Here is a 72089-nt window from a genome sequence, read left to right as displayed (position 1 = left end):
GACGTTTAGATCATATGGTCAAACTTGATGATGCATAAACTTTTTTTTATATCTGTGTCTATGGTAAACAAAAGATGTGACTTTAATGATGAAACAGTTACTTAGAAAATAGGTTTGACTAAAACTACATATGTAAATGAGGCAGACAGACTGCATGCACTGGTCAAAACAAGGATTTCCTGTAGTCCCAGCCAGCTCAACCACCACCACTTCCTAGGGGCGTGTGTATGCATGTAGCTATGTATGTGCGTCTCAGCTGTCATGTTCATATTGGACTGGTAACAACAAAAAAGTCTGTTCACAAAAAAAACTCTGCTCAGAGCAGACACATTATTCTTCTTTGACAGTAATACCATATTGCCAAAGGCAAGCAGGCAAAGCCAAGGTGAGCTCAAATTATGGATCGGCAAACTTCAAACTGCTTCAAGTAGGGTGAACATTTGTCACTTATTTTATTTATTTTTTGTCTGATTTATAGTGTACATAGGCCAGTTCCTGTTTTGTGTCACCATCTTTTAAATACAAAGCCAGTTCAATATTTTTTTAATAAGACAATGCGTAGAGTATTACATGATAAGCTGTCACGTGACCAAAATTATGACCAATTGCCAGCAGCTACAGCATACAGCTATTGAAATCAAGTGCAGTGTCACTGCCAATATTCAAAATGTGTAATCACATGGATATGCAAAAATTCTTAATCCATGATGGAGTTACAAGAGGCAGTTGAGAGAGAGAGAGATGGGGAGTGGAAACAAGGGAGCATACAGGTGGCATCATTTGTATCTTAGCCATGGTGTATGCGATGGAGAGAACGGGACAAGAAACATGGATGGACAGATAAGCTGGTACAGACTCGAACCTACACACCAGATGACCATTGAGGCTTTGACAAAGGATTAGCAAGCTTGTCTCTGGAGGAAAGGAGTCACAGACAATGATGACACCACAACAATGGTAAGCAAAAATCCATACAAAGTATGTCATTGTATCTTTTATATACAATATAAAATTATCATCACATCTGTGATTCAAGGTCCTTGTAGTACAAGCCTAGGTAGTGCGTCAACAAAATCCACTGAAATTAGGAGGCTTACAATTTAAAACCAATATCACACACAAATTATATACAAACATAATGAGTTCTTGGAAGAGATTTACTGCTGAGCACAGACTTTAAAGTGAATATATATATGGAGAAACTATCGATACAAATTCTAAGTCTGCGATTGATTGATCATTCAGCATGTCTGGCACCCTTGATTGACATTGTCTGGATACTGTATTGAAAATTTATCGCTATTTAAACACTAGCTTAAAAGCATGTTATTAGTTTTGTCAGGTAAACAGTGGCATTATCATTAGGCAATCATTTCAAGACCAACACAATTAGGGCATAAAATTGACATATTTACACAGCTACTCTAGTTTTCTGGAATAGAAACAATAGTATGGCCAATGCAAAGACACACAAATTCAAACACACATACGACAGTGATACTTATACATACAACACTGTCATTTGACATATAGCTGTACAGATGTATACAGACACACACACACACACACACACACACACACACACACACATACATACACACAGCCAGCCAGCCAAATGTGTGCATACACACATGCGCACACACATACACATACACGCACACACCATAAAAATGTACCTATGTTCCCTAGATATACTAACATTTCCCACCAAAAATACTCTATCAAACATGGAGATCTATGCAAGTTTTGCCAAATTTCCTCCTCCTCCCCCTCCTGTCACTGGAATTCCTATACCTTAGTAAAACCACAAACTAAAATACATAAAATTTGATCATGGCACTGAAAGAACTAATTAGGTATGATGATTTTGAATGGACTCTTTACAAAACTTTAACAGCTGAAAATGCGATATACTTATGGATGAGTGTCAACAAAGGAATAATCTATGGCCATCACATATATATATATATATATATATATATATATATATATATATATATATATATATATATATATATATCATATATTTGCTACATCAATGTGAACAAAATACAGCAAAAACACATCATTTCTTTGAAAAAGTGAGTCAAACATCACACCTTTAAGTAATCATCAACCCTGACCATCAAAGACTTTTTGCCGCACAAACTTAAATGAAAAGATATCTATAGGAAACTGTGAATTTTACCAGACATTTCCATCTGTCATTAGGGTTCTATATATTACAGTTTTACAACAAACTACATGCTATTTTTCCATAACTTGAGATCACAATTACTTGAACATGTAGGACTTGTTACTTGAACCACAGGTACTGGACATAATCAAAACCCATTTATTTTGGATAATACAGTCTCCCAAACTAGGACATTTCTCCCGACTAATACCAATATCAAATAATTTTTTATCCAGATGTGAATAAATTCTCATTCATTTTAAATAACAAAGAATCTGAAGCTGATGCCTCTTGGTCGCATCATCTCTATTTTTTTGTTACATTTCTTGAATGCAGGATGTCCTACAAATACAGGCACCAGACATATATCAGAATCCATCTGTTTTTGGAAAATGCAGTCTCAAACACTAACAAGTTTCTAGACAGATATCATAAATGAACCTTTTTTCTCCAGATGTGAATAAATCTTCATCTAATTTACATAGCAAAGAACCCGAACATGATGTCTCTTGGTAGCATCCTCATTAACTCATGGTAACATGAATATATTAATACTAAATAGGTCATTGACCTTGAATATTGAGAGAAAACATTACACACACAAGTTGAATAGGAAATCAATCACACTCAACAGGAAATAATGGAGTGCTCAAAACACACAATGCACACAGATTATAATGGATGCTATCCATCTACCTTGGCATCTTTCTTGAACTTGGTGAAAACGCTGGTCAGCATTTTGTAATTTAGTAGCTCAAACACCACACAAAAATGGCTGTCGAAAGTGAAGCTGTTCTGCAATGCAATGTACAAAAGATGAAGAAGAAAAAATTAGATCAAGGTGAAAAATCTAAAAGATAGTAAATTTGATTAAATTTACCTTCAACCCTGGAACATGAATAGAGTATTCAGTCACAGAGGAGCTTGAACCCTGGAACATGGATGGAATGTTAAATCACAGAGGGGCTATTACAACTACAAATCTATCATCACAATATAACTCTATACTTATTGGTTTGATTAAAGCCTTCAATGTCGTCAAGGCTATGGCGGGCCAGCAAGGGTCAATAGAATTCATACACATGTAGTCAAACTGCCACTGGCGCATTATCCAAGATATACGACAATGTTAATAGATGATAAAAGAGACTTGTCAACCTACATACTACCTCAAATTACATCTTAGCATTGTCTTGGGGCCAAACTGTGAGATCATCTTGCACTACTTACCAGCAGTTTGACAATAAATGATGTGCTATTGGTGTCTTCTTGATTTAATTCTCTCAGAATATTCATTTCCTGTGGATAAAGAAGATAATAGAAAGAAAATAGATACACAAGTTTTTTATAATATCGTTTACCTTGACTACTAATCCTCTGATAGATTATGATTGAAAGTAGAGTACACCTGTGTTTAGGCAGTGAGCCTCTAAATAAGTTGGCCAAGTCCATAACAATACTGCAGTTTCTCCTTATGATATTGTCCCATACGTTTTTCTTCTTCATTTTGTTGTCGTACATTGGCAAATGAAGTTTACATAAAACATGACAACATGTAACTTGGCTCTTTAATGTGTCAGTTAATAATTGTTGTAAGTTGAATTTGAAACAAACATGTGGAGCTGAACATTATCGCAATGTATCTCACAAGTAAAAATTATTTTAATTCTTCCTGAATTATACAAGAGTTTGGCAAATGAGTCACATGACTGTGAACAGTGTGGTCTTTAAAATTCACATTATAATCATACCTCGTGGGACTAAACTATTACTATTTGATATCCATGAAATTAAGGATGTAATCTGGAGCATTTACAGTACACTCTGAATAAAAAAGTTTTTGAAAAACTGCACAACAATGATATGGTGGCTATTGTTTCAACAAAGTATAAAAAACTACTGAGCCATCATACATAGACAGCTTTCACTGAACTTTTAAGAAAGAATAAACCCCACAATTTGATTGATAAAACAAGCCTCTATTGTCTATAGATTGTTGCACAAGATTGAGCTTAGTCTAGTTCCATGATGGACAGTAGCGTTAATTGTGGTTCGACAACATAGTGTCAGTAGTAATCCATCACAAATTGACAGGCTGTCAATCATTTTTGACCTTTGTCATGTTTCTCGGACTGATTTGATATGCAAATGTCCAAACAGGACTCCACCTCCAGTCTGTTTAAACTAAAATCATGTGGGGATGCGACAACATCATCATGTTTACACAAATGTTGTTGGGGGAGCACAGAATTCTGTGCAGAAGTCATGAGCTTAACTTGACGGTAAAAGTGTATACTGTCTGTCATGGAACTAGACTAGATTGAGCTTCATCCCCCCCCCCCCCCATATTAAATACAACAAACCTTCACTGAAGACATAATCCAAAACTAGTGTGTTTTATGTTATTGTGCAAATTTGAATGGTGTCTCTAGATACAAAACTTCATAATTGATTGACCAATTTGCGATTTTACCTTGAATATGGAAGTTAAAGTCAAAGGTCAAAGTATAAAATGAAAGCTTACCTTTGAGGTATATACATTTTCGTGTATTCAACTTCTTAAGTGATCGTAGAAAGTAAAATTTTTGTCATTTCACCTTGAAAATGTGTCAAGGTCGAAGGTCAATGTCTCATTAGAAGCTCATCATTGATAATGTGATGTTTGACACTTGAATGGTGTCCATATGTATAAAACTTTTGGGGAGAGCTGGCAAAATGTGTTTATCACAAATATAGCCACCATTTTGCTATACAGGTCAAGCTTGTGAAATTAAGTGATGTGCACATACCTCAGTCAAACCCAAGTTGTATAAATTGAAATATCATCACTTGAAATGTTTAATTCAAAAACCTGTGACGATAACTGAAATTTGACCTAGAAGAAACCTTTCAAGGTCAAAGGTCAAGGTTTTAAACGAAGGCTCATATTTGATAATATGGGTGTAGGCACTTGAATGGCGTCATTTCGCATTATACCTCCAAAATTGCCATGCACATTACGAAATTTAACACTAAATATAGCTGGCATTGGGCCATATGTGATTCAGTCACAAAACAAAGTGATATGCATATTTCTCACATAGTATTACCTAAGTTTGTGCCAGGTTTGGTTGAAATCAGTTGGTGCATGCAAGGGATATGAGGGTGAACACTCACATGGATAGACAGAATCCAACATATAATCCCCCTCTGGGTGGTGCCCGTTCGGGACTGAAAAAGACTGATCAAAGTTGGCCTTGTGCACCAGCTTGGACTATGAGGATTAGTAGTAGTACTATTAGATTATAGAAGACACCCCCCCCCCCCTACACACACACACACACACACACACACACACACACTTTTAACTGTCAAAGTTAAAGTCTGTAGACAATTAATCCATAAAACTGTACAACCGTGCTTGTGGGTGTGTCTTGTAGTTTACATAGCTGTGTTGTAGGTCAAGTACATGTAGCTGTTTTATAGGTTATTTGGCTGTGTTGTGGGTTACAAAACTGTACCTAGAGGGCTGTGTTGTTAGTTACAGGGCAACGTTGTTGGTCACATGGTTGTTACATTGTAGGTTACAGCTGCATTGTGGTCGCATAACTTGTAGGTTACGAGGCTGTCTTATAGGTTACAGGACTGTTATAGGATACACAGTAGCGTTGCTGGTTGTACGGTAGGGTGGGGTAGGTTACATGGCTGTATTGCTGGTTGCAAGGCTATGTTGTATGTTACATGGCTGTGTTGTTGGTCACATGACTTGTAAGTTACAAGGCTGCATTGCTGGTTGTAGGGCTAGGTAAGTTACATGGCTGTATTGCTGGTTGCAGGTCTGTGTTGTAGATTACATGGCTATGTGGTAGGTTACAGGAATTTGTTGTAGATTACACTGCTGTCAGATTTGTTCCTAATTTACATGAGTGTGTTAAATATCGCAAGATCTATTAAAAGACAGTCACATACAGTTAAATTTTCTTTATATGTCAATGAAGTTTAGATATCAGAAAATAACATGCTGGCAACAATGGAGTTACACAATAAGTTATTTCACTGGTGAGTGGTGATTCTCTAAAAGTATCACTGACATCAAATAATCAGTGCCGATATAATACAGTTCCCCTTGTACTCAACACATCTTCTTGAAAGACATTGTACCCAATGACAAAGCTACAAGATGGTACTTTTCAGTTCAGCAGCCCAAGATTAATATCATGCACTCTCAGTCTCATCATAGACCCTACACGTGTAGCGTCTATGGTCTCATAGAATTCAGTACAATGCACTTTAACCATTTTCACATAACATTTGACTTTAGACGGCAAAAGCCAGCATCATAATGACTGTTAGGATACATGGAAAGGAACACTGTACTTGATACTTGGTACTAATATTCATGTTCACAATGTGTCTGTAATATGTGACTGAAATGGAGGGGACCTTCACATATATCACCATATTGAACGCATTAACAATATGGATGTACATCTTTAAACTTTTAAATCTATGTATTATTGAACTGAAATACATCGTAAAAATGATGGAAAGACAAAAATGATTATAATAAGGTCAATCTCCATATGAGCACCAAAAACATTCATTATCATACATCAATCACCTTTCCAAGTTTAACTCCAACAGATATAAGGAACACTCTCAATGTGACAAAATGTCAATGATATGCAAGAAATAACTTACCAGGCAATTACAAAATTTGATTGTGATGGTCAATAACAGATCTAGTGTAACCAACAGAAAGATCATATCTGATACATTGAATTGAGTGTTTACATTGTAAGTAATCAAATAATATTTGTTGTTGTTGTTGTTGTTGTGGTGGTGGTGGTGGTGTATGGGGACTGCTGTACACTTTTCATTTGTTGATAATAACTTCTCAATACATGAATGTACATACAAGTCATCACTTAGTAGTCAATTACAAGCATGGCAAACAAAGACTTCCGAGAATACCAAGTATAAGCTTATCTTACTTTGAAATACTTTCATATCAACACATCATGAAACATCCATATCAAATATTTGACATATCTGCCAGTCGGGTGTTTTTTGGGTTAAGTCATTTCACAAATTGTCAAAATGTCATATTCTATACTCAATTTGGATACCCGTACATAGTTATGTGATCACCTTACTTACCTTGAAGGTGAACATTTCATCTATACATCTATATATTCATCTTAATAGAACATAACTTGAGAGCAAATTAATCCACCAGGCAGTCTTTGACCTAAAATGGCAATCTTAGACCTAATTGCATACCAAGCAGCTAATCACCTTCCATTTTCATTCCTTGAATCCCATAAGACATTCTAATCAAATATTAGTCCACCATAGGAAATTGCAATAAAATACTAGAGCTAGCTAGGCCAATAATCCACCAAATAGTTTTCAAGCTTTAGTCTTTTGACCAAAGACTTTACACTCAAGCTGCATACACAGATCAAATTATCTTGCCAGGAAGAATTACACAGATGCCTCTAGCAACATCCTATAAAATACGGGATCAAATAACTTTTGGAAATTTGATATTACAAGTAATGTCTTTTGACAACTCTCCAACTGTCTCCTAAAGTACTAGTACCAGTAACTGAGTTCAGTCATGCAATAATATAAGTAAATAAACAGAAAATATGTATACTAAACAAATACAGACAGGTCATACATGTACTTGGGCTATGGCACTTTCTTCTCCTTGAAGCTAGTTATGAATAACCCAAACCAGTCTATTTCCCTTAGCTTACTGTAACAGATTTTCAGAACATATCTAATATGAGTATTATGTTACATAGCTTCTGTCTTCCCATCACAAATGATGCGCAAATAACTAGTCTGGATGACCAGCCTGTGGTTCTAACCACAGGTATACATCGTTACAATACTGTATAGGAACAAGACTACTAATATACAGGTTCAGGCACAACACAACACATCAAGCCATGGATGAGTTTGTCTTCCCAGTGACAAATGATTATTATACAACCAAAGGCAACTACATACTGTCCTGTACAGTTTCAAACAAAAAGTAAGTACCTCATCAATACTTAAATGGTCTGTAGGCTCAGTAAGACATAGCCTTACTCAAAGTCTTCCAATTAGTCAGAAAGACAGACAATAACAAATCTGTGAGCTTTCATGATAAAACTGCCATTCAGAATCAGCCTTGTTCCGGTTTAACAAAGTAGGTCATACTAATCATTATTAATGCCATTATACATTTATCCTATTACAATGACCTGTAGGTAAGCAATTATTACACTTTTATATACTGATTCATCCTCAACCACACCTGCAACATCAGTGCCAGCATAAGTAGGCCACTTTGGGATTGAACTGGTCACACGTTTCAAGGTGAGCAGGTTAATTTCATTAGGGTTCCCCAAATGTTTCCTAAAAAGTTCCCTTCAAATATCATGTTGCTATCCATTGCAATCTATGAAAACTTTTAAAAGATTGATGCTTGTTTACTGTGTACTAAATCCCTAGCAATGGCATTAACATGGTCCAAGTTATATGAGCAGCTATGTGTATTGACCAGATTCCTCTTACATGTTGTGAGAGTGTTGAAACAATGGGAAAATCATGGCAATAATATGCATCATTTAGTTAAATTAGGTACCAGCTATTTTCAGTTTATGAAACCTGCTCTGCTGTATTCACTAGTGTATACATACATGATAGGTATATGTATTGTTGTGGGGAAAATACTCCTAAATGAGCGATTAATCAAAACTTTGCATATGGACCACTGATTTTTCTTATTCTTTATTTTCATCTATTTGTCCAAACAAGCTCATTTTGAATAATGCAAGATGCTAACAATGTTCTAAACATCTGACTGGGATATGTTGATGCCTTGTTTCCAAAGTGCATGTATAAATACAGAAGGGTCACAATGTGTTAATGTCAGTGTTTTTGAGAAGGATCGTAAGTAAGCAAACTCAACTCAAGTTTCTGAGGTTTTTCACCAATGATCATCACAAAAACATGTGGGGAAAGTATGCTCAGTGTCTTCTAACAAACCTTCCTATGTTAGTGGATGATTGAAACCTTGACAAAAATTACCGTAATTGTGGTAAAAAGGTGCCAAGAGAAAATGTCCTCAGTCCAAAAATGTTGATAAAAAGCTGATATACCAGGATTAACTAACTCTTCATTCATAGCTTAAATTCTAAAATTTCTGATATTGTGTGGGAAAGAATATTATGAATTAATTAATTAACTCATCTGTAAAATGTGTTATTACGCAGGGTTAATGAATATTAAATTCTTCATCTGTACATGAGATATTATGCAGGGTTAGTGAACATTAGATTCTTACCTGGTGACCAATCTCATAGTAGATGGTGTGCATAATTTTGATAGCAACCATAGAATATGGAGATTGGTTAAATGTATCCTCAGCTTGGATTAAAACTGCTGAGATTCCTTCTCCAAGCACTCTGATAAATCTATATCTCTTTGCCAGTAGGGGAACTATAAAAAAAAAAAAAAAAAATTATATTTACATGAATTCAATCTAGAGTATTCCAGTCTTGTAACAATTGAGTTGTCTGAGTTATGGCTTTGGACATGAAAACTGCACCAACAAAATGGCTGCCAGGCAGCCATATCGGATTGTATCATGACGAAAATGGATATGCACATGTATGTCATAGAACACTGTCCTAATACCAACTTTGAATGAGATCTGTTCAAGCATGTCTGAGTTATGGCTTTGGACATGGAAAATTCGCAAACAAAATGGCTGCCAGGTGGCCATATTGGATATTGACGTGCATATGTATGCCATAGCATGTTGCCCCTGTACCAAGTTTGAAAAAAATCGGTCCAGGCATCTCCTAGAAACGGCTGCGGACGGACGGACGGACAGACGGACGGAAACCAATCCATAAGTCCCCGCCTGACGACTAACAAACATATGCACAGTTGGCTCCAGTTACAACAGTACAAGTCATCAATACAGTTCAATTTGTGAGGTTGTTAATAAGACCAAATGTGGACGGGCCAACTAATAGGATATATATTTCATATCCCTCTATGTGATACTGCTTACAAACCTGGCACTTTAGGGCGAAAACGGCCATCACCATCTGTCTGAGATCCTGGCACTGAGAACAAGAAAAAGAACAAAGATAAAAATGTAGATTTACTCATTTTTCAACATAATTTAATGAATATTTTCATTATTCTTATTTCATTATGCTCCTTTAGTGCTGCGTTTTTCAGTTGCTGGAATCATATTATATGATAAAACGATATTTTTCCCATCATCCATATGGATGTCCCAGTGACATTGAAAGCATATATCACATCCTTGCCCCATCCAAGATAAATAATACGGTATATTATATGCTGATATTTGAAGTGGCCATATGGATGAGGCTTTGGTAATTATTTTCGTTTTTTAATTTATGAAATAATTTTATCATGGCCTTCTACTTGAAAAATCAATGTAAAACAACATATGCCAAGTCCTTGTTTGTAACTCAATAGATTGCAAAAGATTAATAAATGTGTAAAGTATTTGTTATTGTATGTACAATAAACTTTTTGAAAATCTTTTAGTATTTTGCAATGCGTTGAGATACAAACACAGACTTTGTCAATGTTATTTCACGTTGATTTTTAAGGTAAGAGGCCATGATAAAATTGTGTAATAAATTAAAATCCCAAATAAATACCCAATCCTCATCCATATGGCCACTTTAAAGTGTTTTTCTTGAGGTTTAGGAACCCACTTAAACAAGGAGGAGGGTGGGGGTCTGGTGAATTTCCAACTTTGTACTATTAGTTTGGTGGGGAACCACGGAGAACTCTGGTAGAGTTTATTTCTTACCTGCCCTTCAAGGCTTGACAATTTCACAAACATTTTATTGAAGTTGATTATACAAACACCACAAATAACACCCTATCCCAAATAAGACAAGACATTTACATATTATTCCCAAATATTTTTCTTTGTTCAACCAACGAAAATACAAGTGACCTAAGGGGCCCATGTCACGAAGCGTCGCTAGATGAGTAGTGACAAAACCCCTAAGGTCACAAGTATTTTCCGGCCAAATGGAGAAAAATATTGGGAATAATATAATTATACTATGGCCAGTAATATTTTTTACAAATCAGGGAAAGCCGTGGTGATTTTGAGCAATTTGACTTACATCGAACACAGCAGAACCAACGATGTAGACACACGTTGTCGTGACATGGACATGCATTGTTGTGATATAGAATGACCAGAGTATATATTCCATATTTTTTGTTGAACCTGTCTCATGCATGGTATAATATAGATTACCCACAACACCTGTTCCCCCTCCAACAGATATATCAATATCAAATACAAAATTGTTAGCAATTACTTAATTAAAAACATACCATGCTTTGTTTGACTATTGTCTTGACTGCAGTCTTGATACAAAAGGGGCACTCGAACTTTACCATAGATAGCTGCATGGAATCTTGGTGGATCAGTTTGTCCTATGTCATATGAAGAACTCCTACAATAAAACCACAGTATACGATCAGTATATCATCAGATGTGCAGTTCTAAGTGCCATTGGTGAAGAGCAGCACATTTAAAAGTGTTTTCAATAAGTTACTTTGTATATTTTCATTTTCATATATGAAGCAGGAGCTTTTAAAATGCCATCATCATCAACGACACAATCATATTTTATCATGACTACAATAATCGATGTTTTTGTTGAATTTATAATCATCGAATAAAATTGGCATATTGCAACATGTTAGAAATATAACCTGTCATTGTGAGCCCCTGGAAAATAAGTTTGTAGTTCATAGTAATGTATTTGTTCTTTTAAATGACAGATCTGAAATCACCATTGTCTCGCACTAAGTGTACTCTTGTGGTTCTGCCATTATATACACCAACTCTGTACAACACCATAATCACATTTTATGTCATCAGGACATGATCTGTTGCTGTTTTGTTGATTGTCATTTCCTTAATGACATGCTTCAAAAAAAGCCAAGGCTTGCTATTTGAGACATTACCTTTTGAGGATAACAGAAAATGGTAGTGTTTTTTTTTCACTAATGTTTTAGTCATTCATTCATTCACACATGGCAAACAACCACAATTCATATGTAAACATACATTTACTGATATTTACATTTGTGTCTATGGAAATATAGTCTGGATGACCAGACTGTGCATGTGGTTTCTAACGGTACCCGAACCACAACCACCGTCTGGTTGTATTCCCTTAATCAGCACACATTCCTGTGCTCCCTCCTGCAGCGTTGATATAAACATGATTAGGTTGTTGTGTCCCCACATGATTTAGTTTAAACAGATTGGCAGTGGAGTCCTGGTTGGACATTGGACATTGTCAAAACAGTTGTACCAAATGAATATTTAATGAACAGTGACCACAGTCTGTTATTACTAGTGACATGCGCTTTTACCACTTCACTTAGTATGGGGTTGAACCATAGTTAACACCTTTTGCCAGGGTCTTGACTATACTGTATGAGTGAAGGTATGAATCGTAACAATACTGTATTGGAACTAGACTAATGGAAATGACAACAAGATAAATTAATAGAGTTCCAAGCCCTTGAGCTGTGTCTCTGTGTTTAGTGGTCTGAGGCTGTGTGAAGCAACAAAACTGAATCACAACTGATTGAGCTGCAGCATATTCAAGATACAAGTCAACATGTACATGATAAGGGGCTGCTTGTGAGATTAGCAAAGCGCCCTCACACTTGTTGAATCTAATTAAGTTCAGAACATATTACATGGCAAGCTCTATTCAGATATCTATCACTGCAATGTTGTTGTTTATTGTACTTGTACCATCTGATATTTTTGTCATATTTGTTGACGACACAAAGGTCAACCTTCAACTTATGTACTAGCCCACAGCTACTGTTCATATTGTACCGTTATCCAGGCAGCCTTCAACTCCAACTCCGCGGCATGTTCACATTGCACGTATTGCACTAGATTCATGTCAATTTCCTGATTCTTATTGTTATGTTATCCTAATTATTTCTATTGTTGTACTTTGTTCAATATGGCTAAACACATACACATGTAATAAGTTCATGGCTCAACTAGTGAGTCATGAGACTTTCATATATGTACAGATAATTCCATATATCAATATTCATAAGACCATAAATTATACTAAACACAAACTTGAGTAAAGGAAGGAGTCTTTTTCCTTCAATGTCTTCTTTGGAATTGTAATATTACAGTAGAATATGGGTCTGAGAAAATCTTTCCAATTATTTCCTGCCATTACTAACTAGTTTTGATATTTAGTGCAAGTGCCATGTATTACGGGAACTCTTAAACCTCGACAATCAAACAGTAGAATGTTGTCATTTATTCATTCACTATACTAGTGATTTCACTTGTGGTCTACTCAAATTTCTCATACTTCATCCTTAATCTTTAACTATTAAAGACACGCTCATACAGAAACTGATATATGTCCACCGACACCTGTAAATTCAACCCTGGTTTACGAATCAATCATTGAGTGGTACCTGAATCATTTAAACAGTTCCTACTATGGGTATAACTAAAATTTACAAGTAATAGGCTAAACAATAACTTCCAAAAATTTACTTTTTACAACATGGATGGTCTTACGTTCCCAAATGAAAGTAAATGGGCTAGAATACAAAATCTGTGAATTATCCCTAAATAATTACATAAACAAGTATAAAGTATCTCATGAAAACACAGTCTAAAGAATTCAGTAAATAGTACCTTTCCTAGCAAAACATACCAGACAACAGATGTTGATGTGAAAGTGAGGGATACATGTCATCTCTGCATAAGTGAATGAAAATGAGCTGGTGCTGATGTGAACAAACAACAACAGCGCAAGATGGTAAAAATAAAAGCAAAAAAAGGGAATGTCATTTGCACCTATACATTGTGCATAGCTGTAAAGCAATGGTAGTATACCAACGTACCATGTACCATCTAACTTCTAAGAGTTCATACAAGTGTGCAATACCCAAGCTAGCCACACCCTGCTAGATGTGACAGTGTGCGAGTGCCATGTGTGAATGCCATGAGTACCATGCTTCATAGAAGTAGTGTATGTGTAACATGCACTGTACAAGTGTGCATAACATACAAGGGTACATTTGTGTCATACTGTTTTTCAGTCCAAACCATATGTAACATGATAGTGCCATACTTTTAGCTGGACATATGATATGCTTGTGTTGTATGAGACTCAGTGTAATACTGTATCATACCATATACAAAATATAAGTGTTTCATATAGTGGGCTGGATGTACAAAACACTTATACTTCAGATTATTATGTCCCATGTACCAATGTCTATATACAAAATGAAAGAGTTTGTTCATACTGTGTGCTAGCTGTGCCATGTACACTTGTGCATCAAATGAATGTATATTATGCAAAATCAAGGCCTGTTGTACAACACATTTAGGCTTCATATACATATACATGTATCATACTATCCACATGATGAATGAAAGTATTTCATTATACAGTGTACTGGATGCATGACACATTGCTACTTCATTATCATAGGAATGTATCATACGGTATATAAAATGAAAGTCTTTCATACTGTGTGCTGGATGTACAAGTATGACACACTTATACTTCGATAGACATAATATCATACCATATGCAAAATGAAAATGCACCATACTGTATGCTAGATGTACAACACTCTCTGTTTCATATGAATGTGCTCCTTCATATATACAGAACACATTGCACATAACTTCTAGAAGAGTAGCATACTTTATTACTATTTAAAGGGGAACATCACTCCAGAAAATAGAGACATTTTCATTAACTATGGGTCCTGGAGAGTCATTCATGATGTTACATCACCGACAATTACTTGCAATTTTAGAGATGCATCAAATTTATCTTGTGCATTTGTGGGGTATCTTTGCTATTGGCTATTGCATCATGGGAGTCAGCATGAGTAATATAGTCAAGTTGCACACTCAATATTCATGAGTCCTGAGTGCCTATACCTTTCAGTGTAAAACATCTCCCATGAATAGTCATTGTGCAAATTGAATATAATATTTCTGCTGACTTCCATGATGCAATGTTATACAGCAAAGATACCTAATAGATGCACAAGAACAACTTGATGTTTTTCTGAAATCGTAAGTAACTGTATGTGATGTCAAATCATGAAATGACTCTCCAGAACCTCACCTTCATTTTATGGAATGGTGCTCGCCAACTGGCACACAGGATACCAAATACCAACAAGTACCTTGATTGCCAATAGTTGGTATTCCTACAAGGAAGGCCATACAATTTCGTACAAAACTGTGATACACAAGAGTTGATTATATTCCTTGTGGAATACAGTAAAAAGTACAGTAAGTATGAACAATGCATCGAGTCCCAGGTGAATAATTCTGTGTCTAACACGTGGCTGAACTACTGTCAGTGTTTAAATCTTGTCTGACATCACAGCGATATATCTCACACTGCCAACTCTTCAGATCCAATTCAAGCAGCTGCAGCTGTTGATTTGATAACTATGCAACAGTGCCAATTACATGGTATCAATGTATCAGCCTGTCTGTCCACAGTATAAGTGAAACACAGTGAAACTGGTGAAAGTCCAAATGAAGTCTGTGTCATGCAAATATGAAAGTCAGAATTACAGTTCATAGTCTGTGCCATGCAAATATTTATGATTCTTGTACTTTCTAGGTGTACTGACAACAATCTTGCTATTACAAAATACAGAAGTGGAATTTTTCACATCTGGATAAGTTGCTGTATCATAATATAATGTCATGACATGTACAAATACACCATGACTTCCACATTCTGAATTTTTAAAAACTTTTTTTTTTCACTGAAACTAACAGACACCACCTCATATGATTTCAATCAAAATAATTCTATTCTTTGCCTTGCTTTGGGGTAAATATGAACTTATTTGGTCTTTCTTTTTGCTTGTTGGGTTGTTATTTTTTTTTTCATTTTCTGAAGTAACTGAATACAAAAACATTTACAATACTTTACAAAATTTGTACAATTATTTTATAATCATGCAAGGAAATAATTCTATCACATTCAGTCACCCAATCCAATATCGTGACTTCCAACTTCCTTTACATTAAGAAATCAAGAGTACACAATATGTGCAAAATCTATCAAGTTTTAAAAATATATTTGGGTTTTCATGGGGTAGAGGGCACTAACATACAACTTCTGTAACAATGCTTTTTTGGAAAGGTCGAAATTCTTAAATGATCTCAATAATTCAAGAAAGTATTACATCTATTTCACACACTCACACACCCCGCATGTATGCATGCACATGCTCACACGCTTTAGCTAAATTTGGCAGGGCTTGAAATTAGCAGTAGTTCAGGACACATACAATACTAAACAAGGTACCAACAGTGTTATTGCTACTTAAAGGGTGGTAAGTTGGTAGAATCTACCAGAGTTTTAATTACCATAGACTATGGTTAAACACTGCCATTTTTACTACATGTACTTTCTCCCTTTCTGTTACCAGGGTTCTCCAACCAGTTCACATGGCTAACTCTGACCACTGAGCACAATAGAAAGGAGATAATTGCAAAAACAAAGCATAGTTTTCCATACACTGCACAATGTTTTGGGAACCCTGGTATAGTGACTGGAGAAGTCGGGTAGATTTTACCTATTTACTCCCCTTAGCAAAAGCACACTACAGTCACAATCACTCACACACACACACACACACACACACACACACACACACACACACAGACAGACACAGACACTTTTAACCTGACAATATTGAAAGTGTGTGCTATACTTTAGGCAAGACTGCTTTCCTACAGCACAATAACTAAACTGGGAGAAAATTACAAATAACCATTCTCTTTTCCAATTAACTTGCGTTGTAATCAATCTGTCTCTCATAATACATTTGAACATTTCTTGAACTTGAAGATGTATACTGGGTACTAAGTTATAGAAACATGGTCAATATTCAATGCCTGAAAATACAGAACTACTTTGGGAGTAAACTAAACTCAACATTTTGCTTGTGGTATTTAATCCATACGCCTGTTTGCTGGACTACAGTATATTGGCATATATATGTGACAACGATGTGCACTGGTACTTCAGTGTAGATTGGAATAGTAAATGCCCGGGTGAAATAGTGTACGATGAAAATTCGATGAAAGGCCGGAGAACTATTATTTGTTAGAGGTAGCATCTGATGAAATGCTTTTGAAAGACAAACAATAACAAACCATGAATAAAAGCTTCACGGACTTCACAAAATGTGTTTATGGGTCTTGTAGTTTCGTTTAAGTTGGGCCTCCTGTACCGTTTGGACGCTATGCCAGCAGGAAATGCTTTTGGCAACATACGAAGTCCGAAATCAAGTACGTCAGACACACTGTGGTGGCATTGGCAAGGCAGTGAGAACTTTAGCAATGTAGCTAGCAGACAGTGAACTGTTCGTTCATCAGACGATCGACTGAGTGAAGACGTAGCTAGATTTTAAAGATGAGAGATTTTCTTTAAAAATTAACGGTGCAGTGGCATTCACTGATGACATATATATGCATGACATATCAATAAAATACGATGGCACTTTTCTTACCTCGAAGGGGGTTTGAATGCACTAGAAAACATTTCGGAAAACTATACACCTTCGTTGTGTTTTCAAATGACCGCGTTAGACAGGGAGTACCCACAATTCCGCTTGATCTCAATAATGTCCGCTAAAATCTCGCGAGATTAGCTGCTGACCGTAATGAATATTTCATGTGGCTACCTTGAATTCAGAGGCCATGCGAGGACACACACCTGTTTATTTGGGCGTGGACTTCTATTGTCTACAAATAATACTGACACCCATGTGACAAGTGGTAAAGCGGCGAGCAACGCGTGCCAAAATATAGCGGAACAAAGGAGGACTTGTGCCAAGAAACTGTCAAGGACTAGACGTCATGAGCTTGCGACATGCCCAAACTTGTTCCTGCAGCAACACATTCAGTGATTTGATTGGTCCTATAAAACGATTGACAGCTCTGAATTGGTACCGCCACATCCATATTTGGTGATTTCGTTTCCAAATTTAGTTGTCCAATTGCATCACCAAGCTAAACAACATCACCACGTAAACATTCCGGGGTCCGAAAAGTTCGCGGGAAATCTCTGTTGCTAATCAGGCACAGACTACGTTCTATATGCGTCGGGTAGGTAGAGACTTTTTTTAATTTTTTTTTCATTTCATATGTATATGCATTTTTCCATCGGTGTTTGGTAATTTTCTTTTGGCCGTGCGTAATTTAAATAGCCGTTCGGATAAATATCAATACGTTAACACGAGTCACAGTGCTCACTGGTAGTAGCCAAATACCCGTAGTAGACGCTGTTAGTCATAACTTTTACATAACACTTCCTGTAGAAATCTGCGTGGGCGGAGGAAAACAACAACAACAACATCTCGGAATACTAACATCATGACCCGAGATGACTCCTCGTCAGCAAATTATGCATACATCATGTAAATATGGGCATTTTAGGCGTATATTTGTATGTATAATTTCGTCGCCATGTCGCTACGTTTCGAGCATTTGCTCATGTTTTCTCAACGATTGTCGACACAAAATGCTAAAAACTGTTTATATTCTACTGTTGCCGACATCTTTGTTACATGCTATTTTACTTGGCTACAAGCCAGAAGTGTAGAGGCACCAGTGTACTTCGCCGTGTCCTTGACAAATTGTATAAAATGTGTAGATGTCGGTATCCGGTGCTGAAAACGAAAACACAACACATAAAAACATTTTGTAGATTTTTAACATGGTAGAAATCAGAGAAAAACCCAATGCATGGCCTCAATATGTCTACAACATGGCCAGTACGTTGTATTGTCTAATGCGCTGACCACTTTCTCGAGGACTCGATTTCAGGCATGTTTTACTGAAATGACCACGAAAACGTCACACACGGAGCCCTTTCTCCGCTCGGGGAGCAGTTTGCGGCCGTTTTGAAACGTCGGAATATCATTTTCCGTTCATGATTGAATGTACTACGGGCTTTAGATGGCTTTTCCTCGCTATTTTTACCTGCGTCATCACGTGCATATTTAGCGCGCACCTGAATAGCGCGAGTTAATTTCGCTGTATATACTTGCTACATTGTCACAATATTCAGATAACATATATCCTTCGAAACATTGTAGTTTTTAATAGGAAAACAGGTTAATATGACAATAAATTTTAATTGTAAAATCGTCTTACATCAGTCTTGTTATATTGGCTAAGTTTGCTGCCATTGCCTGTTCATGTAACACGTTAAAAACGAAGTTGAAGTTGCGCAACATGTCCAAGCGTCTCTGCAGATCGACACAGAACGTAGATATGAAAGGGTGCCTCCGTTTTCTTTAGTAAGCGTTACATTTTCTGCCATCCAGTACCTTTCGCCACTTCCTTCCGGACAGTTTAACTTTCAGGGATACTTGTCGTCAAACCAGGTACAAAAACAAAACGCATGTACCCTCACATTTGTCAGATTTCTTTGTTTTTGGCGACATGATCTCATGCTCACAAGTACGCGAAAATTTGCAAGCTTTTTACATCCATTGTTATTTTATGTCGAACCCACGTTGTCGAAAACGGAACAAAATTTTCAAAGGTAAGCTGGTTTTTTAAAAAGTTTTAATCGGAATAAGTTTATGAAAACTTTGACCTAAATTAGAGACCAAATATGACCAACTTCGCTCAAACAAAAGAGTTATTTTGTCTTAGGAATAACAAATGAGATGAAACGAGGGAAACTAAGCGCAATATCGGGCAGTAGTGAATATGGCGCATCGTGAGCGTTCTTCTCGGCGGCCCCCTTCGTTCGTTCCGTCCACGTGGAAGTGGTCATTGCGCACTTCCCGTCACATTTCACTGTTTTATTTTGTCGTGTGATATGTTTAACTTGAATTTGACAGAAACTGTTAAATTTTGTTCAAAAATTTCGGTACACGTATGTTTTGTGAAAGTTTTTGTCTTTTATGTTAATATATACGTGGGTTTGGCTGATATTCTAAAGTGATGTTGCCTAATTTATGCAGAAAATTTTGCGACAAGTACCGCGATTAACTCCGTTTATTTTCGTCGAATTTTGAAACTTCTTGGCAGGTGAATTTGCCAAAATGATACCCGTTCTCGGAGTATTTATTTTTCTTTTTTAAAGGCTTATTTTGTTCAAAAAAGACCAGCGGAGACCAAAATAATTACGACGGTAGTATCCACATATGATTTTCCCCGTATAAAGTTGTCATGACAACTGTGTTAGGTTGCCTGTATGAAATTTCTTGTACGATTTCTCTACCTTGACCTGAGAGTGAGTTTAAAAAATGATATTGTGGGTTAAGCATGGTTGACATTCTATTGATGTTGTCATGGATGCACTCTTCAATAAATCTAACCTTTGGCTTTTTCCCAAAAGTATTCTTAAATAGCGTTTTGATTCGGAGTACTGGTCGGTGGTATAACACAATTTGTCTCTTCAGTAGTTAGGTCAGTAATGTGTCGTCATTCATTGAGTATTTTTTTTTACAATGGGTTGTTACGTTTGTTACTACAAATCAAAAAAGAGTGATTTGCCATGACCGTGGCGGTGGTCATAATGATGACACTCACATTGACAGTCAGGTACAAAGGGGAAACACAAGGACGTTCAAGGTTAGGTCGACAGTTCACCTCACACAGAGTGCAAACAGAGAAAAATAAAGAAAAATTATGCTAATGTAGTTGATGAGGTGTAGCTCTAGAGCTGACCACATCTATATATAGGCTGTGCCTGATGCTTACTGTAGTGTTGTGAATGTACTTGGTAGGTGCTCATCTATCATCAAAACAGGGAATACCAGTTTTCTTGACGTCTAGTCTGCAATTTAACTGGCAAGTGTGCTTTCTGTTTTTGTTTTGCTTTTATTTTATAAGGAATTATTTTTTCATCACACAGTGCTTGCACATTACCTTATTTTGTGCATAGGAGTGCAAACATTTCTTCATGTGATATCATATTTCTATTTTTTTTAATTTTTAAAATTTTGCTGTTGATATTTTAGTCCACATAATGCATTGTAACTCTTCCGAATTTAGCAACCAGGTTAAAAACGTATGCTCAATGTATGCCATCTTATGGGTGGTTTGACTGCAAAATGTTGATGTATGCCAATATGTGGACATGACATGCATGAAATAGGACTGCCACCAATTAGTGGGAGTGTAATGAGTTGCTACCCAGGACCTTAATTACATTGTTTTGTTTTACTCAAACAGTGCCAAGTGGTTCAAACAATAACAATATTCACCTTGTATTGTTTATCTTGTGAACAAGTTTTCTCCCTGAGTGGTACCTGCCAGTGTTCTGTATTTTACATTACAGATATAGTTTTAAAAATTAGGGTAGTGGTTTTAAGTAGATTTTTCCTTCAAGCGTCTTCTCTCCTGCTTTTAATTTTTAAAGATGCCTTCCTTCGTGTAGCGCTTGAGTAAATTGCAAGCAAATAGGTTTTTTTACTGTTTTTATTTGTATTTTATATATTTTTTTGAATAATGAATTTTGGTCAGTTTTTCATGTGATTTGGTAGGGAGCATATATATATATACAGTATTTGATCTTGTCAGTTAGTAATGTTTTTTTCTGATTTAGTGAGTATTTTCAACTAGCCTCGTCAGATTTCATTTGTGATTTAGTGTGTTACACTTCATGTTGTTGTTCATCCATACATGCACTGGCTTTGTTACTCAACCCTCGGCTATTGGGGGCGCTTGGATATCTGAGATAACAAAGAAATAGAAGTTATCAGGGATATCATATTCATCTATAATTTTGGTTTTTTTACTCTACAAATTTGTTTGAAGTAGTAAGCACGCTATATTTCTGTGTCTCTATCATACTGATTACAGTGGTTCTGTGAGTGGAATGTAATATTTTCAGTAAGAGTAGTGCCTCTGTATTTCCCCCGGCGTCATCCACAATATTTTGAGATGTCATGGTAGATATATGTTTTCAACATTTTCAAGGTCATTAAAGCCATATAAGTGTGTTAATTAACAATGATTTTGTCATGTTTTCATGTCTTTTGTAATGTCATCCTCATTTCATTTTATTACTGATATGTATAATTTTGTAATCAATTATTACTAGTATTGTTTACATAGACAGCAAGGAAGTTGGGATTTGATTTTTTTTCTTTAAATTTCTATGTCACCCCAGAGGAAGTCAAGGCCATTTATGTTATTGACAGCTATTGCTATCAATAATGTTTACTGCTCGAATTTTCTAGATTTCCTGGAATGAAGTGAGGTTTGCTTCAGCAGATACTGCAGCACTTATTATTTTTTCATGTTTTTGTGTCAATCACCGTGTGCTAAATACATTTTTGTCAACCTTTGAAAACAACTTGCATGGTAATGATGTTTTTACATTTCAATGTCCACTGTTATTCTGTTTAGACAGAGAAATCTCTGAAAGACATATTTTACTCGAAAGTTGGAAATCTCTGCAAGAAAATACCATCTAGGGCTTTCATGTCTAACATTTTAAGCCGATGCTGCTAGCAAAATTTTATAGCTATGTACATTGCAAAAAAAAATAATTCTTGAGAAATTGATATGTAGAGGTTCTTCTGGCATGCTGCCAAATGAGAGAGAAAAGCTTCCTTGTCAATTTTGTTGTGGTTTGCACATTGCAGCAGATGTCACACTAAAAGAACTCACGGATTTCAGATCACTACTGTTGCTTGACAGTGTTGTATATGTGATATACTTTAACTTTATCTCAGAAAATTCCAGTGCCAATTTAGTTATGTGCACTTTATTATTGCCTTTATATATAAATATATATATCAAATCTAATGCGGATATATTTACACCTCTGTTGATTTCTTTCTTGTGAGAAATCACTTTGAGATGTTGTCCTGTAGAACTTTCATGATCACCTTGACTAGCATGCCATGTTATTTACTTTCTCATCTTTCCTTGTTTGTATGTATGTATGTATGTATGTATGTATGTATGTATGTATGTATGTATGTATGTATGTATGTACCAGTATGCACAGTATGTATGTGATCATTCGATGAGATGTTAAAACAAAGAAGTCAGTCAACTGTTTGTGCTACTATAAAACTTGTATTACCAGGGGGTGATGTTAATGATGATGATGATGTTGTTGTTGTTGATGATGATGATGATGATGATGCAGAGGATGGAAGAAACATCTTTGCTCTGAATGACAGTTTGATGATGAATACTAGTAAAATATATGGATTCCAGCTGTAGATAGATCCACAGTTATTATTATTTATCAAAGTAATGAAATATGATGAAATAAAGACTGTCAACTGCTAAGTTGTTAAGCTTATTTAACTACTGTGCACATGACTGCAGAAGCCACACTGTTCTATGTAAGATCAAAATATAATAACAGTTGTTGTAAAAAATCACAATTACATACAATGTAGTTAATCTGGCTGGGGATAACATATATGTGTGCTTGTTTCTCATGTCGACTGCTCTGGGAAAAAATGGATTTACAATATTCCCCAAGTCACGGTTTTAACATAAATTTTCCAACAATGATTTTTTTTTTGATGTCTAGTTGTAGTTTTAATGTTTCCAAAAGTGATATCTGTGAAGATTTTCCAATCATTTATAAAGTTTTAGTATCTTCATATTTTCCCGATTTTGGTTATGAAATGTACACAATGTTCATGTCCAGTTGTTTGTTTGTCATACATATGAACGATAGTTGACATTTTATGTTTACAGCAATATGTCGCAGAACATGATTACTATGAGGTGAACATTCTGCTCATCAATCTCTAACATCAAATGTGCAGAGTTATGTAATGTCAATACTAATAACTTTCACTGTGCAATGTTTTTTAAAATGCAGGATTATTTCATAAATGTCGAATAAGCCTTTGTTGTCGACGGTCATGTTGTGTACACATGACCAAAATGGCGACGTGTTTTCTATGTGTGTGAATGATATTGTATTGTAAAATTCTCCATATTTTACACTGAAGTTTCATTTTAAAGATGACTTTGGATGATTAGCCTTGAAATATGAGAACACTTGAAAGTTCTACTTATCCATTGATTTGTTTTAATTGTTATTAAGGTAAAAAAACATTGTGGTGAAAAAACTTCATTTTTACTCACCTTGTATATGAAAAAAACGATGAAAATTTTGTTTTTGTCTAAAAACAAAGGGTTTGAAACATTCTTGTAATATAAACAATGACATTTTAGAGTTTCAAACAAAAAGATAATGTTTGATATGTGATAAAAGAAAATCCATAGAAAATGCTGACAAAAATTGCAATGTTTTGCCTCCATCAAGGCCTCCAATCTTGTCAGTGACGTTGTTGGTATTGAATGCGTGTGTAAAGAGCTGCTGTGAATTACGATGTCGTATGTTGTCCTTGATTTTGAAATTTCAAGGAAAGCGACTGTTTGCTTTTGTCCATGTTTGATCATGCTTTCAAAATGAGTCCAGGATTCAGGATTTGTAATGCATCAGCAGAGATAGTCAATTTTTGTTCCAACCCACTGTAAGATTTACAAAAAATTGGCAGTCATGTTGCTTTTTTACACAGTATTTAGACCAAGAGCTTGATGTATATAGTTTTTGCGTCACGCTACAAAAAAGTGTTTTTTCATGGTCATTCTTTGTTCCTTTTTAAAGTATTACATTTGAAAGGGTAGTTATAGTGATAATTACTTATGTAAGTTTCAAAACAATGTTCATATATGGCCAGGTATAGTGTTGTAAAATTTTAACTAATTGCTTGTGGTGACAACTTGTTTTTCATTCTATAGATAATGTCATATTGTAGATTATTCAAGTTAGATGGCTCGTACAACGAGATTTTTTTATCACCTGTATTTGTTGTTTTGGTTCCTTCTTTCGATTGAAAAAAATAATGAAGAAGCAAAGTATGTGTCACTCTGTACTGATATAGAGACAATCATACCTGAATCATGGATACAGAGGATAAAATTTAGTGTTTTTGTGAATATGGAGACCATGCTTGTGGTGAGTCAGTGTGACGTGGGTGACGTTGCATCATCAGTTTGATGTTTTGTTTTGTATGGCCATTGCTGGGGAAGATCAGGCCCACCATTGTGCTTACAATTGCGCAGTGCTTGTGTAATTCTTCACAACAAAGTTGGTTCAAGGACAAACCCGTCAGGTATGAGTAAACATAGTCAATATCACTACTACGCTTTATCTATGGCTACGTACATCGCCATTGAAACTGACCAAATGACTTTCTGCCTTTTGTGTAATCGGATTTACACTCCAAAAGAAAGCAAACCATGACGCTTTTGTCATAATTTGGACAAAAAATACAAACTAATCTCTAAATTTTCTTCAAAACTTTGTCAAAAACTGATGTTTCAGAACAAAAATTGTGTAAGGACAATGACGGAAGCTGTAATCTGTGAACTGTAGCTCTTTTTCAAACAAGAGGTATTTCAGAAGCCGTGAAAACTGCCGTTTTGTACTTTTTGTTACAAACATACCAGCCATTTTGTACTACGCCATGCCAATAGAGACTTTTTTTCAATTCTCTATTTCAACTTATTGAGATTTGTAATATGTCTAAACATCATGTTAGAGGAATGGTTTTAACAACAACTTTTTTTTTCTGAGTCATTTTTTTTAGAGATATTCAGTAGATAGGATGAATTGATGGTTATCATTTTTTACAACTTGGAGCAGTAACCCACTGATAGGCAAAGAGAAGATTCCTTTTTCATGTCACTTCTACATATCATTGCAATGTGTTTCTTTGCTCTTCATTTCAATTTTTCATTTCTTTACGATACATATGTGCATGAGGTATGTTTTTAAAAAAAAATTTCAACTGCCAAACACTTTTTGATTATCCAAAATAAGGTTAAATCTTTGATTAATTGAGTTTTCTCTGCTGCTGTAGTTTGAAAGTACATCTTTTCTATAAACACATTTTTTGTATTTTTCATTCACTTTTCCTTCATTTTTCATATTTCATTACAACTTTAGAATGATTTTTGTATCAGTTAAGAAAATGATAAACCTACAATATTTATTGCTCCTTGATGTTACTGTGAATGGTGAAGTTTTGTCTACTTTTGGAGCCAAATGTCAGTTGTATTTTAACATGTTCACATACCATTACAACAACTACAACACTGCTGTCTTTATGCGGCCATTTTGCCTGTCCATGTGCTACTTTTCTTCTTAAAACAAAGTCTCTTTTTCATTCCAATCAGATCAGATCACTTCAATTCATTGTAAACACTTTTCTTTACAAGTTTTATGAAATATTCAAAGTAACTAAACATTAGTTACTTGACTTCAAAGGAGGAAGACTGTGTTTGAAAAAATTTTGTCGATAGAAATTTGAGTGTTACACACAGAGCTATGAAAATCCGAACAAGATGACAAGATGGCTGAAGCATCCAATATGGACACCTGAAAAAACTCCATCTTTGACAATCGACATTTCATCAAGTCATCAAAATATTGAAGAAACTGTCACTACTTATTCTTCTGTTGTATCTAAAGATCAAACTTTTTTAGATTTCTCACCAGATAAAAATACAGAATTTCTGCCTGGAACATGTATTGAGGAAAGTCAATTTTTGCAAATTTTTCACTTCTCCATTCACATTTGCATTGTTTCTCATATTGCATGCCTATCAACATTTCATTGTTTTATTGCTTGTTTTTAGTTTCATTCTCTGCAAAAAAGCCACAAAATCAATGAACTTGTTCTGATAAAGTATACTTAGAGTCGTGGAGTAAGTTGACGGCCAATTATTTTTTTTCCCCAAAAGAACAGTTTCATATTTGTTATTTTGAACCAAAACAGGACGGCAATCATACCTCGGTCTGTTCAAAGTCTGGAAGCCATTTGACAGTTTTATGACAGGATGCAAGAATCCTTTGTTTCTGTCAAAGGTAGCGCTATAATGGCTTGTATTCCAAACAGAAACTGAGCAACTCTCTTTTTTTCAGATCAGTCAACAGTAAAAAGCGTCCTTTCAAAAGAATTATTTTTTGAGAAAAACAAGAATCTTTACAGTCATCAATACAATGCTTTCTAAATGAATAAATTTGAAGGTTAACAAAAAAATTACTAAAAAATAATTTGTTATAAAATGAATTTATGTGAAAGCCTGAAGAATGGCTACAGATAGATGTCAATATGGTGAGATTTTTCCTGATAGTATGCAACGGGATTAATGAGACATTTTGCTAGCAGCGGAGAGATTGTAATTCGCACATGCTGATTTACAGTTTCCTTGACAAGCTAAATAAAATCAGGAAAACTTGTTTGACTTTAGAACAAATATATCATTAATATTTTCAGACTTGTGGATTGTTAATTCAAGTTGAATCACTGCCTCTAGATATTTTGATAGGATGGTTGTCAAAATTTGTAAAAAATTGTTGTCGATGTCAGTTGAAAAGTCAAAATAATTGTCTGCCATCCTCATGCATGTTATTTTATCCCAGGATTTTTAAAATGTACATGTTTACACAGATTTGTAAGGTTTTAGGAGAACTTTGAATCTTATTCATGATAATTTTTTACTATTGAAGATTATATTTTGTTTATATTAATTTTATTGTATATTTTTATCTGTTATTTGTTTTTATGAAATTTATCAACAGCTTTGATAGAAAAATATCCCTTGAGAATTTTTAATCAATAATTTATCTGTAAGTTTGCCACTATATGTATGTATATACATATGTAATTTTTTAAACCCAAGTTCCTTCAGAATTATCTGAAAGTGCCAGGTTTGATATAGTGCAACTTTTTTACTATCATGAATACACCTTTCATTTAATTTTTGTGAAGGAAAACACATGTTTGTATTCCACATCTGGCTAACGCTCATTTAGATGGCTTGGTGTTGTTGTTAGTCAGTTAGTCAAAAATGTGTTTTCATGATATGTTACCACTTTTATTGGGATACGATGGTAAATTAGGCACACAAAATAATTATGAGCTCAAGAATATTGTGATTTACACCACAGCTTGTTTCATAAATTTGTGCAGATAATTTGTTATAAATCTTTTTCCACAGCAAAGCAAATGTTAACCCCAAGGTGACACTTTCATTATTATAGAAACAAAATAAACAACACTGCTTGGAAATAGCCAGATGATAAATTCTAAAAATTGGTTTGGGCACATTTTAATTGATTCTTCATTTTGTTTGGTGTATAAATATTTGTTTTGATGCCAGAATAAATATTTTGATCATTTTCAAGGCAATACCTTTTCCCCATTGGTTATTTGTAATGATTTCAACCATGTGCCTACATGTTCACCAGTTATTTTGATGGTTTTTTTTGATGTTTTTAAATGTGTCCATACAAAGAATCTGTATGTGCGTATTGTAGGATCAATTTTAGGAACACTCTCATGATCAGTGATGTTGGCAGTATTTCAAAGACGTCACAGTTATCTTCCTGGAAAGATCACAGGTTGCCAAGAAACAAGCCACAGTTAGCTAAACTCTCCAGAATAGTACATGCATTCAAAATATTAGAAATATTGGTAACGCTTAGCTGGCAGAGACTAGTTCTTTCCAACAAAATTGCCTGGTTATCATGAAAATATACCTGCAAAGAAAAATACTTACATATTTGGGTGTATGCCAACATCATTCATAAATTATAAAAAGCACCGTGAGTCGGCAAATAAGAGTTCAAACAGGGGTTTGTTTTTTTTTGGATTTATTTGATCAAAAGGGTGGGCAACATTGGATTTGGGATGTGCTGTTGACATTGTCAATATATTAAAGCACATTTGCATGTCAACCAGACAATAAAGCAACTTGATGACATCATGCCACTAGACAACTTCCTAATATGGATCATTCTTGGCCACTTTCCCAGTTTCCATAGAAACTCAGGTAGCATTTACCTCTGATGGACTTTTGGATTAATATTAACATATTTCAACATGGGCGGTTTATTGATACACTCTCTCGTATTGGTGCTTTCAATGCAGATTTGGACTTTTTGCCCATGAATGTGTATTTTTCAGAAGTTTTGACTTTTTTTAGACCATTGAGTATATGATTTGTACAAGTTTGAAGGGCAGGCAGATGAGAAGGTGATAGGAGGCCCATATGTGTAATTAAATGTGCAAGAGTATGGGATGATAAAATGAGTCAAGTTGACTGCATCATTCACTATACTGTCTCATCACTTCTAATTGGCATTACTACAAGTTGTTGAAAAAAAAGTGGAAAAAAAAATCCAGTCATTGCTGAAACGTGACCAACAACAGTATCAGGTGTGAGGATTTTTGTTAGTGAAGTTGCTCATGTGTAACACTTGTTTACTGGTATGTGTAAATCTAGCAATGTCACAAGTTATATGTACTTGTAATTAGTCATTCAATACTGTAATGGCCATGCAAAGGTCTGTCATCACAAAGGTCAATTTGATGGGCAAAAATATATTTATTGTTTTTTGTACGTTTGTAATTATATTCCTAATACAAGTATCTTTGCTAAGTTGCCTATATATTATCAAACATTTTTTCTGTAGAAGGAAAAGAATGTATTTACTTGTTTTAATAGTCAAATCTTATGTGGTATGCATATTAATAAAATAATCTCTTTTCCACTATATTTGTAAATTTGAAATGAAAACTGTATATTTGCTATAATTAGCAAGTTAGTAATAATGGCCAACACAAGTATGGGTGGGTTTTTTCAATGAATTGTAGTTTAGAAGTGATTGTAAATGAGCAACTAGTGGTGAGAAGCATGTGTTCATGTAATGTACATTAGAATGGTTACGTTGTTACTATTGTACAGTCTGTGCACATACTTAACAAGAAACTAGTGAAAATTAGCAGGCGAGGTGTTCTTTGAAAACCATTCACCCCCTTCACAGGGCCAACTTCTTGCCATTGTAGGCTGTAACTATCGCCCCCGCCCTGCCTTTGTTCCAGTAGTGGTAAAGTTGTGTGATAATACAGAACAGTTTGGCTGGGACTGAGATTGTCTTTTGTTCAAAGCATTGATCTCTATCTGGATACAGTGTTACTAAAGTCAATGGACAGCTATAAAAAGCTACTTTGATAATAGTGTTATTGGGCATGTTGCTACAATTATGCTATTGTGCCAAGAAACAACCAAAAAAGTTATTATGGTTGTTAAGTATCTGATAGCCTTATCAATATGGTGTCTGCCTATCAACATTAGACTCAGTTCAATGTTTGCCTAAGCAGTAATTTAAAAGTGCCTGGTGTGGATTTAAAGTTAGTGCTACATACATGCACTCAGGGGTATACTGTCTATATTGTGTTATGCCAACTTTACACTTTGTATAAATTGACATTTTGACCGAGAGATGGTTTCATATCACGTATGTTATTGTTGTGCGTCCACCAGTTTTACATAAGATGATAATCGCATGGACTTTGCACTGTGTATGTAACTGTATTTGATTAAGTTGTTATTTATATAAGCAGCATGTTGAAACAACTATTCAATTATTACAAAAACAACTAGAATAGGGTTCATTTTAATATTAGAATTTAAAAAAAAAAAAAAAAAACTTTCCAAATAAAGACATTATGTGTAAACAAGCCAGGAGGTCTTGGTTTAATAGCTGTCATTTTAAAATGTAAGTCACAGGATGTATTTATTTTCATATGTTAACCACCTGTATAAACAGAGGCTGTCACCCTGATTTCAGTAACAACATATCCATTTGTCTTTGGCATGTTTTGACAAGTGTACAGGCACTAAACATTTTTTTACAACTTAAATTGCATTATGTTTCACAACAAAGGATTATTTTTTTAAATTGTAGTCATGAACCTAAACTTGAATATTTGTATTAAATTTTGTAAATACATCTGTGGATCTAGGAAATATGATTGACATTAGATAGCTAAACATATTTTTTGATGAAAAGTAAACAGTGAAATTACTGTATCATATCTCAGTGGAAAATATATGCATTTAATTTTTAAAATTAAAATAAAATTACAAGATAAATAAAGTGAGATATGATATATGTTACTCATATTTAACATGTTTTAGTCTAATACAGTTAAAATAATACTCCAGTCAATCCAAAACTATGTGAACATAAGTATATCACATGAAACAGTATCAATTGATGTAATATAAAGATGATATGAGAAAACTGAAAGAGATGACTTTGTTGAAGTATAGGAATTTTCATATATAGACTTGGCCTTTTTAAGAGAAATATGCAGGAAAGCATAGAGTCCAACTGTGATTTTTATTTTAAAAATAATAACATGAAAAAAAAAAAATGATTTGACAGACCAGTTGACTTTATGTTATGTCAAGGCTACTAAAGGTTAAGCAAGCATTTACTGTTTAACTGGGATAGATACATACAAAGAAAAAAAATTTTTTTTAAAAAACAACTAGGACACTCAATGCATGGCAAAGAAGACATTTTAAGACTGCTATAGTTTACATTATCCCTGAAAGCTTTCATGTCAAGAAAATTCTGTCCCAGGAGATAATAGAAATATTGATAAGATATTCACACCTTTTGTGTACCAATTTTTATCTCTATACCATAAAAATTAATCAGTACTAATTTCAATACTGTTAGTATATACCATGTATACATTATATTAAAAAATAATGTGATTAGAAAATTGACTAAATTTGTTCTAAAATTATCAGTTATTAAAAAACCTTTTGTTTCTATCTACAAATCATTTGCATTGTAAAGATAGACACACAGAGTGCCAGGATTGTGACCTGTCAACACTTCAACTGTGTCAAGGTCATTGACTGACCAGTTAGAAATATTAGCTGTTGGTGGTCTTTTTAGTTCTCATTAGATCACACATAATTGCTTACATAGCGTCCATAGTGTAGCAAAGTACACACTGTTCTAGTAATTAATCTTGGCTTTGACAGTCCTTAGTCAGAGTTCAGAGTCTAGCCAACATGGCATACAAACAATCGACCATGTATTATGGGATACATTGGCCTGATGTCATTTCTATTTATAAGTTAGACCTTGTTTGGGCATTCCCTATTTGCTTGAGTAATGGTGCAGGGCTCTTTGTTCAACAAGTTTTTTTATGCACTCTAACAGACTTCTAAACACTTCAGACACAGTGAGACACCGGGAATTAAACCAGCAGCATTGTTTGGACCATCAGGTTGTTAAAGAATGGTACTATAGTGACCCATTTCAGGTAGACTTTTCATTTGTCCATCTGTGTGAGCTGGCTTGTTGCTTGCTGTGTCTCAAGGTCAGTTTAAGTTATTGTGTGTGTGTTGATATGATGAGCGTCACAGTATTTTGATCTGTGTCTACTCTACCAAATCTCTCATTGCATGTCTACAAAGTTTGCCGCACTTTCTTCCAAGTGTTGTCTGCTATACTGAAGGGCCTTTACAGGTCTTTTAAATTGCCGGCTTTTTTTTATGAAGAGCTGTAATCAATGCATCGGTAGTGGTAGTAAATGGGTTGAATTGGTACTTTAAAGGTTAAGTCAGAACAGATACATTTTCACAGCTAATCGAATGCTGAATATAATCACCATGTAGTCTACAAATATTACTTATCATGCATGATTTTAAAACCATGGCAGATTTTTTATATTTTTTTCCCTGGGAATCAGACATTATTTGTCACTGATAAGGAGTCAAGGTTACCCTGTCTGATAACACTAAGGAAATAATTTTTATCTCTCCTGTGTCATATTTGACAGCCGGATTTTGTTGCCTGTGTTTTGAGTATCATTTGTTTTAAGTTATATAAAAGCAAGCTAATATATATAGGTAGCTGTGATTCATGGGCATATTTAGGTCATCCTTGCGATATCCTGACTATGAACTGTCTGAGATCTTGTTGTGTCCCTAATTCACATATGTCAGTCACCTTCTACCTATTTTTGTTCACTTCTATATTTTGACAAAAAAAACAGATTTGTCCTCAGTATTTTTTAATGAGTAATCTTTCACTGCATTGTTACTTTTGTGTTGTATATCAGCCAGTTAAAAATAATGATGATGAAATTGACATTTTTTTTGCATACTAATAACTTTGAGTGTATTTTATCACTATGTTACATGTAAGGGAAGTAGATCTAGCCAATGTAGTACCGGTACTGTTTGTTTATGTTAAGATGTATACACTTTAGAGAGGACGTTCAACTTTGTTGTTTGTATTCTTTCAAAAAATAGATTTCACAACACAATGAAGGGGATGTACACAATGCATTGTACATATTTCATGAAATCTAACGTATTGGTGTACATTTCAACAACAGATAACACTGTGATATTATTATTTTTGTTGCTTTACCATGAAGGAAAATATTACCGTTCCTTGTTTGGTTTTATACTTAGGATAATATTTGTGAAATGAGAGACACAGAAAAAGAGATTTGTTATATTTTTGTAATTGTTATCTTTATTATAGCCAACAAGATGAAAAAAGGCAGGCATTTTATTTGATACCAAGGACAAGTATAAATATACACCCAATAAGTGTGATCCAACAATGACTATTTTACAACTTCTAATTTGTTTAATGTTTGAAATATGGTGAAAAATGTGTATAATTTTAGTTGATAATTGCTGTTATTGAACTAGAATGATTTTGGTGTATTTTTTGTGATTTCCGTTCCAAATATCATTGCAGACCATATGATAAATTGATAATAATAGCCAAGGCAGTAAATTCCATAGGTTTTTAACGCGCAATGATTCGTCATTACAAATGAGTATTTTAATTAGTAACAACATATTGCCTTTATCTCTGTGGTAACAAGAAAGACCATGACTTCTGAATGACTTCTATTGATTAAACTATTGATGGGATTTTAATCTGCTAAAAAAAAAGTTATTGACTTCAGTCATCATCGAACAAGAAACAATAGCTTGTTCAAACATTGTACTAACATGTCAATGAACAATAGACCAATCATAGGATTGTATGAAGTGAATAATGACAAGCCAAGTATGTGTTTGTGACTCTCTAAAGATAAAAATGTTGACCTCTGGTGTAACCATACTGTTACTAATGTTATGATACAGTGTATTGTATCTGAGATGATGAGTGACCTCAGGACTTAACAGACAAGTTGAACTCTCACTGGTCATTGTAGCTGTCAATCATTACTTGGCTACCGTTTGCCAAGTGTACATATGGTGACATTGACATTAAGTATTAATTGTTTGCCAAGGATGACCCTGGTAATGGATTCACCCCACACACACACATATATATATACATGAACACCTGTGGAATGATGTGATTAAAAAATCAATATGACTATGTTGCTAATTGTACTTGTTTCTTTGTTACAGACACACAGGGTGTGAGATTTAGGATGAGTAAGGGGTCACGAGAGGTCACAGCTCAACAAAACACAAAAGTGGAACCAAGTGCTAGTAGTAGTTCATCGTCTGTGAAAACAACCACAAGGGTAGAAATTCAGCTCGGCACCAACAGGGAACCAATCAAGTTGGACACAATGCAGGATAATAACCCCCAAATGGCCAGTATTGCTGAGAATTTGAATGAAGATTGTTCTCAGAGCAGTTCATCACATTCCAACGGTGGGCAAGTCGCAAATACCTCAGCACCTATTGCCATTCCAAGTTTTGGCACTCAGAGTTCATCACCAATGATTGCGGTGTCTAGTATGGGCTCTCCTCAGTCTTTCAGAATCCGTCAGTTTTCATCGTCACCCTCTCTAAGCACCTGTTACTGGTGCGGGAGCAGCAGTCCGAAATCTCAACAGACAGCATCTACACAAACACCAGCTGAGTCACAGCAGTTGGAAAGACAGCGGTCTTTGGAGATAGATGATAGTAGTCAAGATGAGGAGGATATAGAGACTGATAGTGATGATGATACTTATGATGACGCCATACAGGTTGTCGTTCCTGGTGAGTACAACAATTAAAACTTATCAGTTTCTTGCCTTCATCAAAGAAATGTTGAAATATTTTGTGGTCATTATTTGTGTAAAAATGACTCCACAGCTGCAATCTGACAACTTGAAGAGAAGTTGCCCTGACATTGGTCAGTCACCAATTTCTACAGAGTTTTGAAATTCTTGGCGGTAATGACAAAGAATTTCATGTATTATTTTCTATAAATCTATATATCTGTATTATAAACACCAATCATGACAAATTGTCTTTATTTATAAATGATAGCTCTGTGTATTTTTTATCAAAATAAATTGGTAAACAAAATATCAAACAAGTGAAAAATATGTTTTTATTATGTAAAATTGTTTGATGACAACACAACATCTACTGTTTGTCATTTTTTTATGTTGTGAATGATACTTTCTGAAGTCAAAGTGATCTAGATTAATGATTTATGTTGTTTTTAAGTTGTGCATATAAATGGGTCAGTTGAACTATTGGATGAAAAATGTGATATTAGTCAAAGATTAGGCACGAGACAATGCAATGTCATTAGAGTCAGACTTGGTATTGATAGAGGCAGACATGATGGCAGACTAGTCTACAAAGAACGTCAAACCTACTGCAGTGAATACTTCCTGGATTTCAAAACAAATTGTATGTATAGCTGTAAAAATGAAGGTGAAATGTTGCCATGTATAAATAATGTACAATGCTGTCAAGTGAAAGTTGAAGCCCAGGACAATGGAACAGAGTATAAATCAATATTTTCTAATCTTTACTGTGACTGCATTGCTAACAATGCATAGCCTTGAAGTTGACCAGTGGACCTCAACCAGCGTTATGGGTTTAATCAATACAGTGTTGTGACTTCCCTTGTTGTGACTTTGGTTAGTTTGGATTTTTTTGGCAGAGCTATCTCCAAGTATGATAAAGTAGAATGCACCGCAGTAAGGCAGTTGATATGATCTTGTGACGGATAGGTTTGCTAGCTAGACACATGATCAATTATTGGTAAGAGACACATGATCAATTATTGGTAAGTTTGTCCAGGACAGTAAAATCTCACTTGTGGTGTTTAGTTATTCAGAGATTTGGTCATTGACAAGTACAGCTTAGGAAAATCCCTTCCTGAGGGGATGTGGTGGGATGTTTGGTGTTCATTGTCTTAAGAATTTGTCAAGGGGTGATATGACCCAGTGAAATCCCTTGCCCAGAGTGTTAATATGGTGTTAGGTACTTAGTTAGACACTTTGGTCATTTGCAAGTATGGTTCAGTGCAGTGCTCTCCCTAGGGCTTCCTGCCAGTCTGAGATACAGCCATTAAATCAATAGCATTTAGCAGTACATGTGAAGTAGCTGTCCTTGTGACAAGTTACAGCTATAATAAAACAAAGTACCTGTACCACTATTAAATCAAATACTTGCAGGCCTCACAGATTATGACGTGCTAGTTTTGAACAACTCCTTAAAATTAACATAATGATGGTCAGGAAGACTGAGATTGACTACCCAGATACCACAGTCAATTAACTTGACCACTCTGTTAATAATCATTAAATGTCTTGGTTGAGATCAAAGCATCTCTGGGATAATCCACAGAGAAAAGGAAATAAAAAATGTGTTTTATAGATATTTTGTTTTTGGTTCAAGGAGAAGTCAACTATCACTGCAGATCTCCTGCTGATATGCTATTTTTGAAAATTCTAGTTGACCAGACATTTTTCAATTTTTATTGTCTTTAACCTGTTCATTTACAATAATTGATATCTCTCTGCATCTGCTAGTCTTATTTTAGTTAATTAGTTAGTGCATGTTAATGGTTAACAGAGGAGTCCACTTGTAATGGTTGATTAGGAAGAAATTGTATATGAGGCACTCTAGTTTTGGTTGGTTAGGAAGAAATTGTATGTGAGGCACTAGTTTTGGTTGGTTAGGAAGATAATGTATATGAGGCACTTTAGTTTTGGTTGGTTAGGAAGAAATTGTATGTGAGGCACTCTAGTTTTGGTTGGTTAGGAAGAGATTGTATGTGAGGCACTAGTTTTGGTTGGTTAGGAAGATAATGTATATGAGGCACTTTAGTTTTGGTTGGTTAGGAAGAGATTGTATGTGAGGCACTCTAGTTTTGGCTGGTTATGAAGAGATTGTATATGAGGCACTCTTGTTTTGGTTGGTTAGGAAGAGATTGTATATGAGGCACTCTTGTTTTGGTTGGTTAGGAAGAGATTGTATATGAGGCACTCTAGTTTTGGTTGGTTAAGAAGAGATTGTATATGAGGCACTCTAGTTTTGGTTGGTTAAGAAGAGATTGTATATGAGGCACTCTAGTTTTGGTTGGTTAGGAAGAGATTGTATATGAGGCACTCTAGTTTTGGTTGGTTAAGAAGAGATTGTATATGAGGCACTCTAGTTTTGGTTGGTTAGGAAGAGATTGTATATGAGGCACTCTAGTTTTGGTTGGTTAGGAAGAGATTGTATATGAGGCACTCTAGTTTTGGTTGGTTAGGAAGAAATTGTATGTGAGGCACTCTTGTTTTGGTTGGTTAGGAAGAGATTGTATATGAGGCACTCTAGTTTTGGTTGGTTAGGAAGATATTGTATATGAGGCACTCTAGTTTTGGCTGGTTAGGAAGAGATTGTATGTGAGGTTCACATGTTTGGTTGGTTAGGAAGGGATTGCATGTGAAGTCAGAGGCATTCTTGCTTTGGGTGGTTAAGAAGTTGGTTAGTTAGTTGGTGGTTGTTGGTTGTTGGTGGTGTGGTTGATGTATTTTACTTGGGCTATTAGGTGATTGTAGGTGAGATCCTCTTGTTTTGGTTGTTAGGTGGTGAGTACATGAGAGACATTCTTGTTTTGATGGTCAGGAAATGATTGTAGGTGAAGTTAGTTGGTGGTTAGTGGTGGGGTAGATGGTAAGGTGGCTGTTGTTGGTGGGTTTTATTTTTTGGGGGGGTTATTGAATACATAATAGTTGGTTTGTTGGTTATAATAGATAAAGTTTAGTTGAGATCAGTTTGACTTGGTTTGACAATTAGTCACTGGTTTAGACTAGGTTGATTTGTTTTTGCTGAATAGATGATTTTGACTTGGTTTGACAAGTTCTTCAATGGATTTTGAATTTTCTAACCGTTCAGTTTGTAGTTTAACAAGTTTGATGTGGTTTTTTTTAAGCCAGTATAGAATCTATAAGTTCAAGGTGACCCAGTGAGATTATTTATGTGCTTTTATATCATAAAACAACTTTTAATTCATCTAGATAGAATGAAGTAGGTTCATTCAACCAGCCCATAATAAATGATATTAATGAGTTTATTGACACGATAATAGTTGTAAGTGAGTGTTATCTCAATCATAGATGGCTTGAATGATTCAGTGTATTCAATTTCTAAATGATAATGATGATTAAGAAGTATATACCTACCTGGTAACAGGTGTCTACCATACAGCTATGATTAAGTAAGTGGACCACCTGGTCAACGAACTTTTGAGTACATTTTTTGCTTCAAGTACTTCTTTGAGAGTAGGAAGACTATATTTTTGTCAGAATCATAATTTTAATTGAACATTTTTTCCTTCCATGTAAAGTGGTTGGTGAGCATACATACAGTCACGTGATTGGTTGTTGAGCATACATACAGTCATGTGATTGGTTGTTTAACACATATACAGCAGTGGTATGATTGGCTGTTGAACAGAATCCTCTGTGAAATTAAAAGTTGCCCATATTGTCATTGCTATTTTTAAAAGAGGCTGAACCTGTTTTTGTCTTAAATTTGATAGTCATATGGTTTGATAAATGTCAAAATTTTAATACTAGAAATATCGGTAATAATGCTTAGTGGCGAGATCAATAGTTCAAAGTAAGATAAAAAACTATTAAAATCCTTTTTAGTTTGGTGGGGGGTGGGGGGTGGGGGGTTTAACCATTTCAGTTACCATTCTACAAAAAAAAAACATTTTAATTTTAATGGGATCTGTTTACCCCTAAATATAAATATGTCTGAACATCTGCCAAATTGAGAAATGGAAGAATTTTCACTATAGTAAATGCATGGCATTAAAATACTGAAAAATGTCAATAAAAGAACTATTTTTCCTTGATGCATACTGGCTTTGTATTCATAGCACTACATACTGCTACATACTGATTTGAAATTGATTATGCTGTCTGAAACAATTTTCAGTTTTGGCCAATTAAGTTAGAGGGGGGGGGAATGGGGGTCTGACGCCTAAGTGAAAGAATTTAGTATTTTATCCTACATTGAACTATTGATCTCACCCCTTATTGAATAGATTTATCCATATCAATATGTATGTATGTATGTATGTGTGTATGTATGTATGTATGTATGTATGTGTGTGTGTGTGTGTGTGTATGTATGTATGTATGTATGTATGTATGTATGTATGTATGTATGTATGTATGTATGTATGTATGTATGTATACATATATGGTGTCAAACAAACACATAGCTGTGTCCCACAAGACAATAGTCTGGATGCCAACGTGGTCTAACATATCATAACGATACCATACAGGGACTAGACTAACAAGACAACAAAGGAATATAATAGTGAATTAAACAAAAATTATGAATATCATGTCAGTGATAACATATTTCAAAACATTAATATGAAACATTTTTAATTGTGAGTTCTAGGTTATATTACTAAGTTAAAATTTGAAATAAAATATTGTCAGTTTCAAGTTCGATGTTGTTTTGGTCAATATAAATTTGAGAGAGAAATAAAATATTGTCAGTTTCAAGTGCAGATCCAGATTGTTTTGGTCAATAAGAATATATATATAATAGTGTCCGTGTCAAGTTCAAGTTTGAGATTATTTTGGTCAATTTTATAAAATTTGACATGAAATATTGTCAATTTTTAGTTTGTTCAGCCAATTTAAAGATTTTGAATATTTCCAATGAATTGGCCAATTTAGTCCATATGTAATATTCAACCAGTTTATATGAAAGATTGATAATGTAGAAATGAAAGATTGATAATGTAGGGAAAAAAAGGAATCCATTAAGACCAACCGTACTTGTGGGTACTTGTTGTTAGGTTCATAATTGTCAACAAATTACTTGAAATGAGACATTTTGATCCAGAACTAATAAATCATTTGTGGTGTTGTATTGTTCCATGGTGATAACATGGTGACTATCTCTCCTCTATGATTAACATTGTAACAGTTACTCAGTAAATCAAACGCTGACACTTCCTACTTTCCTCCAGGACAACACAACACTGTTGACTTTCTGCCAATTCTTCTGAAGTGATTCATTTCTGCTTTAACTAAAGTTTCAATAAAATTGTAGAAATTAGTAATTGTGAATAAGCGTTGTATTCCCTGCACCACAAAGGATGATTCTTCATTTGTATGACTGACAGTGTGTACAGTGTGACTCGGACCCATAGATTTATAGAGCAGACATGAAACTCAGACGCTGATTCTTACCAATACTCCACATGTCTAGACCGACTTCTACTCAGAATGCCACGTCAGGTTTCACTTCTGCCGTCCTATTTTATACTTTTGGTAAATGTTTGCCAACAAATAAAAAGATCAGAATGTATATGAGTGAGTATTTAGTTTGGGGGCAATGACTCATATAGTCGTAATGTTTAGAAGTCATCATTGCAGGAACAATAACACCAGGGGGCCACAGTAGTAAATGTTACAAAACGTTGAATACTGATCTAGTGTTCCTACAAAGTGGCCATACATAATAAAGTCTTCCGACATCCAAGGTTTACTCATTCATCATACTTGCTGAAGTCACTTTTGGAATAAAAAAAATATAGTATGCCCTACCTTCTGTGGCCAGGTACCATGAATACACAAAAAGCAACATAAATATCTTGTATATTTAAAAACGAAAGGAAAAAAACATCTCTCTGCTGCAGTTATGAAGTTCTCCAAAATGTCTTTGTGCTAATTCTAAACTATGTAAGATGGTTGCCATGACAGTATTTTCCTTGAAGTAAATTAACATAGTAACCAGCCCAGCTGTTCTTTATGTAGAATTTTTTTTTTCTGGGGCACCTAGAGTATGATGACTGTCTGGTTCTAATTTTATAACAATGGGACTTTGTATGATTACATATTTGTTGTATTCATTTCATTGGTTTTGTGAATTTGTTTATACCACATGGTAACCAGTATGTTTGTCTTTTATGTGATATTCATTCAGTCTTTATTATCTTTTGTTATTTTGGTGTCTGATTTAATTTGTTACTGTTCATGATATGATGAAAAATGAAAAAAAAAAATCTTCATCAACATTCAGAAATGCATGATGTACCATTATATGAAAAAGATAAACAAAATTTTTGCAGATCTATCATTTAAAAAACCCCAGTTTTCAGACTGATGTTAGAATCTGAATGGCCATTCCATCACAATTGCAAGTCTCTTTACTGAGGTTTTATTACCTTGGTAACAGAGAGGCAGGCTTCAATAAAATTTACTTTTTCGTACATTTAATTTTAGTGTAAGTTGTTCACCCTCATCTATCATGTATTGAACACATACATAAAATATTGTCGACATTCACCCTTAAAAAAATCAATTATCAAGAAATTTATTTTCCAGCAATTTCAATATATTTTATTTGTACATTATTTAATTTTTGGTTGCTAAGATACAGACTGTTTTTGTGGATAGACAATATCAATAGATGCCTGGACCATATCAATTTCTAGATATACTTTGAGCATTCTCTGCTTTCTAGGAAAGCAAGGTAACCTTAACTACTGTTAGTCAATGGCAATCATGTTACAGTCAAGTTTGACTGCCTTGGTTTGGTTTGGTTTGGTTTGAAATAGCCCAGAGACTTGTCGTGGTATTGTAGACTTTGTACCCTTCAAATTTGTAGTGCTTTGTTGTATCAATTTGGTCAGGGCATTATGGCTATCATATGTAACAGTCAAGTTTAATATTGGCTTTGGTTTGGAACTATACCATAAATTTGTAGAACATTTTGTGAACAGTTAGGCTAGTAGTGTTAGTAGTGTAGCTATCATGTCATAGTCAAGTTCAAGTGGATACATCATGGTTTAGAACTCAGCAACAAGTTTGACTTTGTACCCTTCAAATTTGTGTAAGATTTAGTGAACAGTTAGACCAGGACAAACAAACAAACACTTGTGAGCATTCTTAAATTTGTTCACACAGTAAGAGGATACTGTGTAAATCAACACACCTTTTCTCAGTAGGGTCAGTAATTGTTACCAAGAGACAAGTAGTCATTTCTCACTGCTATTCAGTCGGTGAACACAACGGTGGAAGCATCACGTTTTTTGGGGAAATGGTAAATAACTTCATGTACCACAAAAAGTATACAAAATTTTTAACTGTTTGAGCGTATTGAGTGATATTTGTAACCTCAATGTAGAGAACAGAAGGAAATTTAGTCAAAGTTACAAAGAACCTCATGTAGAGAAAAGAGGGAACTTTTGGTCAAATTAATAAGATTTCCTCCATTGAATATTTGATTCTGAAGGTAAACTTGGTACAAAAGTCCAGAGGACTACTTACAGCTTTACAAATTATGCTGATATTTGCACTTTAGAAGCAATCTGCCATCTTGAATGCTGATACAAGTCTGACATGTTATGTATGGCCAACTTTTATGTCTAGGGAAACGAGACACCCAATGTACTTCTCACATTAACCAATACAAGGGGAAAACAAGCTACCTGTATTCAAAGACTAACCTTTTATAGCTTGTATAGTTGTAACTATTGATGCAGTCAACACTAGAAGTGTTGAATTCTGAATGGAGGTAGTGTGGAAAACAGTATGTACTACTTTTTCCTGTAGGGCAACATTGACTCGTAAAAACAACATTTGTAAGAAGTAAACCCACGGTTAACAGCCAGTCTACTATAAAACATAGTTATGACAGCCCTACTTCAGTTAACAAACGATACACAGATCAAGAGAAATGTACAAATTAATTAACCAATGCATACATTACACATATGAGAATGAAATTAACATGCCAAATCTTTTGAATGTCAAAGATGTTATTGATATTATGCTGTGTTCAGTCATACATAAACTGCCTCATGCAGTTCCTTCTAATTATATGTAATAGTTCCCAAAGAAGTCATCAGAATGCACAAAAAATAAAACAAGTATGTGTCTATTATGCATAAATATGAGAATTATCATAACTTCAGTGGTGTATTATAATACATGCATTGATTATTACCTCATATTTTTATGCAAATTAAATTATAATGCTATGAAAATATTCAGTGTACAGCACCTTGATGTTATTGGATTGCAAAGCATCGACAATGACAGATTTGTCTCATTTAGTATGGAAATGCTATAAATTTTCAACATTTGAACAAGAATGTATATTTCTATTGAAAAGTATATTTTTTGAGAGGGGTTAATACCTAGGCAACTTTGTGTATTTTAGATATCAGAGACTTAATTATGCTTAAAACATTTTTTTACTCAAGGTCAGTAAACAGAGATGAAAATCATGTGAAACTTGCATAAATTTGTGCATTTCTTTTGCTATGATTTTGATATGGAACCTTGGTAAACTATCCAGGAAGCAAGTTAGGTTTTACCCCTACTTTATAACGCACTGAGCTGTGTGTGCGACTGTAGTCTTTTATGGAAAAAAATGGAAGAAAAAAATATTTCATAAAATGTGGAGACAATCAATATCTAATAATAGATGTGTTGTAATAGCAAAGTTGAATAGCTGTCTACTATACAGTGAAGTCGTCTTCATCTCCAGTATAGTTTGGATACTTTATATACATCAGCATATTTTCAACTCAGTCAAATTTCAGTAAAAGTACTTTGGTGCAGACAGGCTGGAGATTTAGAAAACATAATGTAATTACTGCAGTGCCCAATGATATGCAATAGAAACACTAATGTAAGAAACTCATTTTGAACAAAACAAATTTAAATTCTAAAACATTTACCAGTATTGTGAAATAAGCTATCAAAAGGTATGTATGGTGTCTAGCATACAAATCCATATAAATATTGTAGTCCATACAATGAACATATGTTTTAACTTTAACAAAAAAAAATTTGGCTCGACAGGTTTGGTAGTACGTCATATGGTAGTGATGGCAGTAAATGCAGTATAACTAGAAACATTTGTCCAGACAGCTTTGATCACTATGTGTTTTGTGGCATACCACAATTATCAAATCAAATTATTATAATAATCTTTGTTGTTGCACTACAGCATCATGTATAATGTATAAAAGTAATATCTGAGGCCCATGCATATCGTTCTCATCCCAAGCCATCCATCAATTGAAACCCAAGGACAACTGTCATATTGCAATGTCAAGTGTGCTCCCAAGGCCTCTACAACAAAATCACAGGCATGCAGTAGTGTGAATTACTGACCACCACAGTTCTGTACATCCTTGAATCTGCAAAATTCATTTCAAGCATGAATCTCTTCTATCTGCAGGTCGATGGTCCTACAAATTTTTAGAATTCATACGAGAAATTGTGTAAAGTTTTCCTAAATAAAATACGAGAATTCATGACTTTTAAGATTTACCTGCTTTGTCATATCCAAATTAGCTTTTCTTGCAGTACATTACATTTTATGTAAACACCATGAACATAGGGTAGTCCTGAATAATTATTAAAATGTAAATAAACAGGTCCATCTATCATATATGCTCTGCCCTATGAAAGTTCTACTGTTGCCAGTGCAATATGCCACTAATCTTACTTCTGTGGAATGGTGAAATATTTTCCAAACTCAGCAGAGGGTATCAAGTGACCTTACCAGGTCATCTGGAAACTTTAGTCAACACCAGTTAGCAGGTTTCAAGTTATAAATAAACTAACTGACTTGCTTTGTTCTTTTTTAAACGCACTAGAAACCAAAAGAGGAGTCAGTAGTATCAGCTCTTTCCACGATTCCTTGATAATGTGCCATTCTAAGTCTGTTTCATACAATTTAAAGCTGAAACTGTGCTCTTATTATGTTTTTTAGGAAATGGCAATCGTTGGCGATCCAGGTCAGAGTCAGACGGGAACAGATCACGATCTAATCCCTTGCCTGATCTGTTGGAATTTCGCAACCGATCGCATTCAGAGCCAGCCGACGTGAGACCAGAAATTGAGGTTGGTCGGGAATTACGTCGCATCAGTGATGAGTTTCATCTATCCTACCAGGAATCCAGGGTAAGGAGATTTCTATTCCTATCTAAAGGTCAAATGTCAATGTTTGAAATCAGGTCAAAGGCATTTGGACTTTATCATGTAGTTTCATTATGTTATGTTTACCTGGGATGAGATGAAAGAGATGTGCTATGAATGAGTATAAATGTATCATTGTCTATGGTACATGTACTTCATAATTGAAAATAAAAAAAAAAAGTAAAAATTACTAATATTTAGGTGATAGGAGAATATCAATTTAAGCCTTTGAATTCTGATTAGATTTGATGACATAATACAAACAATAGCAAATGACAAGAAGTCCATCAGTCCTATCGGAAGCCCACCCTTGGGAATGCAAGAAAATTGTATTGCCATGTTACCGTGGTAACATACTATAAACATAGGAGTGTAACAGTAGGATGTGACGTCAGCTGTCAGACAATAGTGGACTAAGACAACCCTGGGAAAATCTATCCACTTTGCAAAGTCTTGATCACCAGGTTATGTGTGCATAAGTTTGTTGCCAAGTATCAAGTATTCACTACTGCCATATGGTTTACAGACTGAAGTTACCATGATGCAATAATGTCAGAGTAGCATTTGTGTCTTCCTTAGCAACTGTATTGAAAGTGTCATTGTTAGCTTTCTTAGCAGTAATTTCAAAGTGTTCTCTTTGATTTTCATGGTAGCTGTACTCCAGAGTATCGTCTGTAGTCTCCTAGCAACAATATATCAGAGTATCATCTTTAGAACAACTGTATATTTCAGAATGTCAATTTGGCTTTCTTGGCAACTATATTGCAAAGAATCAGCAATTTTAGGAACCATACTTCAGATTGAGTGTCAATTTTGGGTTCCTAGCAACCACACTTCAAAGTGTTAGTTAATAGTATGCTTAGCAACCAATTTTCAGAGTGTCAATTTGGTGTTCTAGAGTGCTGTGCTTCCAGAATGGCTTCTTTCTTAGCAACCATATTCCAGAGTGTCAGTTTTAGTTTTCTTAGCAACCATACTTCAGAGTGTCAGTTAATCAATGTGCTTAGCAACCATATTCCAGAATGTCAGCTTTGGATTCTTCCTTAGCAACCAGACTTCAGAGTCTCAGTTTTGGCTTCTCCCTTAGCAACCATAGTTCAGAGTCTCAGTTTTAGCTTCCTCTTAGCAACCATACTTCACAGGCTCAGTTTTGGCTTATCCCTTAGCAACCATACTTCAGAATCTCAGTTTTAGCTTCCCCTTAGTAACCATACTTCACAGTCTCAGTTTTGGCTTCTTTCTTAGCTACCATGCTTCAGAGTCTCAGGTTTGGCTTTAATATCAACCTGTTTCAGAGATTGTTTAAAGTTTTGTTTGCAGCCATATTTTTATATATTAATTTTGCTTCTACAGCAACCATATTTCAGAATATTACCTTTACTTTCCCAGGATAAATGTAACCAGAAACAACTGATTATTTTGAATAATTAAAATGTGAGGGACTCTGCAGCATTTTTATTGATTATTTATCAGTTTATTCTCATGAATTTCTCAGGAAAGTTGACTATAGTGGGTCATAGAAACTACTCTTAAAGTTAAAATGGCCTGATTTCCATTTCTTCAAGTAATGTCTCGTACATATCATAATGAATTGTAAGCTGTAAGGTATTTGATCTAATTCTTTAGGTGAAGATAACAAAAATATATGAAACTTTAACAAGGGGAAAAATGATAAAGCGAACTTTGAGTGCTTGTTAGTGAGGAAAAAAATGTATGGTAATGCTGTTGAAGAGCCCTAACCAGTGAATTAATGAATGGAGTTGTAGTTGTGTGAATCAACTGCGTCATCTCAGACCACTCGTAGCCTGCTTACAAATGTATATAGAATGATAGATGCAGAATTAATGTACAGATTATGATAATGCGAATACAGCTCATGGATTCTATTTAATACAACTTCACCATCCATCCACCATCATTTATTTTTTCGGGTGAAAAGCACAAGAGAATAACAATTAGCAATGTTTTAATCTTTGTGTTTGCCATCACTTTCATGGCAGCTTTTGTGTTTACAAAGTAAACAATGGTAAATTTTTGATCAGCTGTGCCCTTGAAACACAACTATGACTAGTGGAACCATAGTTACATTTCAAAGACGTTCTCACAATTGTGTTTTGCATAAATAGGTGGTGATGTCAATTTCATCAATAACTGCTAATTACCATACATGTATTGTCATAGGATTATCATATTAATGTTAACTTGGGTAATTTGAATGTAGAAATTGGAATATTGGCTGTATTTATCATGACACAAATTGTCTTATTTTTAACAAATCATTGAGCATGTATTTATTATGTCAAGGACAACACAGGTGATGACTCAGTTGCCTATAGCAAACAAGACTGGCTTTGGTATTTCTATGTTATTATAATATATATATATCAACTTGAAAATAAGACTTCAGCTTTACAAATTCTGTCTGTTCTTGTAAATTTCATTCTTTTCTTCTTTTTTATGTGTGTGTGTGTGTGTGTGTGTGTGTGTGTGTGTGTGTGTGTGTGATAAAATGGAGTTCATAATAGTACATGCCAAATATATGCACTATTAAGTAATTTTGTTATGTCCATATGGAAGAAGTATAAATATTAGAAAAGTGGTCTGGCGTACCTGAATAATTATACTTTTGGTACTGGTTGTATTATTATGTTGTTAGCAGCTGAAAATATGTGTCTTCATATCACTTTGAAAGAGAATTATGACTGTGTTGCAGATGAGACATTTTTGTGAGATGTTTCTATTTTTGGCTTCAACTTTGGACGACTATCCGAAACGCAATCACAAAGGCGATGAATATGTTATGAAATATATAGAATTTTATGAAATATCACCTGAGGTGTGTTTTTGTGATTATTGGTTTAAGATTACATTGACACTGTCTAGAGTGCTGAGTCAGCAACCTTGAAATATATTGAAGATTGAACAGAGAGGTCAACGACTGCCCTATTTAACAAATCATCTCATATATTCAATTTGAGGCACACTGTTTGACATTCCTAACATCAATATTACAATTAATTTTATTTCTAAAAAATTCACCAATTTCAATCACAGTGGCTTTATTAATTTGCAACAATTTAGACTTGTGTAGCTGGTGTTACATGGCCGTTCAAAATTAAATAATATTCAGGAAAAATATTAAGACTATTTGTTTGGTATTTATTACAAATAAATATGACTAAATAATATCATAAATTTTGTGGATTTTTTCAAAAATAAATCTTCATGTGGTTTTGAATGTTGTTGTTGATGTTTGATGTGGTAAAATAGACCAGTGTTGGTTTTGTAGTACAAATGATCTGATGACCTTGTATTTCAATCACAATACCTGGTATATTACATAATGACAATTTAATGCGTTTTCCAAGAATTAGCTGTCATTTGCTACCAAAAAAACAGGACATTGATTTCATGAAACGTTAATCATCTTCAGGAATATGTTATTTTTAAGTCAAATTTTTTTTATCAAAATACCCATTTTTTGTGCTCTGGAATTATGAAAATTTATAGTAAGGATTTTTGAGTTTTCAATAACAACAAAAACCCAAAAGACTGAAAGCACATGACGTTGTTCTTGTAAATTGCTAGTGGGGCCAGTCAGAGGTCGATGTGACCTTGATGAATCTCATTACTAGTAGTGGCCATAGTTGCTGACATAGTTAAACTGTCATTTCATATACAATTACAAAATGGATCATCATTCAACCGTTTCTTATCAATTTCAATTTCAAATAAAATAAAACAGGAAAATTTAGACTCAGTATTTTCGATACTGAAATGGTTATTGTATAACGGCAGAGAGAGAAAGAGGGAGAGAGAGAGAGCAAGGAGAGAACCCTGGGAATGTGGGTGGGGTTTGCAGACTATACAATGGACAACCCTGGATCGTACATGGCTTATGTACCATCACTTGTACTCACTGTCTGCTTCCAGTTTCTCACTGTCTTTCATTGATACATGTTAATCTTAAAGTAATTGAAAATTTTCAGCTGGTTGTTATTTCAATTTTTTGAATCTTACTCTTACTGCCTGATATTTCAGATCATGCATTTCTGTCATAAAAATCCTGTGTTTGAGTTTGAGTGTATTGTGTGTTTATGTGGTAGGGTGCATCTTACGCTATATATATATATATAGATCCCGGGATATAGATCTCTTTTCAAGACACTGTTACCAATGTTGGTCACCTAGATTTTCTTGTCCCATTTACTCAGTCTCTGATATCAAATTTCATCATTCAAACCAGTCAGTTAACAATTCCACTTGTGCAAATTTTTGGATTTAGATGTTCCAAACATTTATCATGTTTTCAATGTGAATGAACCAAAATGGAAACTAAGGGGTGTGTCCTTCAAAATAGCATTGTTTCATTTTGAAAAGACACAATCAGGTTCATATAGGGTATGCTCCATTACCTTGAGAAAAGGCCAGTCCTGTTTTTGTAATTTTTTTCAACTGTGATCCAAACTTACAATTTAAAAAGTGGGCAGATATAAGGATGCATTCAAAATAGTGTGTTCAGTGAAGTTGGCCAGCTATAATGGTGCAATCAAATGTTAAGGATTAGTGGAATTTAGAAATATACAGATGGTCCTCCAAATCCATTATGCTTGAGCAGACTGTGTAGGAAAATTTAGAACAGTTTGACTTGTGACTGGCACCTCACAGCTATGTCGATACAGTTGTAGTGCAATGAACTTCTTTGAAGAGTCGTCGTATTGACATGAAGCTTTGAAATTTATGTACCAGTTTCTTCACACTTTTCCACAAAAATATGAAGCTATAAATTAACTTTTGTAGATATGTTGGATCTATTTCAGACATTAAACTGCTAATCAACACAGATACTATTTATTACTATTAACGTTTTTGTGTTTGTGTCTCGGTTAATTGCTGTGTTTATGTCAAAAAAGGTGTGTTTGAAAGGCGTTTGTGTTTGGTTTTGTCACTGTTGTGAGGAGTTTGTATCACAGTATATGAAGGCACTAGTTTTGTGTCTCTGTGTGTATGCAGAGTTTTGTTTCTCTGTACAGTGATAAGATCTATTGATTTGCAAGGATCTTAGATACTTGTTATATCCATGCATACACCAAGTATATCAGCTAATAGGCTTTGTAACCCAATATTCTGACTTGTTGAGATCATAAGGTTAATCTGCAGATTTCACCATCGCTTACCAATCAGCTGCTAAGAAGATGATATCTTGGAAATCTAGAATTTCATATCATATCGCTGTAAAAATAAAAATGTAGTGGTTACAAAGTTGTGACCACATCATGAATATGTAAATGTTGCAGGAGCTGCTCTTCTTTTAGCTGTGACTGTGCATTGCATCATTATATGAGATGTTGTTCTTGGATAAGAATGCAATGACGAGTGGGCAAATAAGACAAAGAATATACAGATGGCCATGTGAATATGCAAATAACATGACTATGCAAATCATTACAAGATGTTCTTCTTAGTGAATATGCAAATTGCATGTAGTTAAAGAGAATGCAATGGCCATTGGGCAAATAACAACATGAATATACAAATGAAACCATCCATATGCAAATATGGATAACCATGCATATGCAAATAGTGAATATGCAAATTATATGAGATGCTCTTCTTCTAGGAAGAATGCATTGTCAGGTGGACAATTAACATTAAGAATATGAATATGTAAATATGCAAATGACATCATCTGTATACAGACAATTATGGATGGGCTCATGACAGTCAAAGAATGCAAGGATAGGTGGGACAAATACCATGAATATGCAAATAATATAATGTTATGCAATATATGCACACAGTTATAAAACAAGATTAACACATATATGCAAATTACTTCATGAATATGCTATATGGTTTATGACTTGCTTGTTTGCTGTAAATGGATGGATGATTTTATTTTTCTTGATGTTGACAGGATCAGAAATGACTTGGTTTTGTTAGTACATTTTACTACACAGAACATTCATGATTTAGATTTAGTTTTGGTTTTAAATCATTTACTTTAACGATTGATATCAATGAGTTGTTCATGACAGTTTTCCCCCATTAGCCATTCAAGTGCTACAAACCTGACTTGGTGAGCCAGCAAGTTGGGTATAATAAACATTGTTTGCATCTCTAAAGTTGTTTGCAATGTCACTGATAATAGGTCAATGAAACTGATAACAACTGATATAACATTAAGCTTAGCTTTGCCTGATGTGATTTCCTCCTTGAAAATAATCTTACGCTGTGAACTACACTTTTGAATAACAGGCATCCTGGCGAGAGAAAAATAGTTGCCCAATAAAATATGCCACTTGTTCTTCATTAAAATAAAAATGGTGGGATTTTGACCTGCAAAATGAAAATTAGCTCAAACTTTCGAGGATTCAAATGGCTCGATTTCAGTGTTGAAATGCCCAAAAGTAGTACATGTACCAGTAAGCAAGAGAAACATTTACAACTTTTGACTTGGTGTTATGTAAGAGTGCATTATCACATTTGTAAATATTGGCAACAAACACTACTTAGTGATAAGAAGTGGGGTGAAGCCCCACTTGCTTGGTTAACAGGTTCATCCCATAATGTGTATTGTAGTGTTGGAAATATGATATTGATGTACTAATATAACATGCTTATGGTCAAAAAAACATTTCCAAAATGATTTTGAACCATAAAAAGTGTGCTTTACTACATATATTGATCACTTACTATAATTTCACCGGATGGTTTCATTTCTTTTTTTTTCTTTTCATTTTCAGGTTATTCGCCGTGCTGCCAGCAGCCATACGGACAGACCAAGTTTCTTCTGGGAAATGGTCAGTACCATCCGTCGGCGTGCCTCCTTCAGCCGAGGTAGTTCCGTTTGAATGCCAAGTCAAGTGGAAGACTGACAACTTTTTGTTTTCATCGCTTTCAACGAGGCGATGGGAATATTTTACGAACAGTACTGAAAGCTACTGAATGAGATGTACTGGATATTATGAATGGTGCTGATGAAAAGTGTTTCACTTAGTCACTACTAAAATGGCTGCAACTACTAAAACAAAACAAAAAGACATTTAGCAAAGAAATTCCAAATATTTATTACAATGCTGCCACATGCCAACCTTGGCTGCCTGTCTTTTATTCTTTGTACTGGTAGACTGTACCAAAAAATACGCAAGCATTTACAAAAAGTTTATATTTCTTATTTCTATGTGGAGAAAAAATCTTTTTCGATATAACCATAGCTAAGCTTCAGAGGTATAAATCGGGTAACTGTCTATTTATTCTTGCATATCCTGTATTGCCTTCCAGACTTCCAACGTTTTCTTTCACTCCGGAATTTCTTTCACTCCGGACTTTCTTCACTCCGGAATTTCGTCAAAATGATGGTGTATTGTGCAGGTGACCATTTGTCAGTGACTCAAAAAAACCAAAGACCAAAGATCTTTTTTGTACAGTTAAAAGAAAAAAAAATCCAAATTAACATTGTTTCAAAAAATATTCTTAATTTTTTTAAAGAAATGTTGAAAAAAAAAGAAAGTAAAGAGAAGGCAGGCAATAAGAAGTTGTTTGTGCTTAAAAGTCAGGGTTTTCAAGTGCAAGAACTTTCAGTGACTTAAAAAGAGGATAGCATTTAATTGCTGTTGAAAAATGACACTTTAAAATGTGTAAAATTTGTCTGTTAATTTATTGACAAAGTATGTAGTTGTTTCTATTGTCTGTTACGTATTGAGATTACTACATTCTAAGCCATACTTATCTCAGTGTTTCTCTCTATCTTCTATATTGACACACATTTTATGATGCTGCATATATTTGAAAACAAAGCTTATATAACAGTTTCAAGTGTCAGTTTGCTGGTTTGTGAGAAGTGCAAACTAGACAATTTTACTGCCTCTGTCAATAGTTGCAATATTATGTACAGTATGGCAGGTGCTGTGAGCTTCATTATGTATGCAAATCTCCATGACAACTGAAGACTATTTTTTTTCTGCCAATTGCAAGTTGTCATTGTTGTTAGAAGATCATAATTAAGTTTGATCAATTAACAACTATCTTGAAGTACATGGAGACCAGGTAAACTCACAATATACACGTCAATAGTGGCCACAGACCTTGCAGGAAAAAAAAAGACCATTACAACTGTACACACGGGTATTAAACAAAAGTCCTTGAATTTTGGCCAGTACATGCAGATTGCACTGAGATGCACATGCAGAGCAACCACAATCTACAAACATTTCATCATTAACCAATCATTTGAATGGACACATAAAGCCATCTTTCTATTGATCAATCACATTCACTCATTAGACCAACCCTATTGTCATTTGAATGCAAATTGCTATTGGCCAATATCAGATACATTTTATTACTATCATTCCCATTGGGAACCAATGATTTGAATGCATGCATGCATAAATCTGTCTTGCTATTGGCTGATCACATAACAAAAAATGACCAATCACACCATGAGTACTAGATTTAGTAACAATGCAAAACTGTGTTGTTTCCAAACAATGGCCAAGAATTATTCTTCAAACATCTTGATATTTTATTCTCTCTGAAAGACCTTGAAAGTATAAGAATCCTACAAAATGGTCTTCACTATAGTCAGAACTTGTTAGAAAGAATACTACAGAATGTACAACTTGACTAGCAGTAGTATTTGAGTGTGTATTTTCACTGCCAAAAATGACAGAAGATGAAAATCTTTGCCCCTAAATGATATTCGTTTTAGTAAATATAAAGCAGATGAAACATGTATATTTCTGACTCCACCTTTCAGAACTTACTGTAATGGTGGGAGGTTTTCTCATTATCCATCTTATCAAGTCCACCCAGACTGTCTCCATCAATTTTCCATATCTTAACTTCTCAATTTACCAATACAGATGTTGAGTTACACCACAATGATGTCCTGGTCTTTTGAATTAAACTTGAATCAGGACAAATAATTTCAGTCACTCAGTTTACAGAAAATAAAGAGACAACAAAAAGCATTAACTGTCTCAGTGGGCAAACACATCATGAAGTTTATGAAGTGTCAGAGAAAATGATTCATGACTAATTGTAATGCAGAGGATGTAGTCTGCAAATTTTGGTAAACAAGTAGAGAATGCCAACACCAGTAAAGAGTGATATTGTACCTTGAAATGGAGAGACAGTTTACACCCTTCATTTTTGTCTTTTTTTATGGATTCTTTGACAAGCACTGTTACATGTGCTGTCGAGTACTTGATACTGATTTACAAGCCGTCATGGCAATCAATCAATTTCAAATATACTGATGGTACTAAAACTCTCAGAAAATCACAGACATTGTAAAACTGAGATGAGATGAGATGTACTTCATTTGCTGTAAATAACCAAGCCAGTGTGACTTTTTTGCCAAGTACCATGTACTGTATATTTTTTTTCCTTTGATTCGATAGGCTTGTGTAGTACATAGATCGATTTTGTAGCCAGTTGCCCACACATCCTGAATGCTGTTGTACTTGACACCAGTCAGTCTCCTTATTGAATCACGTAGACACCAGACCATATCAATGATCTCTTCTTTTGTTTTGTTTCTATGGTAACTGGGTCAAGGTAGTCTTTTCTGTGAGATGAAGAGATTTACATGAGATATGGAAGTGGTAGGAACACACAGTACTTAAAGAAACACAAATTAAGACCTAGTCTGACTATGCACGGCATCCGTCTAATGACCAAAATACTCATTTTAATCTTAAGGATGCTTTTAAGTCTCCAATATTTTTTATGTACTTTTTGTTTTTACATTGTAATTGAGTTCTGTCAAAGACAGGGCGTTTGTAATTTTTTTTCTGAGTGAAGAAATGCACTTGGTAACCATGGTACCTTGATTGAATGCATCCATAAAAGTTAACAGTAGAAAAAAGTTTCTGGAAGGACTTTTTTTAGCACAACTTTTTGCTCTGTTCTTGAAAGAAAGTAAGTAAGTGTAAGATAATTCAAAATGGTGCAAAAAGCTTGAACATTCCATAGTTACTGACATCGATGCTAGTCCCGTACAACAGCTGATTGTATTTGTGGGGGCTGACTTGCAATCTCTTTGTATTTAGTTTGCACAGAGTAATGTGTATTTCAATACCAGGAATTTGCATCTCATAAATACTGTACCTCATTAACATAAATTTAATTTTATTCATAAGCTGTAAATATATTTATATCTTTTCGGAAGATTCAGAATGATTGTCAGGATTCTTATCAATGAACCATTGTCATCCCTGGTAGGCCTTGATACTACCATATTAACTGTGAGTGCACGTGTCTTTCAACTCATAGGGACACTAATTCATACTTGATCAAACAATTAAATGGATGTTCGTATACTTTTTTATACTTCCTGATGATTTTTTTGAAACAGGGAAGAAATAAAATATCGACATAAATAATCGTGTGAGAGCTCTGAGTTCAACTTGATTTTTAGTGACAATACCCTGAATACGCCACGACATATATACTTCTTTGACTTACTACATGAATCAGTTCCCGGTCAGTGCGACCTTCTAGTCCCACTAAAAAATCGCCCAAAGTATTTCCTTATGCTTGTCATATTTCAGTCTCACTTTAGTGACGAAGTAATGTGCGATTTAGGCACTGTCAAAATGGCAGAGTCCTTGAAGAACTCTTGTATGTCGTATTTCTAAAACAAGTAAATTAACAGTATAAAATGAAATTTACATAAGACGAAGAATTACATTGGATGAAATCAATATGAAAAACGAAGTATTTACGTGCAAATATGGCCCAGTATAGTCCGTACCAAGTTTCAACTCGATCTGGTTTCAGTGACAATTTATATAACAGGTATATCCAGTTTAAATTCCCTACTGTCTCTCGCTACTGACGTGAAATGTATGTTCATTTCTCTGGCTGTCAAAAACCATAGCTAAAATGCTTGGTGGGGAAGGGGTCACGGGGCAACTTCACTACAAAAAGACGATAACAGTAGTCTTCATAAACAAACACGTGCACTCGAGTTTTTTGAAGTTGTTGGCCTGGGATGTTCTGAGAAGAATCAAATCAAGAAAAGATGGCCATGCTTTATTCATTGGTGTTGACTTTAATCACTGTCAAAATAAGTAGACATTACAACTGTCATATATAAACCATGTCATTGGTTGGTATTTTCCTTGATGTCAGTTGCGTTGATCTGTAATGTATAGTTCTTACGAGTATAACAGCCTAATAAATTACTGTGTCCCCGTAAAGATGCTTTCAGGAGTGATTTTTTACAACCCCTAGATTTGCGTGGCCTTTGACACTTAACAAAACACAAAACTTTTCTGAAACTTTCTTTGACTTTGTACCACATTGTATTGCCAACTGTTTGAATGTGGAACTTCTCTCGTTCCCAGACAGATCAATTGTTGTTTGTTCTTGTTCCGCCAGACTAAGGTTTTTGTCCTGGCGGGTGAAGTGTAAAGTTAAATGCTGTCTGACCTTCACTCGTTTTGTTGCATTTGAACTACAAGATCCTCATGAAAAGCTGATACACAAAAGAGTTTGTTCCCGATTTAACCCTATAGCATGTGTACCTAATTAGTATCAAAATGAAAAAAGGAGATGCATCCTTGAAAACGTTTAGGGTACTGGTTACCAATGACCAATGAAAGAGACACTCGAGGCTACAGGTACAGAAATAAGTACCACATGTGGCAATCGCAGCCGTCGAGTGCCAATTATTTTGAGGGCTTCTGACATTTCCAAATGTCGAAAATATCTTTTAGCTATCAAATAACACTTTGGAGTTCTTTGCAAAAGTGGAACGTTCACCAGTTGCTCATAACGTAGCAGCAAAATTCCATATATACTTCAACTATTCAAGATGAGCGCAAAAGTTTTAGAAATTTTAATTTCTTCTGTAAATTTGTGTTAATTTATGTAACCGTCACAAAGTAATTGACAATATATATAGGAAAATAAAACAACTTAGTCTGCTTTTAATGCGCTTGAGACGTATCTTCACGTCAGCATGTTCCCCATCCACGTGCCTGGGTCACGACAGCGCCAGTCTTGAATTGGTAGTTTTCTCCTCTAACTCTATCAAACAATATACAGAGTTTGGTAGAGGTCTCTCCTCTAAGTGTTGTCAATTAGTGTTGTCAATTACTATACACGTGTCTGTATTTATTTTCTTCCGTTCGCGTGCAAACCGTATTGAATATAAACACAGTAGCAGTAAGCGTTTATTATGGAGGTGCACACCGTCACCCTTTGACTTCGCTCCCCTTTGAATAGCAAAGCTGTATAAAGTTTCTCGAAGTCGGTCAACTACTTGGCAACCTGCCAGAATATCTTGCTAGTTAACAATCAGGGCAAGAACTGGTCGGGAGAGAGTGGGTGGTGCATAAAATACTACGTTGACAATTTCCAAACGACAGCGGAGGCGTGACGCCCGACACAGTTTGCAAGATGGTGAAAAAATGGCAGCGGCCGAGTAGTGTACATGTTGCCCCAGTTAAACTTCAGACATATGGAACTACAAATTATATTTTGTCGTGTTCTGGTATTAAAATTCGATGCCTCACTTTATACAAATTGTATTCTCCTAACAACAATGTCAAACTCTTAAACGGTGGTGCCAGTTTTACTTGACTCGCACCATTTGTATGACAACGTGTCCATTGTAACTCGCCTTACATACGATGCGAGCAACAAACGAGTAATCAATGTAACAAGACCAAAAGTTGTCTTTTTTGGACTCATAAATTGTGACTTGGTTGTAGCTTTTAGGCCAGTGGTTCAAAATTGCCAAAAATGACAAATAAATCGTAAAATGAACGGTTTTTCCCACCATCGTTACCATGTACTCATTTGTTACTGGTGTGCATTGGCACAGCTTGTCAGGAGAATCTTAACAAAAGCAGAGTAAACACACACTATTTGTGGACTTTTTGGCTCACATAAAACAACCAACAATAAGGGTCATACGTTGTTGTTGAGTGGAAGAGCTAAACTAGGCCAAAACAAGCTACAGATGATGTTGTTTATCGCACTAGTATAAAAACCGTTCAGCTGCCTTGCTGTATAGAGCATTGTTCCAGTCATATAGCTTCACATACAGTAGGGTGCATGGTGTAGCCTTGACTAGGTTTTCGATTGGTTCAGGTTTCAGCATAGCCAACAAACGCTCTTTTGTGTTAATTTTACGTACTTCGACAGCATTTGTCTTGCGTAAAATGTCGTGGTTTAGTTGAAAACACATATATAATTAACCTGACAACGCTTTTTCGGTAAGGGGGCGATTCAAGGTTACATTTCAACTGGTCTACACCGAATGATATTGTCTAAGTTGACTAATGTTCCAAATACAGAATAGCACTTTTGTCAATTCTTTGGTCACGTGGCAATTGAGGAAATGTGACGATTGAAAAATGGTGAAAACCACAGGTGACTGAGAATCCCAATCGACATAGGCTAGTTAGTTCACGATATTGTTTGCAGTTATTATACGAGTGCTAGTCTAGCTGTTATTGTAATATTGGCCTGGTAATGGATGTACTATAAAGATGGTAACTGACACATGTGTACATTGGAGTACTTTGAACCCCTACAACATGATTACATGTAACTCCGTTGTTTACGATGGACCTAACTACTTGTTCGACATGAAACCTGGTGTCTTTGTCCAGACAAGATTTCCACGTGACATCAAATACTTAAAGGTGAAAGTATTAATTGAGCACTGGAGGTGGGGGAGGGGGTATTCGGTAAGGCAGTATTCATTATCACTTTAAGGCGAGGACACAATATTTGCAATGGAACTACTATTCCAAGGCATCCTCCGAACACTTGAAAGACAAGTGTACGGATATTTTTAAATCCGTATGCGGTTCGTATTTTTTCAGGTCAAGGTCAAGTGCTCCCCCAATGGTTCACATTGACGTTACCGCAATCTTTCGTTTATTTATTCATTATCTGAGGTCTGTATTTGCGTGAAAGCGTGGCCACTACAGCTGCCATTACAAAGTTGGGGACTTCAGATCTATAGTTTGTCTTGAGTTTTCATTTTCGCTTTTTATAATATCGTAACCTGTAATTTGTTGTCAATGATGGGCGTAAGTTGTGCAACTGACCAAGTCTGTTATTCAGGAAAATGTGGTTCATATTATGACAAATTGGTAAAAAAAATACAACATGAGAACATTGTTGTTAGAGTGAGTGTGTGTGTGTGTGTGTGTGTGTGTGTGTGTGTGTGTGTGTGTGTGCTTTACAATGAATAATTTCGTATGCGTATCCATTGTCACATTTATACTACAGTGCGAGTATGGTAAGGTTAAAAGGCAAAAGTGAGAAATGTTTCCAGACTTAGTGTCAGCCAATAGTAAACTGTTATTGAATCTTCGTCGTGAATAAATTTAAGGGTACCGTAAAGTTGCGCAATTTTTCTTTCTTGTTCTCCAAGCGTTTATACTCGCAACAATTGGCACAAGTCAAGCTATTAAGTATTTGTTCACCTTTTAGGCTTTTAGAGGTAAACTTGTTTGCATCGTTTATTTATCGCTTGTCTATCCGTTTCGATGCTATAACTCGTGTATATGTGTTACGTCAACACATATGTATGTGTTCTTTAGATTGATATGACTACTACAGGGTAAATAAATATTAATTTCGAATTCGGATAGGTTTTTGGTCGCCTTTTCATATCCAAATTAGTAACGATAAATAACTCAAGGACTATATTTTTTTTTGTAACTGTGGAAATTTCTCTGACCAAGCGGTGTCGTCGATGCATGGCTGTCAACTAATAGTAATACCGTTCTAACCAATTACTAGAAACGACTGCCCAAGTTGACGGAGTTGACTGACTATTATCAATGTCACCACGTTAAAATGCCCTAACCAATTACGACGATCGATGGCCTGGGGGAATTCAGTTGCCCAAAATTCCGTGACCAATGAATGGCGACCATTACCCGATGGAAATGTTTTCACTGGCCAATCAATTGCATAGCTGATAACAACTCAGACCACTATATAAACAAATATGGTGGTCTGAGATGTCAACAAATACTTCATTAACACAGTCGGCCACTACCACAAAATGTTTGTACCATACGTAACATACGTACGATGGAGTTACATAATGAAAATTGTCCATATAAGTGTAAATTTGAAATTTCATCAATTGCCTACTCACTAAATGGATAAAATAGACTTTGATAAATGATGCAAAAAATACTATTACAGTATCTTAGTAGTCATCTAGTAACCAATCAGAATAGGCGTTGTTTCTGCTTCAAACACATACAAAGATCATAACAATGTGTTGATAAACCTTGTAATAATAGACATGAATAATTCTATTGGTAGACGGTAAATATCAACTTATTTGTTTACCATCTGTTTCGTCAGAAAGGCCGATGACGATTACCTGTGGTATTAAAGTAGTACAGGTCGTCTTATTGCACACGACACCTATTTTTACTGAGATATTTCTTCGTTGACAGAACCACCTGGCCTCTTCGTTACCACAACAACCCCGCCCTCCAGAACAAGTCTAGCGTAGAAGCGAGACAATTTACCCTGGTTTACGAGGGCGGTAGTAGATTTTAATTTAAAGACACGGTATTGACAAAAAAAAATTGTGCCATTCTCTATTTGTGCAATTTTCGACATGGACCATGTGTAAGGTTCTCTTTCTAGAAACCCTGTACTGGATGTTATCCCAGTCGAAACCTTACACACTGCAGCAGCTGGTGTCAGAGTTCATCATGTCGCTACTAACACAATTTTGATAATCTGAATTTTGCACACGTAAGGGCTTACATATGTAACTTGTTAAGTCAATTCGTTGCTGTTTTAGTACAAACAGTGGAAGCTTTTGAGTAGTGAACCTAAACACGTCGAACCGTGACGAGCCTACGTGTCTGGTTATTCAACCTCACACCTAATAGCCAAAGCACCACAAAATTATTATGAATATATTTTTTTAACGTTATCGTCATCCTCACTTTGGACTAGACACAAATTACGGGGGTAGGAGGGTCACACTCTTTCATGTATGGCGGGGTGGGTTCAGTAATTTTCCTGCACGGTTTTTGGGGAGGGGCAATAATTTTCAAGCGCTAAACTTCGGAAAAGCGCCGCCCGCGATGTAGTTTCTTTTGAATCCCTTTGCACACAGACAAGTAGTTACTTGTCTGTTCTTTGCTTTTAAATTATTCTGGTCATAGATAGTAGATAATATCGTTTAACCTAATATTTACATAACATCGCAACCTGTGTCTTTCATGTCAAGAATTCTTGTAGCCTACAAAGAAAATAACCTCCTCTCCTCAGCCGAATTTGTAATCGGTAATTGCCACGGCTACTTCTGTTGTTATTATTATTTCTAGTAAATACGTAGTCGGCGCATTACTAGTACCTGACCATATTTGAATGGAAGTGCCTTGGAACCCTGACTAAAAACCTTTTCAATGTTTGATTTTACGCGCTTTGTGAAATAATGGTGAAAAATATGATGCTTAAAAGTTAAAACATATCTTTTACAAATGTAAAGTTATTTTCCATCACTGCATCGGATACAAAATCTTAGTCCTGCTCCCAAAGGAGAATTTAAGTACATCGTGATTGTCTCACCGTTAGGGGGCGTACTGCAAGAGTATATCTAGATCTCACACTTGCCCACCTCTCAATAATTACATTTTCGTAAAGTTTCTAAGATAATGGGGGTAGGGTGGGGCGGGAGTGGAGACACTTGTAAGTTTTCAGTGCGACTGTTGGTGACACCTTTCACAACAGCTGAATATAGAAATATGACAACTTATAAAGTATATTAGCGGGACTATTTTCCGCGAAAAAGCTTTTGCGCGTATTCAGCTAATATAGTATAGTATAGTATAGTACAGTATAGTATAGTATAGTACAGTATAGTATAGTACAGTACAGTACAGTACAGTACAGTACAGTACAGTACAGTACAGTATGGTACAATACAGTACAGTATAGTATTGCATAGTATAGTATAGTACAATACAGTATAGTATAGTATAGTATTGTATAGTATAGTATAGTATAGTATAGTATAGTATAGTATACAATGTAGTATAGTATAGTACAGTGCAGTACAGTACAGTACAGTACAGTACAGTACAGTACAGTACAGTACAGTACAGTACAGTACAGTATAGTACAGTACAGTACAGTATAGTACAACACAGTATAGTATAGTATTGTATAGTATAGTATAGTACAATACAGTATAGTATAGTATAGTATAGTATAGTATAGTATAGTATAGTATAGTATATTTTATTTGACATGTAAAAATACTTTATCTAGAGTCAAAAACAATATACAGAAACAACAAAAACAAAAATACAAGATAACTATATATATATATATATATATATATATATATATATATATATATATATATATATATATATATATAAATAACACTTAACTACAGTATTCAATACAAGATAATAATGAATTAGAGAATTTTCAAAAGCTATTAGTGATAAAATCATCATTTGAAGTAATTATTCTGTTGAAATATTCTTTTTGAGATAATTTTGAAAAAACTTCGATCATATATTTCGTTCTTTGAAATAGGGAACTTGCAATCCAGACTGAGCATGCTCAGATGCAAAGGACTATGGGATTATCTGTGGTTATCGTAATACCTAATCTGGAGCTACTGATAAAATTAACCTCCCACAATTGTCAGGGTGACTATGAATTGATTACGTGTGGTTACAAACAATGTATCAACATTGTTTACACTACTAATTGATTAGTATTTATTATCACATTTCCCATGATGCAACATTCAACATGGCGGGTTTGCAAGTTCCCTATTGGTTTCTAGCTTCAATTACAGATGTATTACTGCAATCCGTTATAGCATGGATTTCATCACCAATAGCTTTAGTATTACATAAATGACATATTCTTTCATCTGGGGGGGGGGGGACTCCTTGGTATCGAAGTCTTTCGATTGGTAAATTAAGTGCAGAGATCCTGAGCTATTAAAGTTATGCCGATTCTGTGCCAAACATTATTTACTTGTTCTAGATATGGTTCAAATTCTTAATTTGTTTTAAATTTGTTATAGGTACGTAAATTGTTGTTGGTATCCAAATACTATCGATATAAATGTTGTTTTTTTTTCAATTGACTACTAAGATTTGTTACATCAGCATCACTATTAAGCTCTGTTATCTCTTGCAACTTATTGACAAAGGACGCCCGTGTGTTACCATGACTTTTCTTTTCTGAGGTGAAAGCACATTGTACAAGGTTACTGCATTCTCCAATTCTTAATCTGTTTTTTATCATTTAACATTTGTTTACAGATTTCCTAATTAAGCTTTTGAGGCAATATTACTTGAATTTTTTTGTACATCCAACACTTGTTTGCATAGCAAGTGAACTGGAGTCGTTCTGTACAATCTGTTTTGTCATTAGATACGTACAACATATACATATATAACGACAGTGGTTTGTGGTTAGTGTTGTATGACTCATCGGTCTCGGGATCGGATTTGATGTCACCACAGACAAGTATAGAACCAAGTCTGTATGGCTAGATGTACCTTGGGGTTCTCCCTGGTCTGCTATGCTGTAGTCGTTTATATCAAACATTGTTTTAGTAATAAACACCCCTTTTAACAAATACATTCTAATTTTTTACAATATTCCGGCGAAAGAGCCGTAGTGCTGAAAACAAATCCAGACTCGAGGATTGTGAAAATTTCAATACTGCTACTCACACAGCTATCACTGTGACGGTACGTTCTGCCACTCTTCAACACAACACCACATCCCATTCCAAACATTCATCTACAATAAAACAAGTATAGATTTGAGTTTGAAGTCAATTGCCATAAAAAGAGAACAATATATTATACCTCAGACTACTTTTTAGTGGTCTGAGATTATACCTAATAAATGGTTTGCAAGGCTTATATAGACCTAAATTGTATTCTATGTATCAGAGTCACTGCCCATACGTCATATTTAGCTCTGACAAAAGGCAAATCGAGGCGAGAACAGAATGGCACTAAAACGCCCTGTGCAAATATTGGTGATATTGTTAGTGTATAGTAAGTATTTGTTTTGGCATTACACGAAAACAGCACACAAAGATCACCATTTCTTACTGTCACATTTCCCTGTCAGCCACACGTTATTGATTAATAGCTGATATAGTGTGTATAAATCGTCAACGAACTTTACACTGTAATATTAAATACAATGGTCTTTGGACAGAAAGGTTTGACTTTGTCACATATATTCACTTGCATGGAACCATTACTAACAGTTTCAATCACAGAGAAATTATACATTTACTAAGACATTCAGTTTGTAAGTGCATTTATTGATTTACTCCACAACACCATTAATAACCTGTTCCTTACTAATATTACTATCTATGGAACAAAATATACAACAATTTTCAACTACTATTGATGACAGTACACACACACAAATACACACGTACTTTTCATATTGGTAAAATGTATTAATATTGAAGAACGAAACTTGGTCACGTAACACCCTTCGACCATACTTGGCGAAACACGTTTTACACTTCGTAGACAGTGTGGCATGGCTACAGACTAGGGGATATACATTTATTCATCAACACAACAGCACACTTTGTACAGTTCCCCACAGTCCCTCAGTGATAGAAGGAATGTGATTCCCAACTTTTCACATCAATGGTAACACATTTCACGAATTTGCCATAAACGTCTCTGTATACGTATTAAAGGCCTATTACGTGTAGTTGTAAAAGTGATGGTAAGCTTATAAAACATGATGCCAATGAGAAAGTCATGTGTACTTAAAATTGGGTAAAAGCCCTAAACTTAAACTACGGGCATTAAAACGGGATGGGAGTCCCAAAGTATACATTGTAAGTTACCGGTCGACATGGACATATGGCGCACCAGAATAACACCAATCTATAAGTCCGCCTACACAATCTTTGTGATGAGAAAATAATGGTTGAAGTGACCGTAAATCATTTTTATGTGCTATTGTACAATTGAGATCAGACACATTTATTACTGTGGTGTGGTCACTAAGTCTCTAATTCAATTTGTTTCGTCTGTTTTACACCCAGCTATTTATAGACCATAAAGGCTCATAATGGAGGCAAATGATAGCCTCGTAGAGATTATATGGCCAGTTTCCTATTCACACGACAGTCCATTCCGTGGGAATACTTTCATGGTTTGGTCATTTTACACATGTTTATGCTCCTTGACATATGAAAGCACATTTATTTTCTAAAACAGAAATGCATCTATAAACGACCACACAACTTCAAATGATCATGTAAAATTTAATGAGCAGTTTTTGGCGATTGACAGTGTAAAGACGAATGGCTTGTATGTATACATTATGGTGGAGTTACAAAAGTGAGAATTTTACTGTACAGATATACTGTATAGTGGACTAAAAACAGGGAGTAGAGGAAAGGAGCGAGAGAGAGAGAGAGAGAGAGAGAGAGAGAGAGAGAGAGAGAGAGAGAGAGAGAGAGAGAGAGAGAGAGAGAGGGGGGGGGGAGGGGAGAGATGTTATGTGAACTATACCCGTCTTGTTGATGTCCTCTTTTGACGCCTTTGTCGAGGTCTTTGCTTTCATGAAATACTGCTGTATCCTGTGTTGGATAACTACAGACCACTCTTCATGCTATTTAAATAGGTATCAAAGACATTAATGAATTGTATCGATCATTGTCTTATAATTTAATAATAAATTTGTTTTCTATAATCAAAAATTACATGGAATTGGCATAGACTAAATGAAATAAATGATACTGTTAATGTATAGCTGTGTTGATTTCATATTTACAATAACACCATTAGCACTGACTAAAAAGTTGTGACCAAAACAAGCAAACGAAAGTGAGAGGTGCTTTACAGGCTTGTCAATGACTTAATTGCTGTTGGTCAAGGTCAAAGTCTCATTAGGCCAAAAAAAAGGAAAGAATTGTGAGAAAGAATTTTTTTTATTCTCAACAAACCCGTCTATTTATGGCAGTTACTGTTCTTTTTATTTAGTACTTTAGAGCAAGTGTGTATGCAGGACAGATGCCATTTGCTTGTTCATGGCTGGCTCCTCAGTTGTTTTCACTGAAGTAGAGAGGGTTATTTTTTTGTTGCCGCCCAGATCTGCAGACTGCATGGTCTGGACAAAGACGTAAAAAAAAATCAGAAGCAAGGGAATTTAAGTGATGCATGCGCCAACCAGAACAATTCTTTCTTTTCTTCTTGCCTTAAAAGCTTACTATTGATAATATTGGGTGGACACTTGAGTGGTGTCTGTATGTATCAAACTTTTGAAGATATGAAACAAATGTGTATTTTTAGGACAAATATGGCTGCCATGCTGTCACACAGGTCACAAATTCAAATGATGTGCATATGTGCACTATAGTGATTGATATTTGTGCCAGATTTGGTTGAAATTGACTCATAAGTGTCAGAGATATGGCTGTCCACAGATGGACTGACGTATGGACATGGGAGATTCCTATAGCCCCCTTCAGGTAGTGCCTGCTCAGGGCTTAAAACTGTGTCCATAGAAATGTGTAGACCAAAAGTGTACGGTTATTTGCTGACATAAATATTGGAGATTCACTAAGATCACTATAGTGAAGAGGACATACATACATTTCTAAACTTGGCAAAAAGCCCAAGCCACCAAGATCAAGTGTCAGTGAATTGCATCCTTGTAAGTTTTGATGCATCCATCATAAATATCTTAATATCCAAACTAAGTAATGGAACCATGTCATGCAAACAAATCCTCCATTTGTTTGGAAACTGTTTACCTCGCTTTCATAAATTATAAATTATTTCTTCACACTACAAGAAGCAGCAGAATACAGACCAGCGACTTACAAGCATGACTCATATATACATGTAGTTATCTTATGTATATATTGACAGGGAACACTACATTTCTATGCTTACATGAGATCCCTCTGTAGCAGTGTTGGTCAACATTCCCTTGTGCATACATCTGCTGGTTTTACTATTACAAACCACAACCAGCTGTGTATACACATTGTAGATTTCTGATAAGACAACCCAATCACCAAATTCAAAAGAAACAAGTAATGAATCAAAAAGATATTTATTTTCGAAGTATGTAGTTTACACTTTATTGACAATGAAAACTACAAGCTACCATTGACAAATCATGCACTGACTGACAGGAAGTTCATCCATTGAACAGTCATGATACCTGGAAATGTTCTATTTTCCATTCTGATGTGTAGCAAGACTGTACAATCTGAATATACAAATCTAGAAATTTGCTTTTTCTCTCTCTATAATTTCTAGTAAATGTTCTGTTGTTATTCTTTCTGGAATGCAAATCCACCAAGCTTCGTATTTGTAGAACTGGACAATACAACTTTAGCTTTACTTTCTTTTTTGTTAAGTTTACTGATGACTGATTGTTTTTTACTTGGTAAGAGTTCGGTGTTTTCTTCTCGTTTACGTTTTTTGTCTTGTGGTGTAGGATCATCAACATGTGCCGTTTCCCCCTTTGCTCGTTCCAACCATTGCTGAGGATGGATAAAACATGATTTAATGTGTGGTATTCATACAAATGCACATTTTTGTATACTGCTTTCCCAACGGTATAAGTTTGTACAATTGTCCCCCCTCAAAAAAGGTTAAAGGTCAGCAAGAAACAGGTTTCAATATATCCATTACTAAATTATAGCAATGTATTACCCACATTTCTGTTGTTTTTATGAAACCTTTTGTTGTTAGTCTTTTCTGTAAAAGTGGTTCTAGAGTTCTATTGAATACTGAGGTCTTTTTTTGATCGCGTTCTATCTTTGTAGGGAGACAGGTTTCATAGTAGGATAATTTGTTGTATAAAGTTACCTGTCTGAATTCTTTTCCTTTCCTACATAACCATGTCTATAACTTCAAATCATGTAATGTAGTGGAATTTGTAAAAATTACCTTCTTTTCGTCAGATGATAACTTTCTCCATGTTTGAGTGGCAAGTTTTAGAATGTCTTCCTCATCAAGTTCTGGATTATCTTGCCTCAGTTCATCCTGATTGTGTTGAAGCCAGAACTGGAATGCAGACACTGATCTGTAAAGTTATCAACAACAATTTTACATTGTGGATGGCGTATTTGTCAATAATAAACATCCATCTTGAATGGGGCATTGTGGGAAACATCTCATAATACAATTGATAAACACAAATCAATCAGTTATAAACATGTATCTGTAACATTATTTGTAAGCACATTTATGCGGGCTGTGAAATCATGAACCCAAATTTTATGAAAATACCTCTAATTCATGGAATGGAGTTCCCCTTTAATGTAAACTCTGATTTACATGTAGTCTAGATTTCATCAAAAAGCCTTGTCAAACTTACTTGGTAGGTGTTGGTTCTTTGTTGTCCTTTTCTTCAACATCACTTCTTTTCTCTTTCTCACCTTCCTTACATTTGGATCTTGACTGCAATAGTGTAGGCTGTATTTTCTGAGATTTATTTATTTTGGTTCCCTTCACTGAAACATTAAATATGACAAACAGAAAAGTAAAAAAGAAATGTATTAAAAAATGAGTATATGACAAATGCCATATTTCTGTTTCTGGGAGAGATGAAACCTTGTATAATTTGGCCAATACAAACACTGTTTGGAAATAACTTATGGACTTGAATTGACAGTCATAATGAACTTACCATTCTTAAAAATATTGTGTTTTGTTGGTTGTGATGCTTTCTTCAGACTGTCAAAGACATTTGATCCTCTGGTTGTGTCAGAGTTCTTTGCTGTTTGCGAACCGGATGGTTCTCTACCCCCAGACAGTTTAAATGGATTCTTCCTTCCCTGGCTGGAAGTGGCTAACCTGGGTGCTGTAACTAAAAGTAAATGAAGGGAGTCAGTTATTGTGCGACAATAATAAAACTACTAAGTATACTAAATCTCAGACTGTGTCTAAGACTGTCATCAAATGTAATTAAGAAGATTGCATACACAAAGTTTAAATCAAATACTGCATAGCACAACACACAGAGAAAGGGAACAGTAAGTGGACATGAGAGAGAGAGAGAGAAAGAGAGAGAGAGAGAGAGAGAGAGAGAGAGAGAGAGAGAGAGAGAGAGAGAGAGAGAGAGAGAGAGAGAGAGAGAGAGAGAGAGAGAGAGAGAGAGAGAGAGAGAGAGAGAGAGAGAGAGAGAGAGAGAGAGAGAGAGAGAGAGAGAGAGAGAGAGAGAGAGAGAGAGAGAGAGAGAGAGAGAGAGAGAGAGAGAGAGATTATATAGATTTAGCATACACATTTTGCATCACTTTTAATACATGTTTGTATTTTGTTGTGTTATATGGGCTGGATACCTGGAAGATATTATTATTAAGATATTTGCAGTTCAATCTGTCAGACTTCTATTATACAAATTGCTGTGTTTGATTTTTCTTCTTGTTCTCCATCATCATGTACTATTTTCCTAGATCATCACCCCTTAATAATTACCTCTCTTCTAGATAAAGAATACAGAACAGGGCAATAATGATAATGAGTTATGATAAATAATATGAACTCTTACTTTTTTTAGGTTTGAGTATTGGTGATCTTTCAATGTCATGGCTATCATGCTGCATATTGGTGTCTTCATCATCGTCATCATAATTATTATCTGGTTGTGACTTGTATTGTCCACTGGACCACTCAGTTTCTGTATGACTGTAACTACACAGAAATTATAAGATATTGTGTGTTATGATAATGGCAATCTATTCTCCCTATCCAATAAAGTACATCAAGGCAAAAAATATTGAATATTACATGTAAAGTCATGATCACTATGTAAACTCTTACCCATCCCAATCCTGACCAATACCAAGTTCAGTGGGGGTCCAATGTCATGATCACTATGTAAACTCATACCCATCCTAAGTGCTGGCCAACACCAAGTTCAGTGGAGAAAGTCTTTAGTAAATAATGTCAATTTTTGCTCAGAAGCAAAGTTCCGTTTTAATGTTTTGAGTTAATGGCTAGGTTTTTGTATCACAGGACACCAAGGTGTGTTTGTACCGAGTTTAATAATGGCTAGGTTATTATATCCTGGGACCCCTAGGTGTGTATATGTGAATCAGAGTACTCCTGTGTTTTAAATTCTAGATGGTACCAGTCAATGGTCTTGGCTTGTATACAATAGCATGTATTATTAAAATTAGACAAAGAAATACTTACACTGCATCTAGGCTATTACCATAGCTATAACTTTCATCTTCTTCCTCCTCTGTTGCCATGACATTAGTTGCTTCCTCCTCAGCTCTTTGTTGTGCCAACTGACTCAGATACTGAGCTAATGAAAGTTTCTTCATACGACTGGCATATTTGATAGCTAAACTAATGTTGTGTTCAGAATTCATCATTTCAGCTATTTCTCCACCTCGGAAATCTCTCTCAGTTTTACATGACAGCTGTTAGAAACAAATTAATGTAACTTTTATGAATATTATATTGGTAGGTACAGGCAAAAGGTGAAAATGGTTGAAAATTTCTTTGCCTCACTGAGCAATTGAGATTACAAGATAGGGTTGTCGGTGGCCGAGTGGTTAAACCACTTGCGAATTGCCTCTTACCACTATGGTTGGGGTTTGAACCCCATTCAGGGTTTGATTAAATTTACCACACTGTAGGTAAAAAGAGTGTCATTCAGTTTCACTCTATTGAACAATGCAGGTTTTCCCTGGATACTCAAGTTTCCTCCTGCATTAACACTGAACCCATGGGGGATGGCCCTCACTTGACTTCTTGGGAGATAAGTCTTTATATACTTACAGAACTATCCAGTATAAATAAAAGATTATTATCATTAAGATAGAAGGTGCATTGACTGATTGAGCAACCAAGCGACCGACCAACCAACCAACCAACCAACCAACCAACCAACCAACCAATCAATCAAGGGTTTTGGAACAAAATGTCATTGAGCCTTATCTTAGCTTGACATTCTGAAATACTTTCAATATATGTCTCCTACAATACAACACAGAATTTCAATCAGATATTCACAGGAAGAAAAGTTGAACTTACAGCAAATAACTTCATCAATGCATTATTGAGTTGGTCTTGGGCTGCCTTCTGTGCCATCTCATCTATTTCATATCCCTGGGATTTATTGTACACAAAATGATTACTGAAATATCTCATACGCCAATATTCCTCCTAGGAAATACAAAAAAAGGTAAACATTAATATTTTGATGATGGGAACAGTAGACATATGTATTGTGTGTATTGGTATATGCATTGTTGTTGACCTTAGATTGGATAAATTCAAATTTCGATATAAGATAGTCAAATCCGAATTAATTTCATTTGTAATTATTGACTTGAATTTTCCCAAGGAGATTTTCCCATAGTTTGAAATTCCAGTTTTTTTCCAGGGATAGACAAACAGGGTTATTGGTAATAATATGGATAGTTATTTCATTTGATAACTTTTGAATTAAATATTACTTAAAACTGTTACTTACCTCATACTTGCCCTTCTCCATGTTGACTTCACATAATGGTATTTGAAATTCTAAGATTTGTATAGTAGGTCTTGGTAGAGTAGGTGGGAATGTAGAACCTTTGCATAGTATACATCTCAACTGTAGAGGGCTCTCATGCACTCCTACTACCCAGTAGTGGTCAGATCGACCCTTTGTCTATACATCAACCAATCAAAGTAAAAGTATGTAAAAAACAAAACTACAAATGATACAAGCAGATACACAGTAACTTCTC

At 35.0% G+C, this 72089-nt stretch overlaps 2 protein-coding genes across 2 annotated transcripts in view; one reads left to right on the top strand and one right to left on the bottom strand.

The window, feature by feature from the left end:
- Positions 1-19803: 19803 nt before the first annotated feature.
- LOC144450639 (uncharacterized) lies at positions 19804-56515 on the top strand. The gene is made up of 4 exons (XM_078141287.1): positions 19804-19839; positions 34557-35141; positions 45141-45331; positions 52093-56515. The coding sequence occupies exons 2-4, from the start codon at positions 34580-34582 to the stop codon at positions 52198-52200; spliced, it is 861 nt and encodes a 286-aa protein (XP_077997413.1). The 5' UTR covers positions 19804-19839; positions 34557-34579; the 3' UTR covers positions 52201-56515.
- An 11014-nt stretch (positions 56516-67529) lies between these two features.
- Positions 67530-72089, bottom strand: part of LOC144453636 (WD repeat and HMG-box DNA-binding protein 1-like) — an 18695-nt gene continuing 14135 nt past the window's right edge. The window contains exons 16-23 of the mRNA XM_078144963.1: positions 71834-72010; positions 71392-71523; positions 70543-70775; positions 69896-70038; positions 69035-69214; positions 68723-68858; positions 68293-68428; positions 67530-67883 (exon numbers count right to left, since the gene is read on the bottom strand). Coding sequence (XP_078001089.1) covers positions 67671-67883; positions 68293-68428; positions 68723-68858; positions 69035-69214; positions 69896-70038; positions 70543-70775; positions 71392-71523; positions 71834-72010 — 1350 coding nt within the window. The 3' untranslated portion in view covers positions 67530-67670. The remainder of the gene's footprint in view (positions 67884-68292; positions 68429-68722; positions 68859-69034; positions 69215-69895; positions 70039-70542; positions 70776-71391; positions 71524-71833; positions 72011-72089) is intronic.

The sequence above is a fragment of the Glandiceps talaboti genome, chromosome 2 (genome assembly GCF_964340395.1).
Source record: "Glandiceps talaboti chromosome 2, keGlaTala1.1, whole genome shotgun sequence".
In the NCBI taxonomy this organism is placed as follows: Eukaryota; Metazoa; Hemichordata; class Enteropneusta; family Spengelidae; genus Glandiceps; species Glandiceps talaboti.
The sequence above is the reverse complement of the archived record's forward strand: the minus strand, read 5'-3'. Positions and strand labels throughout refer to the sequence as shown.

Bases quoted from the DNA above. Each gene is read 5' to 3' on its own strand.
- LOC144450639 (XM_078141287.1), top strand. From the start codon at position 34,580: ATGAGTAAGGGGTCACGAGAGGTCACAGCTCAACAAAACACAAAAGTG. The intron at 35,142-45,140 runs GTGAGTACAACA...TATGTTTTTTAG, and splicing joins CATACAGGTTGTCGTTCCTG to GAAATGGCAATCGTTGGCGA. The intron at 45,332-52,092 runs GTAAGGAGATTT...TTTCATTTTCAG, and splicing joins TATCCTACCAGGAATCCAGG to GTTATTCGCCGTGCTGCCAG.